The sequence below is a fragment of the Jaculus jaculus genome, chromosome 1 (genome assembly GCF_020740685.1).
Source record: "Jaculus jaculus isolate mJacJac1 chromosome 1, mJacJac1.mat.Y.cur, whole genome shotgun sequence".
NCBI lineage: Eukaryota > Metazoa > Chordata > Mammalia > Rodentia > Dipodidae > Jaculus > Jaculus jaculus.
Genome location: NC_059102.1, coordinates 334,140,644 through 334,211,461, shown reverse-complemented (window position 1 = coordinate 334,211,461; position 70,818 = coordinate 334,140,644). Strand labels below are relative to the sequence as shown.

The 70,818-nt window shown below is 44.1% G+C and overlaps 2 protein-coding genes and 2 pseudogenes across 10 annotated transcripts; 2 read left to right on the top strand and 2 right to left on the bottom strand.

Annotated features, from left to right (window-relative positions):
• The first annotated feature begins 980 nt into the window (after positions 1 to 980).
• LOC101614744 lies at positions 981 to 1,586 on the top strand (annotated as a pseudogene).
• Positions 1,587 to 12,263: 10,677 nt separating this feature from the next.
• Positions 12,264 to 26,294, bottom strand: Tatdn3 (TatD DNase domain containing 3). Of its 9 annotated transcripts, none has more exons than XM_045142244.1 (11): positions 26,174 to 26,294; positions 24,129 to 24,161; positions 23,390 to 23,463; positions 22,187 to 22,271; positions 21,505 to 21,567; positions 20,120 to 20,229; positions 19,904 to 19,959; positions 18,282 to 18,394; positions 15,354 to 15,434; positions 13,596 to 13,735; positions 12,264 to 12,323 (listed from the first exon to the last, which is right to left on the bottom strand). In XM_045142244.1, exons 1-11 carry the CDS (start codon positions 26,228 to 26,230, stop codon positions 12,302 to 12,304), a joined length of 834 nt encoding a protein of 277 aa, XP_044998179.1. In that variant the 5' UTR covers positions 26,231 to 26,294; the 3' UTR covers positions 12,264 to 12,301. The 9 variants fall into 9 exon arrangements, with proteins under 9 accessions (XP_044998179.1, XP_044998180.1, XP_044998181.1 ...); XM_045142245.1 differs by having other exon boundaries at positions 15,354 to 15,431; XM_045142246.1 differs by having other exon boundaries at positions 15,354 to 15,428.
• A 116-nt stretch (positions 26,295 to 26,410) lies between these two features.
• On the top strand, positions 26,411 to 61,606 carry Nsl1 (NSL1 component of MIS12 kinetochore complex). The gene is made up of 6 exons (XM_004671285.2): positions 26,411 to 26,683; positions 31,249 to 31,327; positions 34,497 to 34,627; positions 36,249 to 36,303; positions 58,178 to 58,245; positions 60,350 to 61,606. The coding sequence occupies exons 1-6, from the start codon at positions 26,411 to 26,413 to the stop codon at positions 60,629 to 60,631; spliced, it is 888 nt and encodes a 295-aa protein (XP_004671342.1). The 3' UTR covers positions 60,632 to 61,606.
• On the bottom strand, positions 42,864 to 58,026 carry LOC105944967 (annotated as a pseudogene).
• Positions 61,607 to 70,818: the final 9,212 nt, after the last annotated feature.

Below are 70,818 nucleotides of genomic sequence, written 5' to 3'. Positions count from 1 at the left end.
ATATGGGACACACGAGATCTGTCTCAAAAAAATCAAACAAGTCAGGCTGGAAAAATGGCTTAGTGGTTAAGTGCTTTTCTGTGAAGCCAAAGGACCCGGGTTCAAGGCTCGATTCCCCAGGACCCATGTTAGCCAGATGCACAAGGGGGCGCATGCATCTGGAGTTTGTTTGCAGTGGCTGGAGGCCCTGGCGCTCCCATTCTCTCTCTATCTGCCTATTTCTCTGTTTGTTGCTCTCAAATAAATAAATAAAATAAATAAACAAAAAAATTTTTAAAAATCAAACAAGTTGAGGCTAGGTACTGGTGATTGCCTTAGTGTGCTAGAGTCCTTGAAGAATAATGACTAACTGTACTCACTGGCTGTGGGCTTCGTGACACCATGACACTGTCTGTCACTATGTTAGTGACACGCTTCTCATTAATCCCCCATGGGGATTTGCCAATAGCCACCTTTCCTGGCCTTGAGATTTAAATCTGATTCCTGCTGTGTGTTGGCCACTGTTTTACAGAGGCGATAATTTTACATTGCAGTGGGGGAAATTGCTGCAAAAACTGAGAAGCTGCAGAATTACAGTGAGGCTGTGAAAGGCTCTGGAAAGCTGGTTCGAGGCATTACCACTTAAAGAGGAAGCAGAACTTCTGCCCCATGGTCAGCCTTGACACACTGTGGACGTTGGTTGGTGAATAGACCAGGGTAAATGCTGCCAAAAACCAGACCGGAGTGGCCCCCATCACTGATGCCGAGCAATCAGCTACTGCAAGGTTCTGGGAAAGGAAAGCTCCCAAGCACCCTGTCGTCCTGAAGGCCAAACGGTCCAGCAGAAGAGCTGAGGAGAATGAAGGGGATGTTGGGGGTGTCTGTGTTCTGGTGGCTTGAAGCCACCCAAGGAGGTTCATTAAATGCTAGCAAGTACTTTTCAATAAATAAATAAATAAAAACCGGTCTTTGTTCCCTCGCGCTGCCGGACACCTGGCACCATGAAGATCTGGACGTCCCAGCACGTTTTTGACCATGGGAAACCGTTACTACCGCTGCTATGCAGAAATACCCAAACCCGGTGAACCCAAGCGTGGTTGGCGTTGATGTGCTCCACCGACATACAGGTCCTTCTGGAAAGCTGCACAGCCACAGGCTTCTCAGCAGTGAGTGGGGCTGCCCTCCATTGTGAAGTCTCTCGTTGGTGCAGCAAGAACCAAGACGCGTGTGCAGGAGCGCGCTGTGGTTGACCCTGTGAAGAAGACACCGGAGCTGAGGTCTACCAACATTTCATTCACTAATGTGGTTTCCGTAGATGAGAGACTTAGACGCAAGCCACATCCTCAGGACCCAGAAGAGACTGTTTTGACTCAGGAAGCCATCATCACTGAGAAAGGCGTCAACTTGAGCAGCTCCCTCGAAGGCCTGATGACCAGCACCATATCTTCCAACGCGAGGAAAGGCCCAGAAGCAATGGAGTGGGTGATCCGCAAGTTGAACACCGAGATCGGAGAACGGTCGCTTCGGCAAGAGGACACCTAAGGGCTCCTGCAGCGGTGCTGGAGAGGAATGACCGTGAGGGCGGGCGCAGCAGCTCGCCAAGCTGACAGCATATTTATTTGTTATTTAAAAAAATACAAGTATTCTAGGTAGAATTTTTTTTTTGTTTATTTAAATGAGGTGGGGTAAGGCTGTGACTTGATGAAGATAAAAAGATGTGAGGCTTTGGAATCAAAAGGGTCATGTGAGGCTAGTGTGGCCTGAAGCGACTGATTTTGAGGCCCGTGGTGCTCATGTGAACAATTAACAGCTTTTCTGGAGTACTTGTAAGAAATCGATACTGATCTTGAGTCTCCGTGGGTACTTTCCGGGTGCTGGCACTCCGCCTGGCTGCGGACCAAGCTCATGATGAAGCAGGCCCCCTCGGTCCACACAGTGGCCTTACTGCCATAGCTAGAATGGCATGTGTGAGGAGAACTTGTGTAGTTTCAGATGACAGTAGTTTGTATAAAATAACTTGCTCTGCTAAGAACCATGGTATTTTGATTTGGTACTCAAGTGATATTTTTGGAGTGTAAATTAGCATTAACGTCTATATGACTCCAGCAAAAACATTTTGTCGTATTAAAGAGTACTGTATTGACTTACCAAAGTTTTGTCACTTAGTAAAGTTCTCACCTTTCTTGGACTTGCCCTTGTTCACTGAGCACGCTGCCGGGGTGGGGGCGTGGCACCCAGAAAATGATGTCCTTCCTCGAGTGGGTTCTGCGGCGGAGCTGTGCTCGTTCTTGTTGCGTTCACGTGCTCCGTAGAAACTCGAGCCATGTGTCACAGCCAGGCACGTGTGCTTCGGTTACGGGAATGTGATTACTTTTTTGAGGTAATTGATCACAAAGTATCACATGCGAACTATGTCCTGTGAGATTGCTTGACGCAGTCTTGATTCAAAGCAAGGTCCCCCTGGTGATGGTGTCCCCACGGGGTGTGTCGCTGGGAGGAAACAGCAGTGGGGTAGGGGAACCCCAGCAAGAGCTGCAGTCCAGGTTCTCTGCGCTACAAAGTACAAACCCAGAAAACGTGTCTGTTCCATGTTCAAGAACGAGACCATTCTGAGAGAGATCTCTGAGACTAGAGTTGTATCTTTTTGGCAAAAGGTGATTGGTTCTCACCTTTATTTTACAGTGCTTAATGTGACCAATCTCAGGTGGGTTTTCCTATTAGATCCTAGTTAATATGTATACATAAGGCCAGAAAAACTATTACTAAATTTTTTTTAATTTGTGGTTTTCTTAAAATATTACTTAAAGAATCTAAGAGGGAGGGAATCTTTGGCTAGTTATAAAAGCAGATTAAAACCAATGGAGTTTCTGAGGGTTTTTGTTTTTGGGGTGTGTGTGTGGTTTTTTTTGTAAGTGAAGATGATGTTTAGAAATGAAGTGCCATTGCATCTTAACAACATTGCCAAATATTATTGCACAAAAAGTGACTTGTATAATTTCTTTGTTCTGAAAAAGGTATAATCTAATGAATATTTCTGGAAAAGTCCTATACTTTTTTTTTACATTGATGTAGTGATGAAATTCTGTAAGCTGGTAAAATATAAATACACAAACGAACTCATTGAAGATTTCAAATTACCCCGGAATAAATGTTAGTCAATGCAGCCTTGAGCATCTTTACCCTACTTAAGTGAACTTAGCTGAATTTAAAACCTTTGTGGTTAATAAAAACTTAATTTCTCTACAATAAATAAATAAATAAATAAATAAATAAATAAATAAATAAAAAATCAAACAAGAAAGGGGGAAAAGTATTCATCTTTCTTGTCTTCCAGGTTATTTTGGAAAACTATGAAATATTTTACATACTTTTTTTTTTTTATTTTTCAGATAATGCCATCTTTGGATAAAGTTCATCTCCAGAGACACAAATACATTCTCTGTGATCCCTCCTCAATGCTTGTGAATTACTTCAAATTATAAAAGAAGCTAGCTGGTGTGGTGGCTCATGCCTGTAATCCCAGCACTCAGTAGGTTGAGGCAGGAGGATCCAGGGTTCTGGCTTGCCTGGGCAACATAGCAAGACCCTCTCTCAAGAACGGGTGGGAGGTATGTAATAAAGTCACCAGGCTTCACTTCCCACACAGCAAGTAGCGCATTTCAGGAACACTGGTGGGCTGGCCTCCCGCTTCACAGGCACAGATAGAGATGAGACACAGCGTCAAATGACCAGAGGCTCCCACTGACACCCCTGCTGGCCCAGAGGGAGACTCGTCTCTGTTCAGAGGGCAGTCTGGAGTCAAGACAGCCCTCTGCTCCCCAGAGGCGATCTCCTAACAGTTAAGCAGCCCAATTAAAGATGATTAAAATATAGTATTATTTAAGGAGGGGCTGGATCTCAGATGAAACTCAGGAGATAAGAACCAAAGAAATGAATATCTATGAATAAGAACCAAAGAAATGAAGAACTATGTAGTCTTAGGCTGGCCTTGAACTCACAGCGATCCTCCTACTTCTGCCTCCCAAGCACTGAGACTAAAGGCGTGCATTGCCACGCCCCGTTCCCATTAGACATTTCTACCTTGTTCTGCTTTGTACATCTACAGCAGCCTCACGCTAACACCAGAAACTCAGAAGTCACATGGCAGCACATATCAGTGTATATTTTGTACTCTGACCCTATGTGACATGACAAGAAGTACAGCTACCTTCTACCCCTCCCGGGAGTGCTCCACTCACAGTCCCACTTGGAGACAGACTTGCCTCTTCTGCCCTGGCTTCTCGCAGAGCCTTATGCAGGCAAGAGCCCCAGCCAAACCCATTAATCCACACGCAGGCCTCCCGCAGCCTCTCTGGCACTCCCAGAAGCCTTCGGTGTGTGGTCGGTGTTGCTGTGGCCACGGACACGCTGTGCTTCTTTCCCAAGAGGCTCTGCAGAATCCCTTTGCCCTCTCTGACACTGCAATGTGTCCAAAGAGATGGATTGCACGGCTGGAAGCCAGGCAGCACCAACAGGCCTCGGCCATCCAAACAGGCCTCACAGTAAGACGAGCCTGAGGTAACCCTGACCTAACCTAAGGGCTGTGGCGGGCAGGCTGAGGATGCAGGTGTGAGCACGCAGGTGTGAAGCCCTTACCCAGGTCTGCACTTTGCCATCCTCTGTGCAGGGTGGTGGGAGTGAGAACAGGTCAGTGCGTCGGCACATTTTCCTGGAAGGTTTGCTGCAAGGGCTCTGTACCCGAGGCCCCTCCTCCATGAGACCGGGAGGCTGCTTTGGAGCCTAGTCAGGACCTCAAGGCTTGTCACCCAAGTGTTACGCAGGAGCCTGGGCTCTGGCAGGCCTCACAAGCTGGGCTGGGACACCTCTCTAAATATGCCGGTTAAAGAGTCAAGGCATGGTGGAATGCACAGCAAGGGGATTTCCTCAGTGCGGCCACTTTGGGGAGAGCAATGCACAGAGGTCCAGACTCCCAGGTCCGTTCTCAGGGTTCTAAAATGAGATTTAGGAGAACTGACATGCAAAACTAAGCAGCTTTGTTCCGATGTGATCCCAGTGACCTGTCACGGTCTGGGCTCCAGTCTGTCCTGCAAAGTGGGCTGAGAAGCTGCCTGAACTGTGTGTAATCTCTTCCTGGGAGACTCTGTGGCTGGCTCTAGGCTTCAGCCTTTTCCTCCACCCAGCATGAGATACTGGGGAAATTCCACTCCCTTGGGCCCTGCTGCTTCAGCGTTCTAATGGCTAAAGGAAGAGCACGAGGCTCTAGAATGCCTTCTTCCTGCCAGGACGGTTACAGACTCACTGCGGTTAGTCATCCTTTCCCACTGTCTTGCGCCGAAATGCTGTACCCTACTCCTCTGCTTCCACACCAGGCGACAGGCGAGGATGAGCTAGGACGTCTTTCCTCCTGTCATCTTCCCCAACAGTAAAGCCAGCCATGCATTCTCTTCTCCCACTCTATAGTCACAGAACCCTGCTCACTTCCTCAAAAGTCTTTCCTAACCAGTGTGAACTCAGGTTCCCAGAAAAGCAAGCAAACAAGGCTGAGTGGACTGATAAAACTCCTGTGATCACAGATGGAATGTCGCAGGTCAGAGTCACATTACCTTGGGCTACCTTTTGCCTCTTAGTAGCCATTTATTGCCTGCCCTGGCATCTGACCTGATAGCCTATGCGTCTCTCAATTGACCTGGTGTGACTACTGGGAATGTGCAAGCAGACAGACCCCAGCTTCCACCAACCCAAGGACTAAAATGTCATGAGATAGCATCTGAGGCCTGGGTGGAGATTCCCCCCTACCTGATGGTCAGCCAGTGAATTTGAAAAGTGCCTTGATTTATGACTTTCTTCTGTTCTGTAACTATAAAACCTCCATGAAATTGTTAACACGTTGGAACATGGAATTTGGGGTAACCTAAATCTGTGTTCCTGGGCCATGACCACACATATTTGGTTCCAGAATAAACTATTTCGTATGTCCTTTGAGGTGAGAGCTGTGTCTTTTGTGTTAATGCCAGGTACTGAGGTATGAGGCTATAGACTAAGGATGGAGGATTGCTTGACCCATAAATTTGCGGCCAGTCTTAAAAAGAACAGAGAACTAATTGTTGCAGCCTCAGTGCCCTCACATTTGCTCTTTCTTCTGCCTGGGAGACTCCTTCTCTGTCATCTTGATGCAGGATTTCTGAAGTCCAGGGAGGGATTCGATTCCCTGAAGATGCAGGAGCTCCAAAACCTGTGGACACCGGCTTTGGCTCTTTGCCCAAGTTATAGAAGAATTGAAAGCACAGGCTCAGAATTTATTATGAGATTTATTTTAGGGAGAGTTTGGGATCTGGAGGGAAGAGGAGAACGAAGTCTCAAGCCAACAGAAGTTCTTCCCCTTCTCAGCCTGGCACAGAAAGGGGAGGGGAGGTGGAGGAAAGCCTCCCTCAGGGAGAGAGATCTGGGGAGGAAGCTTCCAGAGAAGGGGCTCACGCACTTGGAAAGAAAAGCAGGAGAGCCCGAGCTAAAGATCCCCTTGCACAGGGACCAGAGGAGACTGAGAGACACTAAGGGGCTCAGAGCTTAAACAGGGAACACATGTGTAGCAAAGCAGAGAACCCCAAACCAAACGAGGCAGGACACACAACACCTGGACAAAAAGAAAGCAGGTGGGAAGGGGAGGGAGGAGGCTGGGGGTACCCTCTCACAGAAGGAAGCAGCCAAGAGCTTACCAAAAGGGCCTGGAGCCAACGACACGCAGGGGCCCAAGAGAGAGATTTACACACGATTAAGCTCATGTATGAGTCAAACACCCAACTAGAATGCACCTTATCCTCAGACTCAGGTGTGTAAGGGAGGGACCTGATTGGTTGGTGGGCTCAACAGGCTACCTCATAGCACACCCATGGCTGTGCTAAGCCAGGGAGACCTTGACGATGAGACAGAGTCAGAGGCGGGTTCTAGACCTGCCTGTGCAGGCAAGGTGGCCTCCATGTTCTTCAGAACGGCTACCCTGTGCCTATTCTCTATCAACCAGGTCTGGCTCCTTCCCACTGTGCAGGTCTCAAACAGGATGTCACGTCCACAGAGGCTGGGCTGAACACCAGATCTAAGGTATGCTGAAGTCTGCCATGCACTCACTGATTAGTAGGTGTGCAAAAGTAAAAGTCATAAGCCGGCCGTGGTGGCACACGCCTTTAATCCCAGCACTTGGGAGGCAGAAATAGGATTGCCATGAGTTGGAGGCCACCCTGAGATGACAGTGAATTCCAGGTCAGGCTGAACTAGAGCGAGACCTTACTTCAATAAAGCAAACAAAGTAAAAGTCATAGAGCATCTTCCATAGCTCATTGAAGTCCTCGCTCTTGCCTGAGGTTCATGAACCAGTAGAATCCACAGCATCCGGGAGCCTCTGGAAGTGCACAGTCCTAGGATTTTGCCCCAGACCCACACCACAGGCGTCTGTCTTTAAGGAGATCATTAGCTGATTTAGGGCACATTACGGGTTAGGAAGGACTACCACTTAAGGCACCCCCAGAAACACCTTCCTGGATGAGCTACTCCTTTTTTCCCCCTTTTTTGTATGTTTTATTTTGTTTTTGAGACAAGGTCTTATGTAGACCAGGATGGTCTGAAACTCTATATAGACAGCAATGACTAAGACCTCTTGGGCTCCTAATCCTCTTCCCCAAACCCTCAAGTGCTGGGATTACAGGTCGGTGCACCATGCCTGACTGAATACTCCATTTTCTAGCACATGATTTCCAACTCTTAATGCCTCTTAGAAACACCCAGATTCCAGGATAGAGCCTTAGCCTCTGGAGATTCTAGTTTATAACCAAGGATGTGAACCCCTGTTCTAGCTAGGACTGAGCCCTCCAATCAAAGCCAGGAGCAGACCCTCCCTCTTAAGGCCTCAGCATGCTTCTGAAAAGCAAAAGCTTAGGCCAGGGGGCAACGTGGTTGTTTGAATGTGTGTCCCCTGTAGACTCAGGTGTTTTATTAAAACTTGAAACTTGGATCTCCAGATGCCTGGCTGGAGGAGGTGTCACTGGGAGTGGATCCTGGGATCCAGCCTAGTAACTGGGGGTGGATCTGATTTCTACAGGTACAGTAGTGCTGGGCCTCTGCTTGGATGTGTGGAAACAGCTTCTTCTGCCACTAATGGAACTTCCCCTGGATCTTTAAGCTTGAAATAAATCCCTTCTGTTGGGTCAGGACAAATGGAGTCACTGAGGACAGCAAGAGGGCAACAGAGACATAAGGAAGTAGATCATCCACATTCCTCCAGCCGGGCGTGTTGGCGCATGCCTTTAATCCCAGCACTTGGGAGGCAGAGGTAGGAGGATCGCCGAGAGTTTGAGGCCACCCTGAGACTACATAGTGAATTCCAGGTCAGCCTGGGCTAGAGTGAGACCCTACTTCAAAAAACCATTAAAAAAAAAAACAAAACCACATTGTTCAAGGAACTACCCAGCCATTATTCCTTCCTTGCCCAACAACGCCCCAGGTCTAGGTTTCCTGCCCCCTTACCTCCCAGGTCATCTGCTCACTGTTCTGGTCTCATACCCTAGCTATTTGAAGTGGCTAATGTAAAGAATAAGGGAGTTCTTTTCCCTTCCTCACCTTCCAACTGAGAGCCCTACAACGCCACTCTCTGGGATCTCAAGTTGGCTGCTCCGCAGCTTGAGCGTTTCCAGAATTAAAATGCAGATGCTATCCTCAACATTAGTCTCTGATTGGGCAAGGAAAGTGAAAAAGCAAATGATGAGATGGAGGGGACGGCTTGCCCTTCCTTATGGCTGGCAGGATCCATGGGAAAGAGAACTCACGTTAGTTTTGTGCTAAGAGCCCTTCGTGAGATGCCAAAGTTTGGAACCCGTGTGGAGAATCAGACAGTGAGTACAAAGAGAAGACAGCCCTCAGATCTGACTTGATTTTTTTTTTTTTTTTCCCGAGGTAGAGTCTCTCCTAGGTCAGGCTGACCTGGAACTCACTCTGTAGTCCTAGGCTGGCCTTGATCTCATGGCAATACTCCTACCTGTGCCTCTGTAGTGCTAGGATGAAAGATGTGTGCCACCATGCCCAGCAGGTCTGACTTTTAACACAAAGGAAGGGGAAAGCTAGGATTCAGCATGCAGACGGGGCCTACTAATGGCCAGTACAAGAAACTGATAATCAGAAACTGCTCTGCACGTGAAACAAGAAATGAGAGCCTCTCACAGCCTGGCTCAGGATGGGATCAGTCCGAGGGCAGGGGAAACTGAGTAACCAGCCATTCCCCTCGACACAAAGCTGTATCGCCTGAGGTAGTACTAGGAAAATGTCTTGGATGGACTGGCTCATAGCAGCCATCAGGAACACTTGGTCATCACAGAGGGCATGGGAGAGGAAGTGTTTGATGCCCAGTTCACCAAGCCATGTAGGATTGTATTCCTAGGAAAGTTAAGAAATAGGTTGTGGGCTGGAGAGATGGCTTAGTGGTTAAGGTGCTTGCCTGTGAAGCCTAAGGACTCATGTTTGACTGTCTAGGTCCCATGTAAGCCAGACACACAGTGACACAAGCACACGAGGTTACACATATGCACAAGGGGGCACACACATCTGGAGTTTGATTGCAGTGGCTGGAGGCCCTGGTGTGCCGATTCCTCTCTCTCCCTCTCTTGCATTAAGAAAAAAGGCAGTCTATTGGGCTTGCCTCAAAAAAAATAAAAAAGGTTGATTGGTTGATTCCATTGGAGCTCAGGGCTGGTATAGTTTTAGTAATTTTAAATTCATATATATATCACACACCAGGGCCTCTTAACATTGCAAAGGAACCAGATATGCCACCTCTTGGCTTTTGCAAGTGCCTGTCTGTAACTGCTGAGCCACCTTTTCAGCCCCCAGCCTTACTGATTTTACTGAGACCCTTTTATGGAGGGATGTTGTAGTTACCCTCTTTATGCTGGGACAAAACATGTGGCCAGAAGCAGGTGATGGGAGAAAAGGATTTGTTTTGGCTTATGGATTCATCATGGGGGACTCATGGCCAGGACAGAGGCAGCATGTCGGGTCACGGGAGCCGGGAGGGATCTTTACAAGGTAGCAGAGGCTCTGGCTGATTGAAATGACTGAAACTGGCATGTAAATCAGGTTTGTAGAGTGCTAAAGCAACCAAGAAGTGATGAGAAGGACAGAACAGCCAAAGGAGGTCTCAAAGACACATGTGGTAAGATTTGTGTCTGCAAAAAGGGGAGTTCCTCAGGAAAATATAACTGAAAGCCAAGTGTTATAACTACTGTTAGATTTTGGTTGTAATAGAGGCACCCAGACAAATCCAGCTTATTGGGTTTGTCAACACAAAACACACAGCTCTTACTTCAAAGAGGATGACAGACGGTTTATTCTGGAGCCAAACCTACGTGACCATGGGCTGGGAACAGGATGCAGTGTGGCCGCCTCTCTGCTGCAAGTCAACATCCTGGGGGTGGAGGTGCCCCTAGGACTTACCTCGCGCACCACTGCTGGCAGTTTCACCTGAGTGGCCAATAGTAAAGCTAGCCAAGCAAGGTGAGCTGAGACATCAAATAGTAAAGCTAGCCAAGCAAGGTGAGGTGAGACATCAAATAGTAAAGCTAGCCAAGCAAGGTGAGGTGAGACATCAAATAGTAAAGCTAGCCAAGCAAGGTGAGGTGAGACATCAGCACTTCAGGAAGCCCGCCCCAGAGAGGGCTGTGGATAGCAAATAGTGTAGACTGCCAGAGGGCTGTGACAAAATGACAGGAACCACCAACACAGGTTTATTGCATCCATTCTTTGTTTTGTTCTTTTTAAAATATTTTATTGGGGGGGGGGGAAGGGGCACACCATGGCCTCCAGCCACCGAAAAAGAACTTCAAATGCATGTGTCACCTTGTGCATCTGGCTTTACTTGGGTCCTGGGGAATCAAACCTGCATCCTTTGGCTTTGCAGGCAAGTGCCATAACTGCTAAGCCATCTCTCCAGCCCAAGACCATTTTTTTCCTCCTTCCCTCCCTCCCTTTTCCTTCCTTCCTTCCTTCCTTCCTTCCTTCCTTCCTTCCTTCCCTCTTTCTTTCTTTCTTTCTTTCTTTCTTTCTTTCTTTCTTTCTTTCTTTCTTTCTTTCTTTCTTTCTTTCTTTCTTTCTTTCTTTCTTTCTTTCTTTCAGAGAACGAGAGATGCATGCGCCCCCCGTATGTGCCTGAGTGACACTGCGTGCTTGCATCACTGTGCGTCTGGCTTATGCGGGACCTGGAGATTTGAACAAGAGTTCTTAGGCTTCACAGGCTAGTGCCTTAACCACTAAGACTTCTCTCCAGGCCAAGACCCTCTTTCTCAAACACATGAATGAACAACAAAACCCTGTTTATGGAATAAATGAAACAAATGGGTGAATAAATAAGTAAAATGGCAAAACAATTTAGAGGGCAGAGATCATGTCTGGCTGGGGTGATCAGGCAAGCCGAAATAATTGAAGTTGGACCTTCAAGGATTCAACGGTAAAGGCTTAATGACAGAGCATGGTAGGAGAGGTTGGGAAATATGGAAGAGAGATACAGAACTGAAAGAGCGCACTGAAACCTTGTTTAATACACTTCTTTCTTTATTACATGGAGGAGGTGTCAAATGTAATGATGCTCATGGAGTTAAATGCCTCTTTGCTACAGTTTCGATCTTAATGTCCCTCTAAGGCCCCATTATAATGTAATTCACCCCATTTCCAACCTGGGCCCAGAAGAACAGTCTTAACCTTTAAGCCATCTTTCCAGCTCCACACCTTAGATTTTTAAATGTTTAATAAAGTATGACTATATACCAAAGAGTCAGATACACTTAAAACATTTATTTTTTTAAATTTATTTATATATTTATTTTTTAATTTTTTTTAATTTTTATTAACATTTTCCATGATTATAAAAAAAATCCCATGGTAATTCCCTCCCTCCCTCCCCACACTTTCCCCTTTGAAATTCCATTCTCCATCATATTACCTCCCCATCACAATCATTGTACTTACACATATACAATATCAACCTATGAAGTACCCTCCTCCCTTCCTTTCTCTTCCCTTTATGTCTCCTTTTTAATTTACTGGCCTCTGCTACTAAGTATTTTCATTCTCACGCAGAAGCCCAATCATCTGTAGCTAGGATCCACATATGAGAGAGAACATGTGGCACTTGGCTTTCTGGGCCTGGGTTACCTCACTTAGTATAATCCTTTCCAGGTCCATCCATTTTTCTGCAAATTTCATAACTTCATTTTTCTTTACCGCTGACTAGAACTCCATTGTATAAATGTGCCACATCTTCATTATCCACTCATCAGTTGAGGGACATCTAGGCTGGTTCCATTTCCCAGCTATTATAAGTTGAGCAGCAATAAACATGGTTGAGCACATACTTCTAATGAAATGAGTCCTTAGGATATATGCCTAGGAGTGCTATAGCTGGGTCATATGGAAGATCAATCTTTAGCTGTTTTAGGAACCTCCACATTGATTTCCACAATGGCTGGACCAGATTGCACTCCCACCAGCAGTGTAGAAGGGTTCCTCTTTTTCCACATCCCCGCCAACATTTATGATCATTTGTAAAACATCATTTTTATTTGCACATGTGTATGTGCCAGGATGCCTTTCCAGTGCAAGCAAATGCCTGTCTAGCTTACAAGGGTTCCAGGGAATTGGAACTGGGCCAGCAGGCTTTGCAAACAAGCACTTTTAATAGTTGAGCCATCCACACATCCCCAGATTCAGTTTTCAATAAAGCCAGGTACATTTTAAATGTTACAAAACTCAGATTGGAACTTAAAATCAGTTAATTAAAATTTAGGCTTGGTATTGAATAGTGGTTGTACAAAAGCACAATTATAAGTCACAGGTGCTATATGTGAAAATCTGAGATTAATGTGAAAGTCTTAGATCCTTTTTAAAATTTTTTATTTTTGTTTATTTATTTGAGAGTGACAGACACAGAGAGAAACAGGGAAAGAGAGAGATAAGAGAGAGAGAGAGAGAGAGAGAGAGAGAGAGAGAGAGAGAGAGAGAATGGGCATGCCAGGGCCTCCAGCCAGTGCAAACGAACTCCAGATGCATGCACCACCTTGTGCATTGGCTTATGTGGGTCCTGGGGTATCAAGCTTCGAACCAGGGTCCTTAGGCTTCACAGGAAAGCGCTTAACTGCTAAGCCATCTCTCCAGCCCATGAAAGTCTTAGGTACTTTTAAAGAAAAATAATACAAAGTACTTAAGTTCAAGCTTACAACAGAACATTCCAATAGTAGGAGAGGCTACCCCTCCCTCACTGGAGAGTCCTGTGAAGTCAAACAAGTGGTGAAGGGCAGGACTCTGGCCTGCTCCCTTCTCACTGTGCCCATGTTGTACTGGGAACCAGGGGTGTGCGTGTCACCCCTGGGGCCTCCTGCCTGGAGACAGGGGTATTGGTTCACTAGGGCTGGAAGCAGCAAGCGGTGCTTTTCCACCAGTAACCTGAAAGCAGCCCAAGGTTAGAAGCAGAGCCCATGGATTCAGCACTTAAGCTATCATCACTTTCCCCATAAAAAGGAGTTTTAGGTTCAGCTGTAAACATTTGTTTTCCCAAGTGCTGCCCCCTGCAGGTGACCTGAAGCTACCTGTGCAGCAGGGTCTGCAGCCTGGGAAACAGTCTCAGGGCGTTCTGAGTGGTCACATCCATGACCTCGGCCACCGGGATCCCTTTCACCTGGGCAACATACTGCGCGGAGATGCAAAGGTTGCAAGGCTCATTCCGTGTCTGCAGCAAACAGAGCAGACCTTGATTCAAACACGGCACTTGACGGATGGATTGTGCAACAAAATCATGGGAAAATGAGCTGGCAAAACAAGGGAGGAAGTCCTTGCTTATTTCTAAACCAATTTACTTTTTTTTTTTCTTCGAGGTGGGGTCTCACTCTAGTTCAGGCTGACCTGGAATTCACTATGTAGTCTCAGTGTGGCCTTAAACTCATGGTGATCCTCCTACCTCTGCCTCCCGAGTGCTGGGATTAAAGACGTGCGCCACCACGCCCGGCTCCAATTTACTTTTTAAACCAGTGTTATTCTAAAGGGTGGTGGGTGGCTGAGTTTGCGCGGTGGACCCAGGCTGCACTGTTGGTTCTACACTGCTCCTTTAAGAACCGGGGTGTCCGCAGCACAAGCCTGGCACTCTCAGCACGCTCATCCACACAGCCAGCACGCCGAGAGCAGGCTGCCTGATGGGTCAGCGTCCTTTGGTTTGTCGCCTAAGTGAGTTCTTGGCAAGTTGTTACACTGCTTGGCCTCTTATGTCAAAGGCTTTAGACCAGTTTGGTTAAGTGAATGCAATAAGGTTTCAGAAAGACTAGCTAGATTAGGTGCTGGTGTCTCACTGACTTTAAGGTAAGGTGCATTCTGACCTCACCTTTTTTTTGTTGTTTTTTTGAGGTGCTTCTGGAAAGGGAGGCTTTGTTCTCTGCATGGCACGTCCCACTTATTCCTCACAATGACTCCAAGAGGTGCTGTTACGAGCAGACCCCTGCTCGGTGGGTAAGATGGGATCCAAAGCATCCCGGCTAAGGTTAAACCCAAGCAGTTGCACTTCAGAATCAATGCTAAAAGTTATAGTACTGTTAAGGTAACCTTTGGGTGGGAGATGGTTTCACTTTTTTGAGTATGATTTTCTGTGTTTTATAATTTTCTAGAACAAACTTATTTGGCTAAATCATTTATTAAATCAAGGTTGTTGAATACCTACGTTGCATAAGGCTCTATGTCACAAACGTAGTTTTTGTCAGATCAAGACAAGTTATAACAGCATTCAACATCTATTGCTGGGCTGGAGAGGTGGCCCAGTGGTTAAGTACACCGGATGTACGATGTGTCAGCCTCTGCTGGGCACCTGCACACGTCTCGCTCACGTAACCCTTACAGAACCCTTAAAGGGCTACCATTTTAACCATCGTCAGAGGTGAAGAAGCGCGGTGGAGCATGCCTGTAGGCCCACCGCTGGGGAGCCAGAAGCAGGAGTATGAGTTTAAGGCCGGGCTCAGCTTCACAGTGAATTAGAGGCTACCCCAGGTTACATGAGATCCCATCTCAAATACTAAACAAACCAACTATTTCAGAAAACTTACATAGCTTGCCCACAGTCAGCTAATTTGTTTTGACTCCTCAAATAGTAATAGAATCTGAGACATTCTGACCTCAGACACTGCTTTGTGCAATCACACAGCACAAATGAAGATATACTCCCCATCAGCTCTATTTAGAAAACGACGTTAACAGAAGCCTCAACTTAGCACTAGGATCCCACTGATGTGCACCAGATTGAGTGATAGTACACTGAAAATATCTCAAGAGAAAGGTACCACCTCGACAATGTGGAGATCATTTACCTGCTTTTCTGGTCCTAGTGCTGGTGAATCTGTTTCTAAGCAGATAGAAGTTAAAGGCAATTGCTTCACAAGTTTCTGCTTCTTACAGAAAAGAGAAAGAGTATAAGTTTAATACATGACAAGGAAGGACGCAGTAAGGAGCATTTACACCCCACCCCCGCCATCCCCGTCCCCTCCTAATGCATTTCACTCAGCAAGAATCTAAAACCAGGCATTAGTTTCAAACACAAGTGCTATCTGGATGGCAAGCTATGCTGTCACTAGTTAACATTAAAACCAACTGCCCCAAACGACTCAAAGCTTTCAGGGAACTCAATAGCGGTAACCTAGCAAAAATAAGATAGACCAGCAAGGGTTGGAGAGATGGCTCAGAGGTCAAGGCACTTGCCTGCAAAGCCTGATGACCTCAGTTCAATTCCTCAGTATCCACGTAAGCTAGAAGCACAAAGTAGCTAATGTATCTAGAGTTCATTTGCAGTGGCTAGAGACCCTGGCACATCCATAATCTCTCTTTCTCTCATTCCGTTTTCAAATAAATATTTAGAAAATATCAGCAAGAAGTCCATACTTCTGCCATTCCATGCCCACTGACACAGCCAAAAGTGAGTTCTTCTGGTAATGCCCCCACCTCTAAGTGCTCCTTTCAGCCACAAGGCCTTTGTCTATAAAGCTAATATTCTTGTGTATTATCTACATTGTAGATTGAGTGACAGGTTCTTTTATTTCTATTTATGATTTTCTGTGCAGTATGTAGGAATGAAATGAACTCACTAAGTTTTTTAAAAATTTTATTTATTTATTTGAGAGAGCAAGAGAGGGAAAGAGAGAGAATGGGTACTCCAGGACCTTCAGCTACTGCAAACGAACTCCAGATGCATGCACCATCTTGTGCATCTGGCTTACATGGGTCTTGGAGAGTTGAACTGAGGTCCTTTGACTTTGCAGACAAACTCTTTAACCACTAAGCCATCTCTCCAGCCCCAAACTCACTAAGTTTTAAACCAAGAACACACTTCTGCTGATACTGAATTTAAAGTTTTAAAGTGTAGGTTGGAGAGATGGCTTAGTGGTTAAAGTGCTTGCTTGCAAAGCCTGTTGGTCTGGGTTCGATTCTCCAGTATCCACATAAAGCCAGGTGCACAAAGTGGTACATGCAACTGGAGTTCATCTGTGTAACAAGAGGCCATGGTGTAGTCATAGTCTTTTCAAATAAAAATATTCTAAAAATAAAAATAATTAAAAGTGGGAAAGGGAAAGATAATGTAAAGTGGGGCTATATTAAAATATAATATATGGGCTGCAAAGATGGCTTAGCTATTAAGGCACTTGCCTAAAAGCCAAAAGACCCAGGTTCTATTCCCCAGGACCCACGTAAACCAGATGCACAAGGGGGTGCATGCATCTGAAGTTCATTTGCAGTGGCTAGAGGTCCTGGTGTGCCCATTCTCTATTTGGCTCTTCCTATCTCTCTCAAATAAAGAAATAAATTTTTTAACATAAGCCAGAGTCAAGCATGGTGGCACATGCCTTTAATCCCAGCATTCAGGAGGCAGAGGTAGGAGGAACCTGAGAGTTCGAGGCCACCCTGAGACTACATAGTGAATTGCAGGGCAGCTTAAGCTAGAGTGAGAGACCCTATCTCAAAAAAAGCCAAAAAAAAGGTGAGGCAAGCACAAGGTCATACATGTGCACTAGGTGGCGCAAGCATCTGGAGTTCAATTGCAGTGCCTGAGGCCCTGGTGTGCCAATTCTCTCTCTAAAATAATAAAATAAAATAAAAACAAAAAATACAACATACAAGATTAAGATTTCGAAAGCACGTAAGCTGGTGCAGCGGTGCATACCTTTACTCCTCCCAACACTGGGAGGATGAGGTGGGAGTTCAGGGACAGCCGCGCTAGAGAGTAAGTTCCAGGTTAGCCTGAGCTTGAGTGAGACCCTGCCTCAACAAAGCAAAACAAAAACCCCCAAATGTTGTCAACTTTAAATTTAGGAGAAAAGCAAGTTTTGGAAAGGAAACAATACCACAGCTAAAGATGACCCCTTAATATGAGGTTTCTCCAAAATGATCACAGTAGTAGAACCCGGACTGCACGCTGGGCGCCAGTTCCCATTCACAGAATACTGCACCAGCACCACGGGCATCTGTCCTCATGCATTTCTTCTCTCTCTCTTTGAGGCAGGGTCTCACTCTAGCCCAGGCTGACCTGGACCTCACGCTGTACTCCCAGGGTGGTCTTGAACTCATAGTGACCCTCCTACCTCTGCCTCCAGAGTGCTGAGGCTAAAGGCGTGTGCCACCACACCTGGCTCATATGCGTGTATTTTCATTCACCACACCACATTCTGGGCCATAAAACAAACCTTAGCTAATTTAAGAGTTAAATTATACTCTACATGTTCTCTGAATACATGAAATTAAATAGAAGTATACAATCTGGGCTGAAGTTGTAGTTTAGTGTTAGAAATAAGCCTTAGATTTGAACTCCAGTACTATATGTAAGCATGATTATAGTTTAATGAAAATTCCATGGACTTGATTGAAAAGTAGACAAAGAATCTAAACAATATTTTACTTTATCTGTTCTTCTTTCATTGTGGAAGTTTTATATTTTGTTGCTGATCAACTAATCCATTTTTTATTTGAGGGCCTGTGTTTTTGGTGTCATAGCTAGAAAACCATTATTGAACCTAAAGTCAGAAAATGTCAGGGCAGCACCACCATGTCCAGTGTGTTTTCCTTTTTCTAAGAGTTCAACATTTTTGATCGTATGTTAGGACTCTGATTCATTTTGGAGTTAAGTTCCACATTGCTGAGGCAGAGACCAATGTGATGTATCTGGAGCAGGACTCCAGGTGAGCTGCCAGAGCTCAGGTTCTAAACTACATTTCATAAAGTGTTTCATAAGTTGCAAAGAAAGACTTTACCTGCCCACTTCTTATGATGGAAGGTGGGATCGAGAAGAAGTAGCCAGCGCTCACTCCCTCCATGGCCACGGCTGGCCGGCCGTCAAAGGCATGCAGCAGGACGTTGTCAGCACCTCCCAAGTTAAAGAGAAACCACAGCTCCATCTCATTCCTCAACAAGGGTTTCCCCATTCACCACACCCACCACACCCACCACCAGAGGCCTTACACTTTAAGTAAATGTCTGTCACTGTGATATAAACATGAAATTCTATGTCCTCTAAAGGATGTGAAAATATAGTGTTCAAAGACAAGAATAAAAATAAATTCTAATCTTCAGAATAAAATTAAGTAACACTGAAATGTAATTTTTACAATTACTTAAGCTTTCTGCACCATCAGGCCTTTTCTATAAGTCAAGTTACTGTTCCTAACAGGAGGGTTTCAGGCAAAACTATTTTCCTAATAGGAGTGCTAGTAAAAGAAAAAAAGAGAACTGCATGACTCAGAAACTAAGCAGAGTCAGGCTCACAAGGTCATTTCCGTGTGTGCGCACGTGCGTGTGTGCACTCACACGTGACGGGTTCCGGGGACTGAGCCCAGGGGCCACATTGTCCACGCAGACAAGCATGCTGCCACTGAGCTGTGACCCCAGCCCTACTAACTCCAGTTCTTAAAAAAAAATTATTTGCATGTTTGTGTGTGTGTGTGAACATGCACCAGGACTCCTGGCACTGCAAACAAATGCCTATCCATCCTTATGTGGGTGGCTGGGGCATTATACCTGGCTTGGCAGGCTTTGCTCAACAAACATCCTTAACTGCTGCGCCATCTCCCCAGTACCCAGCTCTACTGATTTTTTTGTTTGTTTTTTTTTTGTTTTTCGAGGTAGGGTCTCACTCTGGCCCAGGCTGACCTGGAATTCACTATGGAGACTCAGGCTGGCTCTGAACTCACAGTGATCCTCCTCCCAGCTCCACTTCTTAAAAGACAGTTGTTTAACTTGCTTCATTACTCCAGAATGTTCAGCATCCATCAATGATGAGGGCAATGTTTTTTTATTGCAATTCTTAAGGTTATGTCATCATTGGACAAACGGTGCAGCTCTATGTGAATTATAAAATTAACTAGAGTAGGTCACAATCAACTACTGTGTGCTTTTGTGTCTACAAACCCACACATGTGCACACATGTGCTGCTTGCTAAATTTCTTTGTGTTAAGAGTCTTAAGGCACATTATTGTGGATGGCATTTTTACAAGTGTGCAAAAGAAGGCTATAAGTGACATGTTAACTCTAGGAAAAACAAGTGAAGTGACAGTGTGTTTTATGCATGATAGCCACAGGACCCATTTCCTGAAGCAATAGGCAGGTTACAGAAACAGCAGAGTAACCCAGTGTGACTACCCTTCTTTGCTTTACTTTTCTCTCTTGTCAGTTGGGGATTTAGAGATTGGAGCTTCAAGTTTTCATTTGCTCTCTGTGAGCCTGCTGGATTCAGAAGTGCATAAACCTGCCTAAACAATTACCTGACTTGGAAATCATCTCCTGTTGAGTTCCACCATGGCTCCGCCCCATTCCCTTCTCTAGCAAGTCAAAAGAAATATGGCTTCTCCATGATAGACTGAGTGGGGTTGTAAATACCTTGCTCATGTAAGAGGCTGATAGTAGGTCTTCCAGCCGAGCGTGAATGGACATTTCTGTTTAACAACAAAATTCCTTTCAAGACTTTTAAATCACAACTATTATTTTTGTTTTTTTAAAATAAATCAAGATAAGCTATCTAGTCCTGCATTTCAAGAGGACTTTGACCCATACTTAATTTGCTCAGTTTTTAAAAAAGAAAGATAATTCACCTACAAAGGCAAATTTAGTCTTTTGGCTAACTGGACCTGTCTGATCAGGACTTGTCTTTGCTCTTCCTTCTGTTCATCCGTCCCTGCAAATCTGGGGGAGAAGTCCAGTCCCACCTGTAGCAGGTAGATAAAAGAATCACACGCTTATAACAATGTGAGCCGCATCCCATCACTTCACACCACAGCAGCCACAGTAGAAGTGCCACACAGGGAACATTAGTTTTAATAATGTACTTTACATAGTTCAATGTCCAAAATCTGATTTAATGCGGAATCATTATAAAACATTAAGTTACTTTATGTCCCCTGGTGCATGAGTATGGTGCAGGCACATTTCCAATGTCCACTGCAGTGAACAGCACATCTTACAGGCAACTGTTTTCTTTAAAAAAAATAAATTATTTGGGGGCTGGAGAGATGGCTTAGCAGTTAAGGCGCTTGCCTGTGAAGCCCAAGGACCCAGAACCAACATAAGCCAGATGGACATGGTGGCACATCCATCTGGAGTTCATTTGCAGTTGGCTAGAGGCCTTGGTATTCTCATTTTCTCTCTCTGTCATAAATACATAAAAATAAGATAAAATAATTATTTGTGTGCATGCTTGTGTGTGTGTGCTTAAGTACACCAGGTTCTTTTGCCACTGCAAATGAACTCCAGATGCATGTGCCACTTTGTATCTGGCTTTACGTGCTTGCTGGGGAATTGAACGCCAACTGGCAGGCTCTGCAAGCAAGTGCCTTTAGCCGCAGCCATCTTCCTCAGCCCAACTGCTTCCTTTGATACTACTTGGGCATGTATCCTGGGTTTAATTTGTTTTCTTACCTTTTGTCTTTCATGGAAAGCAGAATTTTTTTTTTTTTTTTTGCCTTTTTGGTTTTTTAAGGTAGGTTCTCACTCTTGCTCAGGCTGACCTGGAATTCACTGTGTAGTCTCAGGGTGTGGCCTAGAACTCACAGTGATCCTCCTACCTCTGCCTCTTAAGTGCTGGGGTTAAAGGCATGCGCCACCACACCCAGCAGAAAGTAGCATTTGTTACCATCATAAATAATTTAAATAACATGTGCTTTAATTACCAACTTTAGCCCATCTAAAGCATGCTTAGTAATTACTTGAGAAAGGTTAATAGAGACCATCTGAACTCACCAGAGCAATGACCCACATTTAAACAGAGACTGCTGCTACCACCACAGTCCTCTCTGCTAAGATGTGAGCAGGCTAATATTCTACTGCCTCAGCCCCAAGTGCTGAGGCAGCGTCACACATTAGCAGTAGGCTGAACAGCAGGAACATGACGGGCCTACTCAGCTTAACATCAAACTCAAGACAATTGTCAGGTTTCATATTGAGGTCTGCATTAGATGTTGTTTGATCAGCTAATGGGTCTTTACCTCTCCAATCGCCAACAACCGATCCTTATATTTCTCGATAATAGGCAAGGCCACATCCAAGTCCTAGACAGAAGAAAAAAATCTGTTGCTAGAGAAAGAGCAGGGCATGACATTTCATGAGTATCCATTATATGCCAGGCCTTTTGCTATAATGGTCCTTCACAAACATTTTTTAAAAATATTTATTTATTTATTTGAGAGAGAGAAGGTTTTTTGAGGTAGGGTCTCACTCTAGCCCAGGCTGACCTGGAATTAACTATGTAGTCTCAGGGTGGCCTCAAATTCACGGTGATCTACCTACCTCTGCTTCCCAAGTGCTGGGATTAAAATCGTGCACCACCACACCCAGCTATATATATATTATACATATATATATATATATATGTATATATATAATATATATATGTGATATATATATTATATATATTTTTAAAGAGGGCTGGAGAAATGGCTTAGTGGTTAAGGCATTTGCCTGCAGAGCCAAAGGACCCAGGTTCAATTCCCCAGGACCCACGTAAGCCAGCTGCACAAGGGGGCACATGCATCTGGAGTTCATGTGCAGTGGCTGGAGGACCTGGTGCGCCCATTCTCTCTCTTCTCTGTGTCTCCCTCCCTCTTTTGCTGTCAAACAAATAAATAAATAAAAATAATTTTTATGGTCCTTATTTTATATGACTGTTACCTTTAATGTCACACTTCTTTGGTTTTCTGGTGAAAGTCCTTGAACTGGGTGAATACCCAAACATGGCAGGATAAAGCCAGTATACCTAGAAACGTAGAACAAATTAAGGAAGCAGGAATAGCAGAGTAGAAGACTGCCATGTCCCCCTCGAGAACAAGCAGAAAAGTCTTAGGGCTGTGTTAATATGCTTTCTTCCTCATTCCCTTTAAAATTGGTTCTTTGGTATTGTACATCTGACATCTTAACTGTCAGCAATTCTAAAAATCTTAATTAGAGGAGCTGGGGGATGGCTGAGTTGGTAAAGTGCTTGCTGAGGACCCAAGTTAGATCCCCAATGTCCATGTGAAAGTTGGGCATGGAGTAATCCCAGAGGTGGAGATGCAGAGACAGGAGGATCCCTGGGGTTTGACTAATCTAATCAGTGAGTTTCAGGTTCAGCAAGAGACTCTGTCTCCAAAAAATAAGATGAAATCAATTTTGGCAGACACCCAACATCAAACTCTGGTATCTATATTTATGCACACATATACACACACACATACTCACATATATACAAATACACAGGCACCCATGTTGACCACACACACACACACACACACACACACACACACACACACTCTCATATACACACAAAACAGTTAAAATGTTGTAATGCAGTGGTATGCGTGGTGTAGGCACAGGAAGGTAACCATGTGGCATCCCATGCACTTGCCTACAGTGGCCAGAACAGATCATTAGGTCCCTCCTCCATCACTCTTCTACCCCTTACTTGAGCCAGCCTCTCTTACTGATTCTGGAGTGTGCCATTTTTCATGAGTCCTGGTGTTACAGATGCATGTAGCCACACCCAGCTGTTTACGCGGGTCCTGGAGATGCAACTCTTGAGTACTCCTCAGGCCCTCGTGCTTGCCTAGGATTCGCTCCAAACCACTGAGCAATCTTTCCAGTCTAGACTTTAAAGCTTAATTAGAGCTGGTTAGTGGCTTATAGGGAGGCTGGGGCAGGCAAAAACTGGCACGAGTTCAAGGCCAGACTGATCTGCACAGTTAAGTTCAGAACAGCCTGGGTAACAGAGTGAGACCTTGTCAAAAAAAAAAACAAAAACAAAAACAAAAAAAGCAAAACAAAAAACAAAGGGATTAAGTCCATGAGTTCAAGACTAGTCTCAGCAACATAAAACAAACATCTAATTAGAAGCAGCACCTTTCTGAAAGTTGCATAATCTTTTCAAATTCTCCTGAATGTTCAGCAACTGCCACAAGGGCCATAATGTTAGCCTAAAAAAAAAAAGAAGAAGAAAGAAAATATAACACAGCATCAAACAGTATATAAAGTTAATACAAACTAAATGAAATTTTATAGTTTTCTGGGCATTTTATCATTCTTGTTTAGCCATGTTCCAGTATTATAATCAAAATGGCTGCCAATAAGTACTTGGTCTATTTTGGATCCTATATTCAATGCATAGAGATCAACAATAGAAACTTCTATCACAGCAAGTTATGGATGGAGTCACAGTCATTAGGCCTGGGTGACTCCAAAGCCCATGTGTCCAGGTAAGCTGCCACAATGATAGCTGGCTCTTTATAAACTTGTACTGCCAAACATTCATGGTTCTGCTGTTCTCTGGGAAGGCTAAAAAATGCAAGCTGCAAGTAATTAATTTTATAAATACTTCCAAATTTGATAATTTCTTCTCACAAAGCCAAATGTTTCAGAAGCCTTTTGTCTTCCTCAGAAGACTGTGAAACTTTTAATAAGAGTTCATAAAAGGCTTAGCTCTCTGTCTGGCACATAGAAAACGCTAATAAATGTTACCTATTAAATCTGAAACAACATCACAGTGTATCCAAACAGTACCTAAAAGCAGTATGTCAAGCTAAAGCAGCTTGAAATTTGGAGAAAATAACAACAGAGAAGGGAATTGTGAACGCGGACTTACTTTCTTGGCTTTTTCCAACACATCATCCAGATCCTAAAATAAATGTAAGTAATCACGATTACTTTAGATGAATGACTGACTGTTCTTTGGCTGTGAGTGTCAATGCAGTTGAAGCACCAAGCAGAATGACAATGTTAGCCATGAACAGAGAGACAGAAAGTGAAGAGCCTGAACTCCAGTTTACTCTCAAGAAATCTGGCTTCAGTTCCCACTGCACTAAGACCGAACTCTCTACTGCCAGATAGAAAAGATATCTGTCTGTGGTCCTCTCAAAGTTCCTCTGCAGCTCTGGACTCTTTCCTCCTTGAAATATTTCTACCCTTGGCTTCCACAACACCACTCACACTGGTGGCTACCTGTCAGTCTCCTTGACAGGCTCTCTCTTCTTTTTCTCACTTCAAGATTCTCTGCTCTTCTCTCTGCATTTACCTTACAGGATTTCATCTGTTCTCGTGGTTTTATTTATTATTAATCCAGCAGCCTTACCCATGAAAAGTAAGATCTCTAACACTAAGCTACATATAGCACCAAATCCTTATGGCTGTAAATATTATGTCACACCCCCAACTTTTACCTCAGCATGTAACTGTCTTGAAGCCATGACTCACATTTAAAATGCTTGTACAATTTCCAATTGGATGGGACCAACATCCCAACATGAATCTTTTTCTCCCACCAAGATTCCTTCTTCCCAGGTGCCCACTCCACCCCAGACCTTGCGTCTTTGCTGATCTAAGCAAAGGACATTACTATCTTCACTAGAGAGCACCAACTAAATATCTAAGTCATGCTTGATTCCTCCCGTTGCTTGCCATGTCAGATTCTAGCATGCGTTATTAATTTTATTTCTAAAATAAATGCGGGATTCATGTAATTCTCACAGATTCCTAAATCGTCACCTCTTCTCTATATATTTAAAAAGCAACTTGGGGGCTGGGCTTCAGAAGTTAAAGACACACACACAAAAACTTTAATGCAATGTACTGATCTTACCCTGAAAGGCAGGATGAAAAATTTTAAAGTAAACTTAGTGAAGAAATAGCTGGTTGCTACAGCTAGGGGACAGCCTGAACTGTATATTCAGAAAGGAGTAAATCAAAAATAGGCTAAAAGATAGGCTGCGGGTGGCCCAAGATATGGGTTGGTCGGGTCAACCTAAACTTTATGTCCCGGGAAGAGGAAAAAAAATAGTTTCCCAAGACAGCCTGACCAAGGACTTAAACTCTAGTTATGCACAAATAAGATATGTAGACATAACTGTACAAGCTTGGCAAATACCCTTGTGAGACCCCTCCCCTTTCCCTTCCTTGCTAAAAGCCCCATAAAAAGAAACACCCAATAGGGCTCAGGGTCGACTCCTCTGTCTCCTGCATGAGATACGGGTCCACCCCAGAGCCCTGGTTTCCCAAATAAAGCCTCATGCTTTTGCAGCAAGTTTGGTCTCCCTGTGTCTTTGGGTGCGTGCTATCTCGAGACTTGAGTGAAGGTCTCCCTCTGGGGGTCTTTCAACCCATCCTTGACAAATCTCCAGTCTTGCTTCATTCTCTTTTCTACCTCACCTCCAGCCTCCAGCCTTTTGGTGACTAGAATGGGGCAAATGTTTTCCTGTCCGGGCGCCTTCAACCTCACGCTTTCCTCACCACCACAGTCTGGCTTCCTTACTGGTGTGGCGCCTCACCTCCTAACCTCCTGCTTTCCCCCTACCCGACCGGAGCTCCCCAAGGGCAAGACCGCCCTCCTCCTCCACCAGAACTGGAGGGCTTATGCCAGCTACGGCGGCCCGTAAGCAGCCCGGCCCAGGGGAGGCAGGGGACGGGCTGCAGAAACCGAAAACGTGAGCTTTACGGAGATACGCCTCACTGCTGCCCAAGATCAGGAAGGAAATCACACGGCTTTAGCCAAACAGGAAATCGAGGTCACAAGGGCCACCGTGATTGAGGTCTGAGGACGTGGGGCTCCGGTCCAACCGAGGAGAGAAAAAAGACCCTCGGGGGAAAGACGGGGCCCACCCCCAACCCCGCAAGTCCCGGGCCGCCCTCACGTACGCTGTCAAAGTCTGGGTCCGAGAGATGGCAGTGGCAGTCCACGAACCCTAAACCCATGGTCCTGACCGCCGCGCCCGCCGCCGCGGGAGCCGGAGCCGGAGCCGGAGCCGGAGCCGGAGCCGGAGCCGGAACGCGGCGGCGGCGGCCGCAGTTTCCAGCCGGACGCGGGCCCGCTCGGTCCCCCGGCGAGGCTCTTCCTTCCGCCCCGAGTCCCCGCCCACAGTTCAAACTGGGGCAATGGCGGGGCCCGCCGAGCCGCTGCCTGTGGCCGCTCCACAGGCCCCAGAGCCCGTGGCCGCCGTGGACGACGGCCAGCGGCATCGAGAGGCAGGGGCCGGAGCCGACAGCCAGGCCTCGGAGTCCGCCGGCCCGTCGGAGGACTTCCGAGTGCGCTGCTCGTCGAAGAAGGCCGTGACGGAGGCGGTGGTGCTGTGCGGCCGCCTCGTGCGGAGGCTCGGCGACGCGCTGCCGGCCGACGTCCGCGAGCTCGCGCTGCGGGACGTGCAGTGGGTACGAGCGGGGAGCCGCGGGCGCCGGGCCGGCGGCCGAGCAGCCGGGACCGCGAGGGGAAAGGGAGTAGACGCGGCTGTCGCTGCTTGCCCCGGGCCGGCGGTGGGAGGCGGCGGCTAGCCACGAAAACGAGGCAGCGGGAGTTAATGTTTCCTTTAGCCCCGTATATGCGTACGTACTGTCGTACGCGCTGTGATAACGTGCGTACGTATGAGGGTTTTGCCTTTTGCACCAGTCATTCAAATCTGGCGCCTACTGTTTACAAAACATCTTGACTGCGGGTGTAACTGTGAAGTGGCGCCCCTGGTGGACAGGGCGAGTTTACACATAAACTCCAGGAGGAATTCTTCAGGGGATGGCAATCGTGGAAGTCAAGTCACCTAAACAGCTTTTTTTTTTTGTTGTTCTTTCCTTTTGCCTCTTTAAAAATATCTTGTAAATAGAGCGAATACATTTTCTTTATAAATCTAAAATACATAAAGAAGATATCTTGGTTATAAACCACCAAGATCACACACTGGCCCTTTTAACACACTTCCTCTTTCTCGGAGACTTTGCAAAGCCTTGAAGATGCTGATCTGTGGGGAAAGACACAAGAAACTCAGGGAGTAATGCCTGCTGTGAGGAAACTGTAGTGCAATTTATTTGTGATTGAATGAAGAGTTAAGTGGAGAATAATGAAACTCTCCTTGGATTGTAATTCTCTATTCCAGTTTTGTATACAGTGGCTCTTACGTTATTCCCTCCTTGCAAGTAAGGCAATGATATAGATATACCTGAGGATATTTTTAGTAGTTTTTTTTGAAGGGAAAAGGGAGAAGACTAAAGACAGAGTTTGTATTTGAAGAGAAACATTAATAATGTTGCTGTACTTCTAGTTAAAACTGCATAGTATGGGCTGGGATAATGGCTCAGTGCTTAAAGGTGCATGCTTGCAACATCTGTTGGCCTGGGTTCGATCCCCCACTACCCGTGTAAAGCCCACTGCACAAAGTGGCCATGCATCTGGAGTTTTCAAAGGCCCTGGCTTTTTCTCTTTCCCTCCCCTCTCAGGTAAATAAATGAAAATATTTAAAATAAAATCTACATGTCCCAGCCTTCCTTTCAGCTACTGGCCTGGTCAGTATGATGTAAACAGAAGTTATTATATTGGGGTCAGAGAAAAGTGGCTATTTAGAAGAGAGAGAATACAGTTCACAAAGAAAAAAAATAAAAACTGTGCCCAGTGTGGTGGTGCACGCCTTTAATTCCAGCACTTGGGAAGAAGAGTTAGAATTGCTGAGACTAAATAGTGAACTACAGGTCAGCCTGAGCTAGCATGAGAGCCTACCTCAGAAAACAAACAAACAAACAAAACTGTGCATTACTAAGGTGAATTTAGTACTAAGGTTCAATGGGCTTTTGGAGAGCTCCAGGATCAGTAAGAGATTCTGCAATCAGAAAATGAGGTAGAACAGTTATAGAGGAGATACCCATCATCTTCCTCTGACCTCTGCATGTATGCATGCAGGATGCATACACACCAATAAAAAAGAGAAAACTGCATAATATAGTAGCATGTATTCTAAAAAGTGGTATCAGGCTGTGCGTGGCGGCACATGCCTTTCATCCCAGCAGTCAGAGGTAGGATCATCATGAGTTCGAGGCCACCCTGAGACTACATAGTGAATTCCAGGTCAGCCTGTGCTACAGTGAGACCGTACCTCAAAAAACCCCAAAATAATAATAAAAATAAAAAGTGGTTATCGGTAGGATTGTGCCAATGTATATTTCTATGACACTGTGTTCTCAAGCAGTCCTTGGAAGTACATAAAGTGTCTTTGTAAAATCTTTTTTTGTTGATGGCCAGGGATGGAATGCAAGGCCCTACTCATGCTAGGAAAGTACCATAGCACCAAGCTACACCCCAGCCCTTTCTACAAATCTTAGTGTAGAAAATGCACTGAAATTCACCAGTCATTTGATTTATGCTGATTTTTGATTATGCAAATGGCACAAAATACAAACATTAAAAATAATTCTAACAAAGACTTCTGTGAATTTCCCTTCTCTGTCCCTCTAGGCTTTGTGTAGATGAATACCTTTGTGGAAAGTGTGAGAGGAGCAAGCTTTCCACACCTTTTTTTTGACTCACTCTCCCTCTCTCTCTGCTGTGTATAGTATTGTGCAAGCCATTGTTGATATGCATCTGGGGAGCTCTCACACATTCTTTTAAGTACTTTGTGCTTTGGATATTTAGCCATTCTTCTAATTTTGACCTTGGATTTATTTTTCCTTCAGTTTTTCACTATTTCAGATATTGCAGAAATGAGCATTCTGTCCCTTAAAGGGTCATCTTCAAGGTGTGATGACACTTGTCTGTAGTCCTAGCCCTTGGGAAGTAGAGGCCTGCAAGTTCTGGGTAAGCCTGGCTTGCATAATGAAGCCTGGGGATGTAAATCAGTGAACATTTGTGGTTATTAATTGGGAATGTACTTTAAAAAATTTAATGATACTACTAAATTTCTTTAATTCCTTATTTTTAAGTATTGTGAACATGTTCAACTTCACAAAATATAGATTAGTGCAATGAATACCCATATTTATTACCAAATACAATCAATTTATTTTAAATTTTAAAAAATTCATCAATTTATTTATACGTGTGTGTGTGTGTGTGTGCGCGCGCGCGCGCGTGTGCGCACATTTGTCTACATGCATGTACAGCAGGGTCTCTTGCCACTGCAAAGGAATGCTTGTCCAGCTTTTTGTGGGAGGCTGGGGAATTGAACCTCAGCAGACCCTCAGCAAGCAAGCACCTTTAATCATTGAGCCCTAACCCATCCACCCTCCCTTTTATGAGACAAGGTTTTGCTCTTAGCCCTGGCTGGCCTGAAACTTAATATATAAGTCAGGTTGCCATTGAACTTGGAGAGATCCTCCTGCTTCTGCCTTACAAATGCTACATTGGAATTATAGGCATGAGTCACCATGTCTGGCTTTACGTTTGCAATTTTTTTTTTTTTTTTTGAGGTAGGGTGTCATTCTAGCTCAGGCTCACCTGGAACTCACTGTGTAGTCCCAGGTTGACCTCAAACCCACAGCAATACACCTACCTCAGCCTCCCGAGTGCTGGGATTAAAGGTGTGTGCCATTATGCCCAGCTAGGTTTTTTTTTCTTTTTGAGACAGAGAGCGAATGGGCATGTCAGGGCCTCTAGCCAATGCAAATAAACTCCAGACACATGTGCCACCTTGTGCATCTAGCTTATGTGGGATCTGGAGAATTGAGGGGTCGTTAGGCTTCTTAGGCAAGTGCCTTAACCGCTAAGCCCTCTCTCCAGCCCCTTAGTTTTTTTTTTTTTAATTTTTATTTATTTATTTATTTGAGAGCGTCAGACACAGAGAGAAAGACGGATAGAGGGAGAGAGAGAATGGGTGCGCCAGGGCTTCCAGCCTCTGCAAACGAACTCCAGATGTGTGCGCCCCCTTGTGCATCTGGCTAACGTGGGACCTGGGGAACCGAGCCTCGAACCGGGGTCCTTAGGCTTCACAGGCAAGCGCTTAACCGCTAAGCCATCTCTCCAGCCCCCCCCCTTTTTTTTTTATTGGCACATGTGTTCGTTGTACATAATGATGGGTTTCAGACAAGTATATCATGTACTTTGACCATATTCAATTATCTTGCCCTTTCTCCTTCCCTCTCCAATTATTTCCATTCATTCTCCATGCTTCACTTCTACTTTCATGTCCTATATATACAGAAGAGCTTATGTATTTAGGCAAAATCTAGGATCTGGAAATGATGCAGTACTGTTTTTGTCCCAAACCTGCAATTATTTGGGCAGTTAGTTTTGACCATCTACTTGAGTGGACTGAGAGATGACTAGAAGATCAGTAGTGCCCACCTTGGGTGTTTCTGAAGTAAGACTGTTTCCAGAGACAGATCACAATGGCTCTCACCTAAGTAGTGGATTGAAAATTTGGGAGGTGGTCAGCCTGTGGATGATGGGGCCTGATTGGACAAGGTGGGTCATTGGAAGTGTGAGTTTGAAGGGTATCTCTCTTTTTAAAAATTTTTATTTATTTTATTTATTTGAGAAAAAGAGGCAGATAAGTGAATGGGCATGCCAAGGCCTCCAGCCACTGCAAATGAACTCCAGACACATGTGCCACCTTGTGCATCTGGCTTATGTGGATCCTGGAGAATTGAACCTGGGTCCTTTGGCTTTGCAGGCAAGTGCCTTAACCATTAAGCCATCTCTCCAGCACTGAAGAGTAGCTCTTGATCCTGACTTCCTCGTGTTACTTCTATTTGCTTCCTGGCTGCAGTGAGATGAACAGCTTTCATCTGTCATGTGCTTCCTCCATGCTGTTTCTGCCTTGTCACTGTCTAGGAGCAATGGAAACAGCTGGACACAGACTGAAACCTCTGTACCTGGGATCCGAAATAAAGCCTCACTCCCTTGTCTTCTGAAGTCTTTTGTCACAGTGATGAAAGTTTAATAACACATTATTACTTGATTGACATGTTTGAGTTCTGTATTTAAAGTTTTCAGTGACTTGGCTCGTGTAAATTTATTGCAGACTTTTGAATCAGCCGTGCAGGAGAATGTCAGCATCAATGGGCAAGCCTGGCAGGAAGCCTCAGAGAACTGTTTCTTGGGTATGTGACTTAACTTCCCCTTCTGTCTTTTGTTTTCTGTAGCTAATTTAATTTTGAATGCGATTTTTTTTTTTTTTTTTTTTTGGTTTTTCAAGGTAGGGTCTCACTCTGGTCCAGGCTGGCCTGGAATTAACTCTGTAGTCTCAGGGTGGCCTTGAACTTACGGCGATTCTCCTACCTCTGCCTCCTGAGTGCTGGGATTAAAGGCATGCGCCACCACGCCCGGCTTGAATGCGATTTTTTTAATAGCTGTTTTCAGTGTTACTTGTTTTACAAAAAAATGTTCGGGGAGTAAAAAGAAGAAACTAATGTAGATTACTGAAGTCATAACCTGAAAGAACTATAGTAGGTACCTTGATCCATATTTACTATCTAGTATTCTAAACAGGGCTTTCATCTGATTAATCTTCACAGTTATTTTTGTGATAACTTTGTCAATAGTTTATTGGAAGTTGTTGCAGAATTATCCCAGATGAAGGAACAGGCCCAGAAAATTCCTAGTCTGGGAAGGGGAAAAAAAATAAGAAAGGAATGATCAGTTTGAGAAGAGAGACAGTGTTCAGAGAAGGTCCACTGACTCATTGTCTCCTGGTGATGTTACTTAGGACTGACTAGCACGGCTGATGTCACTGGTTTATGGCAGGAACATCCACACCCTTGAGCTGGTCCCATGCCTACCTGCTAGCCCTCTGGGGCTGTCAATTTTCTTTTGTTTTTATCCATGTTTATTCATTAACCCAGAGACTCATATGCCAGGCAAACACTGCCTTTGAGCTACAGTGAGATTTTTAAGTAGAATTATGTGAGTAGTAGCTTTATGCCTTAGAAAGCTTATGTTACATTGGCCATGTGAGGGGTGCTTTAGTAGTCTTTGTTTATAGTCAAATACACAGACACAGTAACTGAGCTTCACAGGAGCAGAAGTTTCTTATTTTAAAATATTTTATTTATTTGACAGAGAAAGAGGGAGGAAGGGGGCTAGGGAGAGAGAGAGAGAGAGAGAAGGGGCACTCCAGGGCCTCCAGCCACTGCAAATGAGTTCCAGATGGGTGTGCCCCTTGTGCATCTGGCTAATGTGGGTCCTGGGGAATTGAACCTGGGTCCTTTGGCTTTGCAGGCAAATGCCTTAACTGCTAAGCCATCCTTCCAGCCCAGATATTTCTTTTTTAAATTTATTATTTTGAAAACTTGTATTGACAATTTTCATACATGCACTTAATGTATTTTGATCATAAAACTCTATTTATTTTCTTTTGTCTTCCTTCCCCTACCTCCTTTCCACTGAACCCCTTCTTTCCAACTAGTCCCTTTTCTACTTTGATAGCATTTATTTTCCCTCCTCCATCACCCATGACAACACGGTGATGGCCCAGTGTTATGCAAATAACAACTGCCACTGTGAGGTCATGAGTGCAGCTTTGTTTTGGGAAGACAGTGTTCCAGAGCACTCCTCCCCACCCTCTGGTCCTTATATTCTCTGTCCTCTCTTCCAAATGCTCCCTGAGCCTTGGAAGATGTGGTAGAGGTGTCTCAGTGTTGAGCACTCAGCTGTTACTTCTCAGCACTTTGATGAGTTTTAATTTCCCCAGGAGTCACAGGCATCTGCAAAAAAAAAGCTGCTCTGACCAGAAGTGAGGGCAGCACTGATCAATGCGCCTAAACAGGAACATTGAGGGCCACGTGATGGGCAGAACATATCCACTTAGCCGAACAACAGGAGTAGCTTCTCCCCTGGATCTGTGACCTTCCCAGCCATAGGCTTTTGACTAGGTCTTCAGTACCAGGCATGGATTTCCTCCTGTGAGGTTGGTCCTCAAATCCAGTCAGAGAGTAGTTAGTTCCCCCTGTAACAGATAGGACACTGTTGCAGCAGTGGTGCCATCTTGTCTGGCTGACCAGTTGAGTAGCTTGAATAGTAGGTTCCCTGCTGGGTAAGCCTGTTGATGAATTTTCTTGCCTAGCAGCCTACATAGCACTTTTCAGCACTAGGAAAGGCAGATTTTTTAATCTGAGAGTTGCAAGTTCCTGACACATCATTGTGTTACTTGATGAAAAAAATGGAAGGGAGAATAAAAGGGAAATATAAATGAAACAACCTTTCTTTTCTTTCTTTTTTTTTTTTTTGGTGGGGTGGGGGTTTCAAGGTAGGTTCTCACTCTAGCCCAGGCTGTCCTGGAATTCACTGTGTAGTCTCAGGGTGAAAAAAAACCTGGTTGTAAAATGGTGTATTCTTTTCATGCCAGTGATTTCACTTCTTAAATGAACTTGTTAAAATCCAGAACTGCTTATTTAAGTAAATATTCTAAGTAAAAGTCTGTCTCCCTCATAATACTCTCCAGAGACATGATTGAGTTAGATTTAGTGGCTGTTAGACAGAGGAGATCACACTGGATTGAAGTATGTGTGTGTGCTCACTTACATGAGCAGTTTTCAAAATGTTTCTTCCACATAGAGCTTCTGTTCTGTGAGACAAAAAGACCCATTTCTAGCCTTGGCTCTGACACAGCAGAACTCACAGGATGTGAACCAGCTAAGGACCTAAGGCTTTGGTGCTTTTACTTGAATGATTTTCATTTGCTTTTGTTGGTTTTGCTTTTTGAGACAGTCCTACTCCAGTCTAGGCTGACCTGAAACTCACTCTTCTAAGCACGGGTGCTAACCCTGAGTACAGCCTAGTTCTCATACTGTTTCATCTTTATTTCCTGTCATTTTATCCTGAAGCCACTTAGAGCCCCTCCCCCGCCCCACTCTAGTCTTGTAAATCCTGTTTCCTCTTCCAGAGGTGCTTTTCCCCCCGTTATTCCCTACCCCTTTTTTTTTTAAATCTAGGGCATTTATATTTAGATTTGAATCTGAAATGGCTCCTTTCTAATGTCTTTAAGTTCCCTACCCTTTGTGCTGTGTCCTGCTCATGTTGTAGTTATCAGGTGGTAGTGGCCTGCTGCATTCATCTTTGAATTTCTCTGCTTAGCATGACATCGTGCAGTGCTCAGTAACTGGTTGTTCAGTGAGGGATGCATGAGCCCCCAAGTAGGGCATCTGTGGCTTGCTGCACTAGTTTTCTAATTCCATGTTTTCTAAATTTAGTTTGTACATATGATTTTCATGCTAATATAAAAAATGCTAATGTCATGTTGATATAAGGAATGAAATTTTTTTTCTGAAATAGATTCTGACATCAAAATGCTTGAAGATGAATTTGATGAGATCATAGTAGATATAGCAACCAAGCGTAAGTGGTATCCCCGAAAGATCCTTGAATGTGTCATCAGAACCCTCAAGGCACAGCTTGAAACTCTGGTAAGATGATTTACATGGAAATTTTGCACATGTGTGTGTGGTATGTGAGGACACGTGCACGCATGTCATGGCTTGCATGTGAAGGAAGGTCAGAAGACATCGCAGGTGCTGCTCCTCTCCTTCCACCTTGTTTGAGGCAGGGTCTCATGTCCGCTGCTGTGTTTGCCAGGCTGGCTGGCTAGTGAGCTTCTGGACATTGTCCTGTCTCTGCCTCCATCTCACTGTAGGATACACCAGGAATACATATGCTCACTCACCCTGCTGTGTCTGGCTTTATGTGGGTTCTGGGAACCCAAACTCACGCTTCAGGCTTTAATAACAAGTACTTTTACCCACCGAGCCATCTCCCTAGCCCTTAACTTTTATAAAGTGTTTTACCACAATAAAAATTTAAAGTGTAAGAAGCAAATGGAGGTAGACGGCATTTTGTCTCTTGTCTTTCCTCTCAGTTCGCTGGACATCATACTCAGTGTAGAATACAGCCACATGAAAATTAGAGATAAACAACTTGACAATGACATTATGACTCCAAGACCAAGAAGGGACATCAGCTTATTTTTTAACCCTTTCTGTTTTTCATTTGTGTTTGGCGTATTATTTGTATATGTTTATTTTGGCAGGAAGATTAAGATGATACACAAACTGATTTGAGTAATTGTTCATAATTCTGAATTTTGAACTGTGAATTATTATACTTTTATTGCTTTAAAATATGGGTTGTAGGGGCTGGAGAGACTCTCTAGTACACATGGAAAGCCACAAGTACAAAGTAGTGCATGCATCATCCATACTCTCCTTTTCTCTCTCTTACAAATAAATAAAATAAAAATATTTTTTAGAAATATGGGTTATAGGTTGGAGAGATGTCTTAGTGGTTAAGGTACATGCTAGCAAATCTGACAGCCTATGTTTGAATCCCCAGCACTGATGTGAAGCCAGATGCACAAAGGGCACATGCATCTGGATTTTGTTTGCAGTGGAGCACCCAGCACCCATTCTCTCTCTCTTCCTGCTTGCAAATAATAATAAATACATTAAAAAAAAAATCTGGGTTACAACAAGGAAGTCATCTCAGTGAAGCAAGACTTTTATTTATTTTTTTGTGTTTGTGTAGTATGTATGCATGTTCATATGTTTTCAGGCACACCTGCATGTAGGTGTGAGTGTATGTATGTGTGGAGGCTAGAGACCAATGTTGGGTGTCTTCCTTAGTCACAGTCCACTTTTTCTTCTTTCTTTGTTTTATGACAGGGTCTCTTGCTGAGCCGAGACCTCATTGGACTGACTAGACAGCAAGCCCTAGGCATACTCCTGTCTTTCCTCCCAGCACTGGGATTATAAGCAGATGCCATTGTGCCTAGCTTTTGTGTATGTGCTCAAGATTTGAGCCATGTTCTCTGATTATAATTTTTGTGGCGCTCTTTTTAACTGTATGCAGTAGGTGGCAGTGCTACAAAAGGTATTACTCAGATTTAACTGAACTTGGTCGCTTGCCTACAGATTTCAGGATTAAAAAAAAATCCTCCCCCCAAAATAGCACTACTGACTATGTAGTGTATTTGCTTACACTGGGTGAAGGAATTAAGTAGTTAAATCTGTTTTACTTTTATATTATGTTTAGAAGCAGTATCACCCTGTTGTACATCCACTGGACCTGAAAAGTGACCCCGATCCAGGTGAGTCAGTGCGCATCTGTGTTAAACAGGAAGCATCAGCTTGAGAGGCTTTATGCTCTGAGTGTCCTTAAGAAGGGAGGGCCCGGGGCATCTACCCTTCTGTGCCTCAGCTCCAAACTATGAAGAAAGCTATAGATAAGGTAGTGGAGCCGTTTCTTATATAGTAACTCTATTACAAGTTGATTTTGGGCTGGGCAGATAGATGGCTCAGTGGGTAAAAGCACTTAGTATACAAGTACAAGGGCCTGAGTTTGATCTCCAGCACACATATGAAAAACCAGGGATGGCCACACATACCTGTAACCCCAGTGCTAAGGGAGCTGGATACAGGAATATTGCTGGAGCTCGCTGGTCAGCCAGTCTAAACAAAACAAGGAGAGTTCCAGGTTCAATTAGAGACTCTGTCTCAGGGAAGTAAAGCAGAAGATTGACAGAAGAGGTACGGGATACCATCCTCTGATCCCACATGTGTGTGCATTGTCTACACACACCAAAAATACTGCATTCCATTTGTAGTGTTATACCTTGTAATACACCTAATTAGTAACATTAGATGAAACTAATTAAAATGGCTTAGGAAGAAAGTGGAGAGCAAAAAATTTCTATAGGACCTGAAAATCTGAGCAAGTTACATGAGAAAACGTTTGTGGGGACCATAACATTTTCACTTTTTCTTACTCGCATATTACTTAATTGATACCAGATTTCTTGGAAGGCAAACCTTTTTTTTTTTTTTTTTTTTTTGGTTTATCAAGGTAGGGTCTCACTCTGGTCCAGGCTGACCTGGAATTAACTGTGTAGTCTCAGGGTGGCCTCAAACTCACGACTCATGGCATTCCTCTTGCCTCTGCCTCCCGAGTGCTGGGATTAAAGGCGTGTGCCACCATGTCTGACTGAAAGTGAACCTTTTTAAAAAATATATATATTTTTAATTTTTTAAAATGTGTTTATTTGAGAGTGACAGACACAGAGAGAAAGACAGATAGAGGGAGAGAGAGGGAATGGGCGCGCCAGGGTCGCCAGCCTCTGCAAACGAACTCCAGATGCGTGCGCCCCCTTGTGCATCTGGCTAACGTGGGACCTGGGGAACCGAGCCTCCAACCGAGGTCCTTAGGCTTCACAGGCAAGCGCTTAACTGCTAAGCCATCTCTCCAGCCCTGAAAGTGAACCTTTTAAAAAAATACTTTATTAAGCTGGAGAGATGGCTTAGTGGTCAAGGTGCTTGCTTGCAAAACCTAAGGACCCAGGTTTGATTCCCTAGTACCCATGTAAGCCAGATGCACAAGGTGGCACATGCATCTGAAATTCGTTTGCAATGGCTACAGGCCCTAGTGGACCTATTCTAAAAAAAGTAAAAATAAATATTAATTAATTAATTAATTAATTTATGTATTTGAGAGAGAGAGGGGAAGAAGCAGATAGAAAGAATGGGTGTGCCAGGACCTCCAGCCAGTGCAAGTTAACTCCAGCTATATGCACTACCTTGAACATCTGGTTTATGTGGGTACTAGGGAAATGAACCTGGGTCCTTAGGCCTCACATGCAAGTGCCTTAACTACTAAGCCATCTCTCCAGCCCATAGCCAACCATTTATTATTTATTTATTTATTTATTTATGTTTAAGGCTCCAGAACAGTATTTTCAGTGTTTGAGGAAGAACATGGTCAGCAAGCTGTGAGTGTTGGCAGCTTCTGGGAAGGATATGGATAACAGGAAGAGAGAAGGTCACACCTTGTGAGTTAGGGTTGAGAAAGCAAGCAGGTTCAGGAGTGGAGGTTGGCAAGCAGCCACAAGGAAGGAGTGGGCTTCTGAAAAACACTGAGGAATCTCAGAAGGTACTTTGAAGAGATAGAAAGCAGAAGGATTCTCCTGATAAAGAAACTGAGCTGGGCGTGGTGGCACTCCTTTAATCCCAGCACTCAGAAGGCAAGAGGTAGGAAGGTTGCCATGAGTTCAAGGCCACCCTGAGGCTACATAGTGAATTCCAGATCAGCCTGAGCTAGAGTGAGATCCTATCTTGAAAAACCAAAAAAAAGAGAGAGAAAAGGAAAGCTGGGTCTGAGCAGAGAGAGGAACTAAGATGGATTTCAAGCATGATTCTCCCACTCCCCAGCTGCTTCCTTTCCTGGTTTTCTCCACGTGAGTGAGTGGCACCTTCCTGTACATAGTGCTGTAGCCAGGTAATTTTCTTTCCTACGCCCACCTGATCAGATCCAGTTCATCACAACTCCTGTAAGTTATTTGAAATATGACCTCACGCTCATCCACCTGGGGACATCTTAGGTCATCATCCTGCTAGCCAGGGTTACCACAGATGCCATCCAGAATACCTTCCTGCTTGACTCACTCACTCCCTTCCATATGCTTCTCCCGCATCAGGCAGAGCCTTGGAAATATTGTCAGCATTTAGAAAGTGTGGGCTTGGGCTGGAGAGATGGCTTAGCGGTTAAGCGCTTGCCTGTGAAGCCTAAGGACCCCGGTTCGAGGCTCGGTTCCTCAGGTCCCACGTTAGCCAGATGCACAAGGGGGCGCACGCGTCTGGAGTTCGTTTGCAGAGGCTGGAAGCCCTGGCACGCCCATTCTCTCTCTCTCCCTCTATCTGTCTTTCTCTCTGTGTCTGTCGCTCTCAAATCAATAAATAAAAAATTAAAAAAAAAAAAAAAGAAAGTGTGGGCTTAATGAATGTCTGTGTATCGACTGCCCATATTTAGGCACTGAATTGTGTTTTTGTCACATTTGCTGCAGATTTTCTTAGGAACTAAAATGTGGAAATGCAGTTGAAATGTGCCCTGTACCTTCTTCCATCCCATTCCATCCTCTGCCTCGGAAGCATCATGATCCTTATGCATGTGACCCTTTTCTGTCTGTTTGATTATGCTTTTCTTTATAGATCTCTGTCCACAAACAATGCATGGCATTTGTTTTTAGAATCTTATACTTGGTCATATCATTTTGCAACCTTTTCTCTCTGATAGTGTGTTCTGTTCAGGTGTGGAAGCGTTCCAGTGTATGGTCTGCTTCTACTGAGTGGCATTCAGATTTTTTCTGATTTTTTAAAAATTATATTTTACTTATTTGTAAATACATGGGTACTGGGGAATCAAACCTGGGTCCTTAGGCTTCACAGGCAAGTGCCTTAACCACTAAGCCATCTCTCCAGCCCCTTCTGAGTTTTTAAAAATGTTATTTATTTATTTATTTATTTATTTATTTATTGGAAAGAGAGAGACAGATATATAGAGCGAATGGGCACACCAGGACCTCTAGCCACTGCAAATGAACTCTAGATGCATGTTCCACCTTGTGCAGCTGGCTTACGTGGGTCCTGGGGAATCAAGCCTGAGTCCTTAGGCTTCATAGGCAAGCTTCTTTAACCACTAAGTCATCTCTTCAGCCCAGATTTCTTCTTCTTGATACCTTGTTGTAGGTTTCTCATTCTCTGCTTTTTTGGTTTCATGATTTCTAGTTGACTCTTTACTATGGTCCTCCTATTTTGTGGGTTTTCTGTTATATTTAGCTTCTTGAGTTGAACACTTTATTTTAGTCATAGCTTTAATAAATGCATTCAAGGCCACAAGCTTATCCGTGAGGTCTGCATCCGACACATACTAAAAGTAAGGTCATGTGGAGCTTTCAAAGTTAAACTCGTTTGTATTTTTTAGTTTCTAAATACAGTTTTTTCTTACCAGTTTTATCCCTTACTGTTTTCCATTGTACTGACAATGCTTTCTTTATTCTCCTATTTCTCTATTTCTCAGTTTGGAAGCTTTATACTGTGATTCTGTTGCTTTAGTGTTTGCTATAAAATTTTATTGCTCTACTAAAATTACCTAAAACTCTAGAGTTACCGGTATTTTTCAGACCCTCCTGAACAAGAAGTGGACCTCTGTATACTTTACCCACTGAATAAACATCTCCTTCCCCCAGTCTTCCCTTTTATCTAGAATTATATTTTTTTATTTAATAAAAGATACAATTAATTGTGTACTAATTTCTTTATCCCTTGCAGTGCTGGGAATAAAAACCATGACCTTGAGCCAGGCGTGGTGACTCATGCCTATAATCCTAGCACTTGGGAGGCTATGGTAGGAGGATCACCATGAATTTGAGGCTAGTGTCCATATAGTGAGTTCCAGGTCAACTTGGACTATACTAAACGCTGCCTCAGAACAAGACAAAACAAAACAAAAACAGGCAGGCATGGTGGTGCAGGCCTTTAATCCCAGCACTCGGGGAGCAGAGGTAGGAGGATTGCTGTGAGTTTGGGACCAGCCTAGGAGGATTGCTGTGAGTTTGGGACCAGCCTGAGACTACATAGTGATTTCCAGATCAGCCTGGCCTAAAGTGAGACACTACCTCGGAAAAACAAAAATAGACAAACAAACAAAACCACCAGGCCTTGGTGGCACACTCCTTTGATCTCAGCATTTGGGAGACAGAAGAGTGCTGTGAGTTTGAGGCTAGCTTGAGACTACATAGTGAATCCCAGGTCAGCCTGGGCTAGATCAAGACCCTATCTCAAAAACCAAAAAAAAAAAAAAAAAAAAGGCAAAATAGAAAATACAGTCTTGCCTGGGCAAGGCTAGCCTTGAACTCCTCTTTCTCCTCCCTTTCACCTCCCAAGTACTAAGATGAGGGGTCTTAAGCACCACTGTGCTGGGCTCTGGAGGAGGCTCTTTTTTTTTAAGTTTATTTTTATTAGTTGTGGACATTCTCAGTATGTAAACAACACATGTTGGTACCATTCTTACCCTCATCCCTGCCCTTTTCTGAAGGGCCCCCCTTGCTGGGGATGCAGGTTATCCCATGGGGATTGTGTGGGTCATGCATTATGGGGTAGCAATCAGTTATGGGGCTCTGTGTATAATGTCCCAACTTGTAGCTCTAACAATCTTCCCAACCCCTCTTCTGCAAAATTCTCTGAGCCATATTGGGCGCATTTTAAGTTTACTTCAGTGATGGGCTCTTAGGAGCCTCTGGATCTCTGGTTTAGTAGGTGTTGAGTGTCCTCAGTGTCTCTCTCCTTCACCCTAGTGCTGATATCAGGTTCACTAAGAAAGAAGCACTCTTGCTCATCTTTCCGATTCCTCTGTTGCTACATCTTTTACATTCAGAGATTAGCGGAATTTATAATTCAGATTTTCTAAATTTTGAAATGACTGATTTTTAGTTTCATGCCTTTCTTCAGGATTTATTTCTCTCTTTGTTTGGACATTCAGACTTTATTGAACAAAGTAGCTAGGAATGGAATTAGACATTTATAAGATATATTTATTATCTTTGTTTCTGACCAAAGTACAATGATTAAACAAATAACTATGAAAAAAGTATTTCAGAAAATAAAATACAAATGGGAAAATTAACCATTAGATTACTTTTTATAATTTATTCTAATTATATGCTTAGTCTAGAAAACAGAACAAAAGTCCCTTGAAATATGATTAAAATGAGAACTGAGCCACATTAACACAAATCTAGCACACGCATCTCAAGGTTTCTTACGAGGGATTTTGTTAACATCAGTTAACAATGAAGAGCACTGTGTACAGAGCTCAGGAAACAACATAAATGTGCTCCTGGCCCCAGATTCTGTCAGAGGAATGCAGATAATTCTGCCAGGTTCTGAACCGCCCCCCCCCCCCAGCTCCAGCTCAAACCTTGGAAACAGACTTGCATACAACTTTCAGATAACTTTTCACAAGCTGTAATATATCAAAATCTGTGTTTTCCTCTTCCTACAGGAAATGGTCAGTTATTTGATAAATACTAATTCATTCCTAGGAATCTACTTTATAAGTGTGTTTACTAAACACCTTGTGTAGGAATTGACTACACAAAAAGCTCTTTTAAATTTGGTCCACAAATTCACTCAATAGGTTGGAAATTTAAAATCTGTAGCAAAAAGAAAAAGTGGAAATCTTTTTTTTTTCTTTTTCTTTTTTTTTTTTGAGGTAGGGTCTCACTCTAGCCCAGGCTGACCTGGAATTCATTATGTAGTCTCAGGGTGGCCTTGAACTCACAGCGATCCTCCTACCTCTGCCTCAGTGCTGGGATTAAAGACATGCACCACCATACCTGCCCCAAGTGGAAATCTTTAATCCTAACATGTTATAATTACTAAAAAGAATATACATGCATTCTAAAAATTTTCACTCACAGAAGGCACAAACTATAAAAGGGAGGATCTTGGAAATGAAAATGAAGAACTAGCTGATACCTTCTTAGTCTTGTGTAACTAAATGAAATGAAACCTGAACTCACCATCTATGCTCATGGCCAAAAAAAAAAAAAAAAAAAATTAATGTAATTTGTCTGACTGTGTATTTTCTAGTCATTAATTGAGATATAATTTTGAAAGATTAAAACTGCCTTAAAAGGGGGTTGTGCCAGGTGTGGTGGCACATGCCTTTAATCCTAGCACTCAGGAGGCAGAGGTAGGAGGATTGCTGTGAGTTCAAGGCCACCCTGAGGCTACACAGTCAATTCCAGACTGAAGAGGAGTGAGACCCTACCTCAGAAAAGCAGCAAAAAGGGGGGAGGGTTGTGATAGCAGCATGGGGTTATCCTTCTTTGTCAGAAATCTTCACAACTTCATCAACAGACTTAGAAGCATCTATTTTCTTGACTTTCCCCATCTCTTCATATAAGTCAATAGTAGGTTGTGTTGGCTGAAGGTAAGTTTGAATTCTCCTTTCCAAGCTCTTTCTCTTGTCATCGCTTCTCCCACTACTCTTTCCCTGCTCAAGAACTCATTCAATACAGATCTCATTATTGCAGTCAAAAAACAAAATGAAAGATACATCTGCCTTCCCATCCATAGTCTTGTTCCAACCTTGAAGACTGTCTTGATTTCTTGGAAACCCATCAGCCAAGAATTTACTTTTCTGAGCATTGGCTGCCATTGATCCATTTTCCTTTTTAATAAGCTGATGGTTATCTCAACTGGCACAATCTTTCCTTCTTTATTGTACTTCTCAGTCAGCTCACCATACTGTGAATCTGGGTTTTTCCTCTCATCACAAGGAAGCTCTCCTGCAGAGGTGTGTGTAGCCATATTTCTCCACCATGCTTATGCACTGGGTCCCTTTGCCCGCCTGCACCACGGAGGAAGAATGTGGCCAGCGGCTTCATGAGCACACCCGAGAAGCCTGGGCCAGGACTCGCAGCAGCGGCTCGGCGTACACCTGCTTTCCAGCAGTGGCAGCAAGGCGCGGCGTGGGGTGGGGCGGTGGGAGCTTGCTTCTCTTCTTGCTCAAGGATTTCTTCAGTATTTTAAGTTGTGAGTGGTCAGCTCACAACTGTTTCAACCCATTTCATCTTTGCATTTAGAGTTTATTTACTTTCATCATATTGAATATATTGTGCCCATTGTCTTTGTTCTTTTTATAAATAGATGATGCCATACAGCTCACCCTTCTGCTGGGGTTACACATATAATTTCAGGCCAGTCTGAACTACATAGTGAGACCCTGTTTCCAAAAAGCTAAAAATAAAAAGTGTACAATTCTTTAGCTTTTCTTTTATTCACAATTATGCAACCTTTACCACAATCAATTTTAAAACATTTTCTTTACCTTTCCAAAAAACCTTCATATTCTACATAGTATCTCACCTCATCTCTCTCTCCCCTTGCCTCATTAACCCACTTTCTGCCTGTCTCTATAAAGTTAACTGTTCAGGCATTTCATGCAGCATGTGGCCCTTCATGGTGGTGTCCTTTCAGTTAGTATGTTTCTAGTTCATGTCGTAGCCTGTGCAAGCCCTTCATTTCTTCCCACTGCTAAGTACTTCATTGATTTTTATTCATTTGTATATGGACTTTTTGTAGTTTATGTACTTTTGCTGTTATGCATGAAGCTGCTATGAAACATCCAGGTATAAGTTATCATGTGAACATGTTTTCAATTCTTTTGTAAATAGATTATGTTTGCATGTACGTATGTATATATGAATGTCTGGCTGTCTATCTACAAATGGGATTGCTAGGTCATATGGTAACTCTATTAACTATATTTAGCTTCTTGAGGAAATACCAGACTTTTCCAAAGAGGCTGTATCACTTTACATTCTTACCAGCTGTGACGGCTTCACTTCTCCACTTGCTCATTAACTCATATTAGTGTCTGTCTTTTTTACTGTAGGAATCCTAGTAGGTATAACATGGTCTTACTCTGATTATAAGTTGTGTTTCTCTGATGACTAATGGTGTTGAGAATCCTTTTATGTGTTTCTTGGGGTTTTTTTATGTGGTATGTGTGTGTGTGTGTGTGTGTGTGTGTGGCTGGGAACCCATCAGCCCAGAGCCTGTAAATGCTAGACAAGCTCTCTCCCCCTGAGCTACACCCCCAACTGCTGGTTGCCATTTGTGTACCTTCTCCAGAGACATATTTATTTTAGTTCTTGAGCCTTTTTTTTATTTGTCTTTTTCTTACTTGATTTATTTTGTTTTTTTCTGAGGTAGGGTTTCAACCCTAGCCCAAGCTGACCTGGAACTCACTCTGTAGTACCAGGCTGGCCTCGAACTCACAGTGATCTTCCTAACTCACAGCAATCCTCTGCTGAGATTAACGGCATATGCCACCATGCCTGGCTTGTTTGGGTTTTTTATTGTTGAGTTGTAATGGTTCATTGTAAGTCTGGAAACTAGACCCTTGACGGGTATGATTTATATTTTGTCCCATCCTAATATTGATAATCTTTGAATCACAAAGTTTACAATTTTGACAAAGTCCAGTTAATATATTTCCCTCTTTGATTTTTGTGTTGTGGCTTAGAAATCACCATCTAATATAAGGGCATTTACATTTCTCTTAGAAGTTTAAAGCTTAGGTCTTTGATCCATCTGGACTTAGTTTTTTGTATATGGTAGGAAATGAGAGTTCAGTTTTCTTCTTCTGTATATGTGTATCTGGTTATTTTAGCACCATTTGTTGAAAGACTTCCTTTCTGATTGAGTATTGAATGGTGCTGGAATCTTTGTTAAAAATCATTTGGAGGGGGAGGGGGGCAAGGAGGGAGGAGAGGAGGGAGACAAAACCAAAAGCTGAATTAACTGTCACATGAAGGTTTATTTCTAGTTCAGTGATCATACATGTTTCCTTAGGCCAACGGCAGGCTGTTGTATAACATAGATCAGTGTCATGCTGTCATATAACAGGCCAGTGGCAGGCTATCATACAACACTGGTAAGTTTTGTATAAGTCTTCCATTGGTGGCCTTCTCTTTCAGGATTGTGTTAGATCTAATAAGTCTGTTAATTTTTCTTGTAAATTTTAGTGTCAGCTTGCCATTTACTTTATTTTGAAATTGTGTGTGTGTGTATGTATAAACAAGGGTGCACATGTCATGGCACGTAGTGGAAATCAGAGGACAACCTCAAGTGTTAGTCCTTACCGCCCACTTTATTTATTTATTTATTTATTTATTTATTTATTTATTTATTTATTTATTTAGTGGGGTAGGGTTTCACTCTAGTCCAGGCTGACCTGGAATTCACTATGTAATCTCAGAATGGCCTAAAACTCACAGTGATCCTCCTACCTCTGCCTCCCAAATGCTGAGATTAAAGGTGTGCGCCACCATGCTTGGTTCCTTCCACATTATTTTGAAGCAGGGTCTCTTGTTCACAGCTGTGTTTGCCAGGCTAGCTAGCTCTCAGATGTCATGGAGATTTTCCTGTGTCTACCTCCCTTCTCCCCATAGGTAAACTGTGTGATTACAGACACTCACACTATGTATCTGGCTTTACATGGGTTCTGAGGATCTGAACTTGGGTCATCAGGCTCATGTAGAAAGTTCTTTACCCACTGAGCCATCTCCCCAGTCTCTGTGTTCTGTGTGTATTAGTGGAGGAGCAAGTACATGTGTGTACAAGTGTGTGGAGGCCAGGTTGTTCCTTAGGAATGCCATCCACATTTTTTTGAGGCAGAGCCTCTAATTGGTCTGGAACTTGCCAATTAGGCTAGAGTGACTGGCCATTGAGCCCCAGGGATCTTCTCATCTCTGCCTTGGGATTACAGGTGTGTACCACCACATGCCTGACATTTTTGTGTGGGTTGTGGGGGTTGAATACAGGTCCTGTTTCCAAGGCAAGCACTCCACCAATGAGCATCTCCCCAGCACAGTGTATCAGTTAATTTGTGCAAAGATGTTCCCTGGGGTTTTGTTAGGAATTCTGATGAAATTATGCATCAATTAGGGAGTGCTGCTTTCTTTTTTACTTTTAAAAATATTTTATTTAATTTTTATTTACTTATTTGAGAGAGAGAGAGAGAGAGAGAGAGAGAGAGAGAGAGAATGGGCATGCTAGAGCCTCTAGTCACTGCAGATGAACTCAGGCGCATGTGCCACCCTGTGCATCTGGCTAACATGGGTCCTGGGGAATCGAACCAAAGTCCTTTAGCTTTGCAGACAAATGTCTTAACTGCTAAGCCATCTCTCCAGCCCTGCTTTCTATTTTAAACATATTTATTTGCAAGCAGGGAAAGAGAGAAAGAGAGAGGGAAAAGAGAGGCTGAGATAAAAATGGGTCTACTAGGGCCTTCAGCCACTATAAATAAACTCCAGATGCATGTGTCCCTTTGTGCATCTGGTTTTTCGTGACTACTGGGGCATTGAACCTGGGTTGTTAGGTTTTGCAGGTAAGTGTCTTAACCATTGAGCAATTTCTCCAGCCCCAGTGTTCTTAATATTACTTCTGATCTATAAGCAATAAATTTCTTAACATATATTTAGGTTTTAATTTTTTTTTTGATAGAGAGGGAGAAAGAGAGAGAATTGGTGTGCCAGGGCCTCAGCCACTGAAATCGAACTCCAGACGAGTGTGCCACCTCGTGTGTGTGACCTTGCACTTTGCCTCCCCTTTGTACATCTGGCTAATGTAGGATCTAGAGAGTAGAACATGGGTCCTTAGGCTTCACAGGCAAGTGCCTTTACCACCAAGCCTTCTCTCTAACCCTTTTTTTAGTTTTTTTTTAACTTATGTTTTCTAGTTTTTAGTATCTGTTTTGTTAAATGTATCCCTGAATGGTTTTGTTCTTTTTCTTAAAATTTAAAAAAATATTTATTAATTTATTTGAGAGAGAGAGATTGGGCACGCCAGGGCCTCCAGCTGCTGCGAACAAACTGCAGTTTTACCACACTATGGATAGCTGATTGGCTGTTGATTCAGCTAGTTGATGCTTGAGATACACTTTCTGATTTTTCATGCTATAAATGACTTTGAGTAATGATATAACTTACCACATATATATTTCAGCAATATTAAGAAGCAAAAGAAACAATTTAAAGCACAGCTCCTCCCCGCCCCCATAGCCAGTTTTTCATGCTGTGGCCAGTGATCAGTGTGACCCATGGCTGATACCTGTCCTCTGTCTACCAGCGACTCCGCAGACTTTGTCTTGAAAACAGTCCAGGCTGCTTCCTGCCCAGCCCACCTCTGCTGCTCTTACCCACCCACCCCTCCATTACAGGGGAGTGAACCTGGGGCCTCATGCATGCTGAGCAGGGGCTGTGCTTCTGAGCTGTGTGCCCAGCTCCCGCCCAGTTCTCGGGGAGACTTACTGAAGGTCTGCTGGCCGTCTGACCTGTCTCAGAGTTGGAGGTTGTTATGGTACAGCACAAAGTTGTTGCTCTGTGGAGTTTGCATTTTAGTGGGAGAAGAAATAACAAAATAATTGAGTACCATCAGGCCTGTGACACTGTGTTTGGGTGATAGGCATACCTTTTCTCTGGTACTAATAGGAAGGAACTTAGAAGAACTGAGGGAGAGCGGAAGGTGGGCCACAGCAGGTGGGGGCAGGGCGAGGCAGGTGGGTGGAGCTGAGCAGAAAAAGAAAAAGGTGCTGCCAAGGGTGTATTTCTTCTTCACCAGGACTGTTGCCCGGTTTTGGCTCTAATTCGTGGCCTCAGTTATACCTGTTCAGAAACCAGGGCAGCCGGACATGAGAGCTGTGCGTGCCTCCTTGTTTGTGCTCGTGGAGTGAGTGCACGGAGGCAGGAAGGGAAAGCTCACTGATGCCTTGTGCTGAATTTCCTCTGAGTTTGCGCAAGCTGTGAAAGTTGGTGCTTCCTGGTTTAGTCGCTGCAGTGACCTGAAAGCGAACTAGGCTGATTACCCAACCTCTCATTTCCACTTTTTCATTTCCCTGTGTTTTAGAAAGCAAGTGACTCGGGAAGACTGTATGCTCAGCAGTGCCTAACCTCCACATTTTTAAGAGCAAACTATTTTCTTAATGTCTTTGTGACTTTCTACTGCTTAGCTTTCTACCAATTAAGATGTAGTTTTCACTTGTCAATAACAAACTTTTATTGTGCTGAGTAAATTACTTTCCTATTATCTTCTTTTTTTTAAATTTTAATTTCTATTATCTTCTTTTTAAAAAGTACTGGGGGGCTGGAGAGATGGCTTAGTGGTTAAGCGCTTGCCTGTGAAGCCTAAGGACCCCAGTTCGAGGCTTGATTCCCCAGGACCCACGTTAGCCAGATGCACGGGGGGGGCACATGCATCTGGAATTCGTTTGCAGTGGCTGGAGGCCCTGGCACGCCCATTTTCTCTTTCTCTACCTGCCTCTTCCTCTCGCTGTCACTCTCAAATAAATAAATAAAAATGAACAACAAAAAAATAAAAAGTACTTGGAGTTAATTGATGAGATTCAGCTGTTTTGAGTTTTCTGCAGTAGATTTAATTGGTACTGTGAGTTCTATGCTGACCCCATAAAAGAGATTTACAGGCATTTCCTCTTTTCTAATAATGCTATCTTATTTAAGCTGCAAGGTTACCAAATAGCTACTCACTTACAGATAGTCATGTTTCAAGGTTCATGTGTAAGTTTGAGCTTTGAAATTTGGAATAAAATTTCTTCTTAAGAAAGTGTAAATGGTATTATAAGTGAGCAAGTTTTAGGATACTCTGTAACACCTGTTTTAGCTTGGAATATAACTGAGATAATAAATATAGTGAAAAAATTTGAAAAAAGCCATATCAGGTACACATTAATTCTGTATGATGTTTGAATGGGGTTTTATGGAAAATAGCCTGTGTCCTTAAGGATTGTTATGGAGACACGGGTCAGTAGTAGTCCCATGCAGCCACTCCTGTCCAGGCTGCTTGGTAGGGAGCCTGTCCCATCTCCACAAGGCCTGGGCCAGCCACGAGACGTTCTTCAGCCAGATACTCAAGTATCAGGAGTATGTACATGCACTTTCCATCAGAAAACATGGCAAACTAAAGAGTGTAGAGTGAGAGAAGGAAAAGTTGGTTGATTGGTAGACAGACAGACAGATAGATAGATAGCAGGTTTTAATGTTGGAAAATGATTTTGATGTATGAATAAACAACATCAAACATTTAGTGGGGGTGTTGCTTGCATATTCTTTACTTTTTTAACTTCAGGCGTCTCCCATTAACTTTATTTGTTTAATTAATTAATTAATTAATTTTGAAAGAGAGAAAGAAGCAGACAGAGAGTGCGAGTATGGGTGCACCAGGGCCTCCTACCAGTTCATTCAGACTCCAGATACATACAGCACATGGCATCTGGGGAATTGAACCCATGTCATCCAGCTTTGCAGGCAAGCACCTTTAACCACTGAACCATCTCTCCAACACCTGTTAACTTTTTATTGACAACCTCTGTACATACACATAATATACCTAATCATAACCTCCAATCTCCTTCCCCCATCCTCCTCTGTCCTCACTCCTCTACCCCTTCCACTGAACCCTTCTTTCCAACTAGTATCTTGTCTATTTCTTTTTTTTTTTTTTCAAGGTAGAGTTTCACTCCAGCCCAGGCTGACTTAGAACTCGCTGTATAGTCCCAGGCTATCCTTGAACACTAATTTATTTACCTTACTCTTTTGTGCCCTCTTACTATGCAGGCTTTGTGTAGATAGTGTCAGTCACCATGAGGTCCTGAATGCCATGGCCACTTTCTTTTTTTTTTTTTTAATTTTTATTAGCATTTTCCATGATTATAAGAAAAATCCCATGGTAATTCCCTCCCTCCCCCCCCATTTTCCCTTTGAAATTCCATTCTCCCTCATGTTACCTCCCCATCACAATCATAGTACTTACATATATACAATATCAACCTTTTAAGTACCCTCCTCCCTTCCTTTCTCTTCCCTTTATGTCTCCTTTTTAACTTACTTACTGGCCTCTGCTACTAAGTATTTTCATTCTCACGCAGAAGCCCAATCATCTGTAGCTAGTATCCACATATGAGAGAGAGCATGTGGCGCTTGGCTTTCTGGGCCTGGGTTACCTCACTTAGTATAATCCTTTCCAGGTCCATCCATTTTTCTGCAAATTTCATAACTTCATTTTTCTTTACCGCTGAGTAGAACTCCATTGTATAAATGTGCCACATCTTCATTATCCACTCATCAGTTGAGGGACATCTAGGCTGGTTCCATTTCCCAGCTATTATAAATTGAGCAGCAATAAACATGGTTGAGCACGTACTTCTAAGGAAATGAGATGAGTCCTTAGGATATATGCCTAGGAGTGCTTATAAGCTGGGTCATAGGTAGATCAATCTTTAGCTGTTTTAGGAACCTCCACACTGTTTTCCACAATGGCTGGACCAGATTGCATTCCCACCAGCAGTGCAGAAGGGTTCCTCTTTTCCCACATCCCCGCCAACATTTATGATCATTTGTTTTCATGATGGTGGCCAACCTGACAGGATTGAGATGGAATCTCAATGTAGTTCTTTTTAATCTGCATTTCCCTGATGGCTAGTGACGTAGAACATTTTTTAGATGCTTATATGCCATTCATATTTCTTCCTTTGAGAATGCTCTATTTAGTTCCATAGCCCATTTTTTTGATTGCATGGCCACTTTCTTTATGTCTGGAAGACAGTGTTGCAGAGTACTCTCTTACATTCTTTCCGTCACCTCTTTTTTTTTAATTTTTATTTCCGTCACCTCTTTTGCAGTGGCCTGGGGGGTGTGATTTAGTGAGTTTCGTTTGTGCTTTATTTTTGAGACAGGGTCTCGTTGCGCAGCCCAGGCTGGCCTGGAGCTTGTGACCCTCTTGCTTTTGCCACCTGAGAGCTGAGCGTACAGGCATGACGCCTCACCTAGCTTTTAGTTATTTTGTGTTTTTCCCATTTTTAAATAGTACTTCTTTGGTAATAGTCCTGAAATTGTTTCAATGCAGAGGACTCAATTTTAAATGAGAAGGGGGAATTGTAGATTGTTAAAATACAGCTCTAGAATTGTTCTATTTTCTTTCTTTCTTTTTTTTTTTTTTTTGTTTTTCGAGGTAGGGTCTCACCCTAGCCCAGGCTGACCTGGAACTCACTATGGAGTCTCAGAGTGGCCTCGAACTCACTGCAATCCTCCTACCTCTGCCTCCCGAGTCCTGGGATTAAAGGCGTGCGCCACTACACCTGGCTGAATTGTTCTATTTTCAATTCTTTAATGGCTATAAGTTTTATTTCTAGAGACTTACTATGATGGAGCTAATATCTGGCCATTTGTTACCGTATATTCTTAGGAGGGTCATATAATTCCTGGCAAAGTGGTATTTTAGAAAGCTAGATATGAGTTTAGCATAGCTCACACTTTGGATTCTAGACGATGTGACTTCTGACTGTTGAGAGATGGGTTCCTTTCTTGGGCTGTCTATAAAGGATGCCAATGAAAGATGCTTGTTTAGAGTTACTAATGGTGCGTAAGATTGGTTGGGTATGAATGTAATATGGAAACAAGTAGAGAAGAGTCGTGTACTTTCCCCTCTGCTCACGCACCTCCCAAAGACTCACTGCACTCACCCACTTCTCTCTTGATCTCTCAGTCTTGCAGAAGCCTCTAGTATTTGGGACTTACCTTGTTATGACTGCATATGTGGTGCTTCAGTCTGAGTCAGGCAGTCATTACCATGAAGACATCCTTTCTTGACAGCTCTCTGCCCCTTCAGGAATGACAATTGCTTTATTTTCCTATTTGTTTTCTGTTGTGGCTGTCACTGATTCTTTTCCAGAACTTTAAAATTCCTCAAAAATGCTATCAAATGCATTTTCAACTCCTTTCTGGGAGCCTTCTGCCTTCCTGTCCAGGTCTTGACTGGCATGGCCTCTGCTTTCTTCCTGTCTGCGCCTTTCATCAGTATCCTGGAGATTTCCTTCACCTTCCCCCTTGAGTGGGTCATATCTCCTGGTTCCAGTTTTTCCTGCTTCTCGATTAATCCCCTCCATTTGTTGTAGCATATCTTCTGCCACCCACCTCCTATCCTACACTTCCCCGCCCATCTGTCACCAAACCCACCTTAAGGAACCAACTTCTCTTGTGGATCCACTTCACCCTTGAAAGAGGCACCAGCTACCATAGCCTTGCTGAGCCTCAGCTGTTGAGCACATGCTGTGTCAGGCTCTGTGCTCACCAAGAGATCCCAAGAAAAGAAAATGAGTTCTGGTTCCCAGGGAAGTTCTGAAAGAGAAATGCGTCCACTGGACTCCATACTGCCCTCTAGTGGCCCTTCTGAAAAAGTTAGAGGCTGTTTGCAGGGAAGTGAAGCAGTAGCAGCAGATACTTTCTAGTCAACCAGGAATGCTGAACGTGTTAAATAACCATCCCAACTTTAAATATCAGATCACACATTCCAGTGTGGAAGGCTGTCTGTGATGATGAAGCCTAGAACCTAACTACAGCTTACACGTGCGTGCAACAAATGAAAAAGAGCCCAACCATGAGTTTCAAGGTGAAGGAAGGAGCTAGGGGCCACCACTGTCCAAGGGCAAAGCCCCAGAGATCAGAGGACTCCCAATAGGCCCTTCTTTTTAAAGGCTCTACTTCCTCCCTGATGGCCTAGCATTAAACACATTAGTCTTTGGAGAACATTCTAGATCCTGACCACACCTAGATTAGGTTTAGGTATGTTAATTTGAAAACATTGTTCACTTGTCGATACCTATTTCTACCTAACAAATTATCTCCAAACTTAGTATCTTAGAGCCAGGCATGGTAGAGCATGCCTTTAATCCCAGCAGAGGTAGGAGGATTGCTGTGCGTTCAAAACCAGCCTGAGATGACCTAGTGAATTCCAGGTCAACCTGGGCTAGAGCAAAACCCACCCACACCCCAAGTCACAGATTTAGCAGCTGAAAATAATAGGTATTTGTTATCTTTTGTGACTTCTGAGGTTGCCAGCCGGGTATCAAAGTTATAGCTCCTCACCAAGTGCCTGTAAATTTCTTGTTGCCTGCCAACTTACTCCTCCCAGAGCATGTGAGGGGGAGTGAGAACTCCCAGGACAGAAGTGGTAGTCTGTTTATTAACCCAGTCTTGCAAGTGAAAGCTGTTACTTGGCTGAATTACTAGTCACGAAGAGCACCCCAATGCAGAGGGGAAAGGGCTGCAGCAGGAGGCCGGCTGGTGCACACGTGGACTGATGTGTGTGCTGGTAAAGCATGCATCACATTTGTCACATTGCCCACGTTAAAGGGGACTGTCCCCTGATACAGTGCCTCCAGAATGTTCGCTGTCCAGCTAGTGCCTGGACAGGGTTGTCATCCAGAAAGGATGCTCCATACCCTTCCCAGGCCCTGGCGACCACCATCTGTCTGCTTTCTGATGTGCGTGGGATTCGGGAGTGTGCGCCCTTTGTGCCTGGCTTCCTTCATTCAGCATAGAGTGCTCGAGCTTCAGGCACCTGGGAAGAACTGAGCGTTCACCGGTGCTGTGCTGCCGGCCCGTGCTCTGTGCGCCTGTCAGGCACAGCTGTTTTGTGAGGTCATCAAGCCCTCCGTTTCTTTCCTGATGTGCTGTCTAGCTGATCTATTCTGTATGGCAAGTGGGGTGTTGAAGTCCTCAAGTGTTACTGAAACACCAGTTTTGTCAACTTTATACTGCGTGTTTTGGTTTGGTGTAAATGTTTATAATTGTTGGATCTTCTGGGTGGGTTGGCCCTCTAGTATCTTGTAACATTTTTTTTAAGACCCTAGGATTCAAATTTAGGGTCTCACACTTGTCAGGCAAAGTTTAACTCATTTATATTTAAAATAACTGATGAGGAAGAACTTTCTTCCCTTGCAGAATCTGCTGTGTGATCCCTTTTTTGTTCCTCATTCCCTTCATTTCTGCTTTTTTGTTATTGTTTGTTTAATCAGTCTTTTTGTATTTTACCACTTCTTTGTTTTCTGAATAAGTTTTAGTTAGTAGTTTCCCTGTAGATTATAATTAAATATCTTAAATTTATAACAGTAGTTTACAGCCAGTTTGGTGTTTCAAATGATTGTGTGTGTGTGGCACTCATGTCAAAGTCAGAGGACAACCTGAGGTGTTGGTCCTCTCCTTCCACCTTGTTTGAGATGAGGTCTGTCTCCTCTTGGCCACTAAGAAGGAAGGCTGCCAGGGGAGAGGAGAGACAGAATGGCCGTCACAGAGGCACACGCCCACACGGGGTCAAATCAAAGACCAGAGAGGATGAGGAGATCGTGAAGGACTCAGAGACCAAAGACAAACCATATGTGTACTCAAAATGAGCTGCAGCTCTAGCCCCTGACTCCCCTTTGTGTATTTAATTAATTTGTTTTTCAGTACTGGGGATTGGACACAGGGCCTCATATATGCTAAGCATGCTTTCTACTGCTGAGCCACATCTCCGGCCTGATAATAACGTTCTAAATCAAATAAATATAACTATTTGAAATTTGTCATAGAATAGAAAATTCTATTTTTAACTAAAACATGATAATGAGAAAATGTGTAATCTATTTAATTTTCAAATGATTATAATTAAAATTTACATTTAAAAACATTCTTTTTTTTCTTTTGATTTTTCAAGGTAGGGTGTTGCTGTAGCCCAGGCTGACCTGCAATTCACTATGCAGCCTCAGGCTGGCCTTGAATTCATAGCAATCTTCCTACCTCAGCCTCCCAAGTACTGGGATTAGAAATGTGCACCACCATGCCTAGCTAAGAAACATTCTTAAATTAAATTCTAGAATAAACAAAACTAATGTGTAGGGCTGGAGAAATGGCTTTAGAGTTTAAGGCATTTGCCTTTGAAACCTAAGGACCCAGGTTTGATTGCCCAGTACCCATGTAAGCCAGATGCAATAGTGGCTCATAGCATTTGGAGTTTGCTTGTAGTGGCTAGAGGCCCTGGCATGCCCATTCTCTCATTCCCTCTCTCTCTCTCTCTGTCTCTCTGTTTCTCAAATAAGTATATAAACATGAAAAAATCTAATATGTAGTGATAGAAATCAGATGAGAGGTTACTTCTTACAGAGAATATTGACTGGGAAAGTAAGATGAGAGAACTATCTCAGGTGATGGTAATGGCCTGTGTCTTGGTTTGCATTTATCAAAGGTGGTTCAACTTAAGACCTGTGTATTTCACTGCTCAAAGCTTTTTGCATCAGTTAAAAAGTACACACATTGCTGGATGTGGTGGCGCACACCTTTAATCTCAGCACTTGGGAGGCCGAGGTAGGAGGATCACAGTGAGTTTAAGGTCAGTCTGAGACTACATAGTGAATTCTAGGTCAGCCTGGGCTAGCACAAGACCCTACCTCAAAAAATAAAATAAGCACATAAAGAATATTCTGAGAAGGGTTCATAGGTGTCACTACTTGCCACTAAAGTCTGATAATACCCCAAGGTTGAGAGCCCTTTTCTGAGAGCATTCAGTAATTTGCTGTTACATTTCTCCTTTGAAAACTTGTATCTATTGCTTTTGCTATTTCTTTAAAGAAAAAAAAATTTGGCTGGGCGTGGTGGCGCATGCCTTTAATCCCAGCACTCGAGAGGCAGAGGTAGGAGGACCGCCATGAGTTCGTGGCCACCCTGAGACTACACAGTTAATTCCAGGTCAGCCTGGACCAGAGTGAGACCCTAGCTCAAAAACCAAAAAATTAAAAAAATATATATATATACATATACATACATACATACATGTATGTATATGTATATATATATATATATATATATATAGTGTGTGTGTGTGTGTGTGTGTGTGTCACTCATGTCAAGGTCAGAGGACAACCTGAGGTGTTGGTTCTCTCATAATGTCTGTTTCCTCTTTGGCCACTAAGAAGGAAGAAAAAATATATATATATTTAATTTGTTAATTTTCAAAGAGAGAAAAAGAATGAATAGGCACACCAGGTCCTCTAGCCACTGCAAACAAATTCCAGACACATATGCCACCTTGTGGCTCCAGTTTTATGTGGGTACTGGGGAACCGAGACCAGGCAGTAGATTGTGAAGGCATGTGCCTCAACCACTGAGCCAGAGAGGGAGAATTGGCCTGCCATGACCTCTAGTCACTGCATTCAAACTCCAGACCTTGTGCACATGTGTGACCTTGTGCCTCTGGCTTATGTGGGTTCTGAGGAGTTGAACCAGGGTCCTTAGGCTTTGCAGGCAAGTGCCTTAACTGCTAAGCCATCTCTATAGCCCTTTTTTTTGTTTGTTTTTGTTTTTCAAGGTAGGATCTTGCTCTAGCCCAGACTAACCTGGAATTTACTATGTAGTCTCAGGGTGGCCTTGAACTCATGGCGATCCTCCTTCTTTTGCCTCCTAAGTGCTGGGATTAAAGGCGTGTGCCACCACACTTAATCTGTTCTCACTTTTTTGTTTTTCAATTTTTGGAGGTAGGATTTCACCGTAGTACAGGCTGACCTGGAATCCACTATGTAGTCTCAGGCTGGCCTTGAACTCACAGTGATCCTCCTACCTCTGCCTCCCAAGTGCTAGGATTAAGTAGTGTGTGCCACCACACCTGGCCTGTTCACTTTTTTCACCCCCCCCCCAGGTAGGGTCTCACTCTAGCTCAGGCTGACCTGGAGTTCACTATGTAGTCTTAGGATGGCCTTGAACTCATGGTGATCCTCCTACCTCTGCCTCCCGAGTGCTGATATTAAAGGTGTGCACCACCATGCCCAGCTATGTTCTCACTTTTTAAAAGTGGATCTAAGGAAGGAAAAATGACTATGAAATTCTTTTATTTATTTATGAGAAGAGAGATTTAGTGCGCCAGGGCCTCTAGCCCCTGCAGTCCCACTCCAGACATGTGTGCCGCCTGAGTGCATGTGTGACCTTGTGTTCATGTGTCACCTTGCGCATTTGATTTGGCTTATGTGGGCTCTGGAGAGCCAAACCTGGGTTCTTTGGCTCGTAGGCAAGTGCCTTAGCCACTAAGTCTTGTCTCCAGCCCTATGAAATTCTTTCCCTGGCATGTTTGCCAAACTCTTCAAAGGTGAGAAAGCCGTGGTGTTCCCCCTGTAATTACTTCTTGTTTCAGCTTTAGGAAAGCTCTTGAGAATTACTGCTTTTACTTTTTGTCATGTGTGGTGGGGTGTGTGTGTTGTCTACATGTGTGTGCGTGCAGTTACAAACACGCTGTGTGTGTAGGTTGAGGTCAGAGGAGAACGTTGGGTGTCCTGTATTGCGCTTCTGCTTGTCTCCTTGAGATGGAGTCTCACTGAACACAGGGGACCCGTGGTTGGAAAGCGGCTCACCAGTGAGCCCCAGCAGTTCTGCCTTGGCTCATCCCAGGCCGGCACCATGCCCAACTTTTTACGTGTGTGCTGGAGGTTCAGTTCAGGCCACCTCAGGTCTTTTCAACCTTGTACTAGCTTGGCAAGTGCTTGTCCTGGCTGAGCCATCAGCCCCTCCCCGGGAACGGACATGGCTCCTCTTCCAGGGAGTCACAGTCCTGGGACTGCGTGGATTCTTACCTCTTAGCTGATGCTGAGACATCGCCATGCTCTCCTCTCCTCACTGATGCAGGTGAATGTAGGCACTCGAAGAAGGATCAAGCTAAGGGGAGAGGGTAGTGTCTGAATGAATGCCTTTCACAGTGGCTTAGATTAAAAAAATAAGACATCTAAAATACTGTTTCATGGCTTCTTTGCAGCTTCTCGTGTGGAAAATTTGAAATGCCGAGGAGAAGCCATAGCTAAGGAAATCAGTGACGCCATGAAGGTAATAGCTACAGCTCAAAAAATATTTTTAATATATCTATTTATCTATTGTATTACCTCATTTAATCCTCATACTCTCCTATAAGGGAGATATAGTTAATTTCACATTTTATAGATAAAGAAGCTGAGGCACCAAGAGGCTAAGTAATAACTAAAGCAGGATTTTAACTCTGGATATATGGCTTTAGAACCTGCTTTTTTCCCTTCTTTTTCTTTTTTTCATGTTGGGTCTCATTGTAGTCCAGGCTGATCTGGAATTCACTATGTAATCTCAGGCTGGCCTCAAACTCTCATTGATCCTCCTACCTTGACCTCTTGCTGGGATTAAAGCCGTGTACCAGGGCTGAACCTGCTCTTTGTTTTTGTGTTTGTGCCTGGGATTGAACTCATGGCCTCACATGTGAAGCACATACTGTAACCCCGAGCTACACCCGTCCCAGAATTACTCTTAGTCACTACATTATACAGCGACAATTGGAAAGTCTAAAGTCATGATACACTTACTTATATTATGCACTTTCTTTTATTAAACTTAAGAAAACAGACTCTTGGTATATGTAAATTATTTTAAACCCTTTCAGAATCTCCCCTGTTAAGTTCTGTGATGTTCTTTTGTGGCTATCGACTGTAGTGTGCTGGTGACCCTCCACTGCTCTTACCGTGTTCTTAATGCAGAGTGGGCAGCCTAGGGTGGCTAGAAAACATCCAACCCACCTCCTTTAAAAATAATTTTTATTTATTAGAGAAAGAAAAAGATGGAGATAGAAAAAGAGAGTGGGTGTGCGCCTCCAGCCACTGCAAACGAACTCCAGATGTTTACACCACCTTCTTCTCAGGCAAGCACCTTAACTGCCAAGCCATCTCTCCAGGCCCCTTTTTTAAGTTAAGAATATACTTTGAGTTTGGTGTGGTGGCGCACACCTTTAATCCCAGCACGTGTGTGAGGCAGAGGTAGGAGGACTGCTGTGAGTTCAAGGTCACTCTGAGGCTAAATAGTGAATTCCAGGGCTGGAGAGATGGTTTAGTGGTTAAGCACTTGCCTATGAAGCCTAAGGACCCTGGTTTGAGGCTCAATTCCCCAGGACCCACGTTAGCCAGATGCACAAGGGGGTGCACGCGTCTGGAGTTCGTTTGCAGTGGCTGGAGGCCCTGGCACACCCATCATCTCTCTATCTCCTCTTTCTCTCTCTGTCTGTTGCTCTCAAATAAATAAATAAAAATAAATGAAAAAATTTTAAAAAAATAGTGAATTCCAGGTTAGTCTGGGCTAGAGGGAGACCCTACCTCAAAAACAAAACAAAACAAAACAAAAAATACATACACACACACATGCATGCATGCATGCACATACACACACACACACACACACACACACACACACACACACATACACATTTTGTATGGACATATGTGTTGGTACCATCATTTCCTTCCTCTCTGCCCCCAATCTGCTGAGGGCCCACCTCTGTGGGATTTCTGGTATTTCTCATTGGGTTGTGTACCTCCTGTGTTTGTAGTAAAACTTTATTGAAACATAGTCATATCCATTCATTTACTCGTTTTTTTCATGTTACAACATGAACAACATGGAGTTGAGTCCGTTTGTCTTTTTTTTTTTTTTTTTTGGAGGGGAGAATTTCACTGCGCTGCTTTAGGCTGGCCTCAAACATGGCTTTCTCTTGCCTTGGCCTCCTGGACTTATAGACATGTGCCATTATGCATGGCTGAGGTTGAGTTCTTATAGAGGTGCAAGACCCTTGGAGTCTAAAAGACTTCCTTTCTAGTCCTTTACAGTGAGAACGTGTGATCCCTGCTCCTGAAGACCGGTTTCTGATGTCCTCCTTATCCTGAAATACGGAATGAAACCTATAGCTGTAAAATGCCTATTCCTGTTCTGTCAATGTAATTACCAGTTGTAGAAATGGCATGTATCTTTTTAGTCTTGGCTTTTAGTTAATATTCTTCAATTTAAACTGGTATTTGAAAGGTTGTTAAATATCCGTGACCCTAGGAAGCTAGGTGTCAGCAAGAGCCACTGTGTTGTGTCCCATCTGTGATTTCATTTCAGTTGGAGAGTAAACATTAAGTAGTATTTTGTTTTCCAGGCTTTGCCTGCATTAATTGAACAGGGAGATGGATTTTCCCAAGTCCTAAAGATGCAGCCTGTCATCCAACTCCAAAGGATCCACCAAGAAGTCTTTTCTGGCTGCGGTGGGAAACCCACTGTCAAGCCTGAGAGCTTTGTAACCACAGTGGAAACCACACCACCAGCAGAGACTGCTTCCAAGAAAAGCTCCAATGTGGTTCTGAAAAGAAAGCAAGCTCCGGACTGTGCCCAGAGAAGGTGCTATCCACTGCGTCCAAAGAGGATTAATCTCAACACATAAGCTCTTTTTGTTTACTTAGGTGTTGAAAATAGATGCTGTCAACATGTAGATTCCAGCCTGATGCCTCGAGGGACTTCATTTAAAGCAACAAATAACGCTGTCTGCAAATGCAGCCACTGTTGCTGATTATTTTGGGATTTGCAGTAACGCAGTGTGTCTGTCCCGCCTGTCCACACAAAGCCTGTCAGCTGGTAGCAGGGTGAGCATCTCCTGTCAGGCCCTGGCTGCCTTGGAGTGTCTGTGGAGGTTCAGGAAGAGCATTATGCAGGGTTTCCTTTAAGGAGCAGGCTGTGCTGCATGCATGGTTCTGCAGGAGACCTGAAGTGGGTCTGCATGCAGCACGTGCTCAGACAGCGTGAGCTGTAGGCGTGGCTCTGTAGATCTGTGGGTCTGTAACAGAGGAGATGCTCTCTTCATGCAAGAGTTTCTCTCCAAAACGCAGGCTGGCCTGCACCAGCGCTTCTTGCCCACTCTTGTTTCCAGGAGCCTTGTAGCATAATTTGACTTGGAACTAATAGTTTATTTTAGATTCCTCATTCCTTTCTATATTTAATTAATCCTTTTAGTTCAAAGTATATAGTAAGATTACACATTGATAGATTGTCATTTTACAACAAATGCAGGCATACTGGACTAATTCAATTTAAGGATGTGTATATATCAGAGATAAAATCAATAGAGTTTCAGAAAGTTCTGTTGTACTTCTGGCATTTTCACTATGACGTGTTTTCTGCTGTTTCCCTTTTTGGTGACCATTTTGTCCACTTTCAGAGGAATTACTGATCATGTCTTGGACAGTCTTTGCTCCTTGTGTCTTAATGATCCTAACCTAGATCTGTCAGATCTGGCTCAGTCTAGGGAGTGCTATTATGAGGCCACTTTATTACACTCATGGATTTTGTTTTAATGTTATAGCTTAAGATCTCTATATTTGCACAGAACAGTGCTTTTAATTAAAATAGTGTATAAAACCAAGATCTTGATACTGTTCATTTTTTATTTTTATTCATTTGAGAAAGAGAATGGGCACTCTAGGTCCACTAGCCACTGCAAACAAACCCCAAACGCATGTGCTAACTTGTGCATATGGCTTACATGGGTCCTATGGAATTGAACCTGGGTCCTTCAACTTTGCAGGAAGTAAGTGCCTTAACTGCTAAGCCGTCTCTCCATCCCCTACTGTTCATTTTTAATAGCTGTTTAGACACTCTCGATGTTAGCTGATGTTAGATGTTGGACAGCAGGTGCCCCGCATCTCAGCATCCCAACTTACCTTCCGTGTCTGCGACTCTAGCATGGAGCTGTCTTTGCTTTGCTTTTTCCTAGTGTCAGTGCCATGTGGCTACTTCACTGCAAAAGTCCCCAAGGTGTAAGTGCTGTTAGATTATGTAAGGTAATTCCGTTGTTACTACCTAAGAAAATGCAGCTCCAGCAATGTTACACTAGAGTTAGATGATGTGGTGTTTGGATTTACTTAGTTGTGGTGGTTTTTTTTTTTTTATGAGTGAGAGAGAATTGGTGCACCAGGGCCTCCAGCTGTAGTCAAACTCCAAACTTGTGGGCCACCTGTGCGCATGTTTGACCTTACGCACTTACGTCACCTTGTGCGTGTGGCTGACGTGGGAGCTGCAGAGTGGAACGTGAGTCCTCAGGCTTCCCAGGCAAGTGCCTTAACTGCTAAGCCATCTCTCCAGCCCTGCTTAGATATTTTTAGACAAAAGAATGGTCTAAGCAAATGTGGCAGACACCTTGGCAACATTGACTCTCCGACATCCATTCACTCTGCTTGGAAATTAAGAGAATATGAGAGTGATGATACATGAATGTGGGCATCTGTGTGCCACCGTTCGTGTATGGAGGCCAGAGGAACACTTCAGGTATTGGTCCTCACCTTCCACCTGGTTGGAGACAGGCTTCTTTTTCCTTCGAGGCCTCTCCTGTGCCTCCCTTCTAACCTATGGAGCACTGGGGTAACAACTGGTGTTACTGCAGCATTGGCTTTACATGGGTTTTGGAGATCCAGAGTCAGTTATCCACTGAGCTGTCTCCCAAGGCCTGCTTAGAAATTTATATAATTTTTAAAAGTTTGTCTTATTATAAAACTGCTAGACAACTGAAATATTGAGGACCCAGACTTTCACCCCACAATTACATCAGTTTAATAATAGGGACGAAGTATACACTGTAACAGGAGAAATTGTGTTTCTTCATAGGCCAAGAATTAACAAAATACAAAGGTTAAAACAAAAAATGGGGCTGGAGAGATGGCTTAGCAGTTAAGGCGCTTGCCTGTGAAACCTAGACCCATGTTCAACTCTCCAGATCCCATGTAACCCAGATGCACAAGGTAATGCATACACAAGGTTGTGCATATGCACACATATCTGGAGTTTGATTGCAGTGGTTGGAGACCTTGGCACTCAATTCTTTGCCTCCCACCCATAAAAAATAGCTTTAGAGAATGTTGAAGATGAAACCAGAAAAGTGAAAATAAAATTTTGATCTCTTAGAAAAGACTAGATTAGATAAGGTCTTTTTTATTTAATATTTTATTTATGAGAGAGAGAGAGTTGATGTGCCAGTGCCCCTAGCCACTGCAAAAAAACAAACAAACAAACAAACAAAAAACCTTCAAACACTTGTGCCACCATGTCTGCCTTACGTGGATTTTGAGGAATCGAACCTGGGTCCTTAGGCTTCTCACGCAGGTGCCTTACCACTAAGCCATCTCTCTGGCTCTAGGTAGGATCTTAAAGTTCTCTTTTAGCAAGAACATACAGTCATATCTACTCCCAAGGATGAGGGAACACTCAAGGGAGATGGGAACACTCAAGGAAGGCAACAGAAATATCTAAAATCAATAGTCATGGGCTGGAGAGAGGGCTCAGTGTTAAGGCATTTGCCTGCAAAGCCAGAAGACAGAGGTTCTATCCCCCAGGGCCCATGTAACCTAGATGCACAAGGTGGTGCATGCATCTGGAGTTTGTTTGCAGTGGCTGAAGGCCCTGGCATGCCCATTCTTTCTCTATTGGTCTCTCTCTCTCTCTCTCTCTCTCAAATCAAATTTTTAAACAATGAATGGTAACATCAAAACAGTCACAATTGCTGCTTCATGACTACATGAAAGCTATGGAGCAGGACACTTTACAAAAGGTGAATTGGGTAGTGAAGCGTGTCTCAAGAAGGTAAAGAAATAGAAAGAAGTAAATAGAATGAGGGCTGGAGAGTTGGCTTAGCAGTTAAAGGAAGTTGCTTGCATACCCTGCCAGCCATGGTTCTATTCCCTAGTACCCACATAAAGCTAGATGCACAAAGTGGTGCATGTTTCTGGAGTTCATTTGCAGTGGCAGGGGTCCCTGGCATGCATTCATATTCATTCATTCTTTCCCCACACAAATAAATGCAAGTCTTTTTAAATTATTATAATTCATGAAAATTTGCATGGATTAAAATTCATAATATTATAATGATTTTAATTAAAAAGAAATAGAATGACACAAGTGTGTGCTTCATGGTGTGCTTTCAGGGTGTCGTCCCACCAGAACTCATGTCCTCAAGCTATCAGTGTAGAGATCGTGGGGCCCTTAAGGGACGGTCAGCTCATGGGGTCCACCCTTAGGAAGGGCAACTTCTTGTGAGAGTGGACTGAGTGACTTCCTGCTTTCTGTCCACCTTGGCGCCTCTGCACATGCCCACAAGGGGGCGCACATGTCTGGAGTTCAAGTTCAGTGGCTGGAGGCCCTGGTGTGCCAATTCTCTCTCCCTGCCTCTCCCTCATTATAAAGGGCCCTGGGTGGGGGCAGTCTGTTGGACTTGCCTCAAAAAAAAAAAAAAAAAATGAAGGGGGAAAACCTATTTTTCTGAGAACCATAGTGTTCTTGGGTTTGCATATTCAACAGTTTTGGAGATGTAACACTCATTTTAAGCTTCAGGGCTAAGACTTAGTTCTGCAGGCCTCTGCTCTCTGTTGCTGGGATCCCATGGAACCTCCTGAGTACTCTCTGAATGAATGAATGATCCAAGTACTAGCTGAATGAATGAATGATTTCATATGGCTGCTTTCTAAGCTCTAAGTCCCCCAGATCATAGTCTTGGGCATTCATGACTCTGGCATGCATATTCATGAATTGAGCTTAAGAGAGTGTCTCAATCCTGCAAGGAATGGTGAGCGGAGGTTTAAAGGACTGAGGGCAAGTCAGGGGAGTCCCCATATAAGGACTTCTTTGGCTCCTAGAACTAGTCTAGCCCCCATGTTCAGGCCACACATCAGGGCCGAGGTGGCATTCATACCCCTCTGGTCAGCCATGGCACATGCAGGTGAACTGGCCTCTGTTCCTATTTTTTTGTTGTTTGTTTGTTTGAGGCAGGGTCTCACTCTAGCCCAGGCTGACCTGGAATTCACTATGTAGTCTCAGGGTGGCCTTGAACTCACGGCGATCCTCCTACCTCTGCCTCAAACTCATAGCAGTCCTCCTACCTCTGCCTCCCAAGTGCTGGGATTAAAGGCCTGCACCACCATGTCCAGCTACTATCCACCTTTTTGGTAGTTTGATTCAGGTGTCCCCCATAAACTTAGGTGTTCTGGATGTTAGGTTCCCCAGCTGATGGCAATTGGAAATTAAAGCCTCCTGGAGGGAGTATTGTTGGGGGCGGTCTTATGGGTATATAGCCAGTTTCCCCTTGCTAGTGTTTGGCACACTCCTGTTGCTATGGTCCACCTTATGGTGACCAGGGGTTGATGTCCACCCTCTGGTCATGCTATTGTTTTCCCTTGCCATTGTAGAGATTCCCCTTCAAGCCTGTAAGCCAAAATAAACTTCTTTTCCCAGAAGCTGCTCTTGTGTGATTTCTACCAGCAATGTGAACCTGACTCCAACAACCTTTAAAAAAAAATTACTTGAGAGTGAATGGCCACGCCAGGGCCTCCTGCCTCTGCAAACAAACTGCAGACACATGTGCTACTTTGTGCATCTAGCTTTACATGGGTGCTAGGGAATTGAACCTGAGCACAAGACTTTGCAAGCAAGTGCCTTTAACCTCTGAGCCATCTCTCCAGCACCACCTTTTTTTCTTGTTTTACAAAGGCAGATTCTAGGATCGTGTTTGTTTCTCATATGTAATTACTTAATGTGTATGTGCACACAAGTGTCTTTTGCCACTGCAAACAAACACCAGACGAGCTGCTTTTTGCATCTAGTTTTACATGGGTTCTGGGGAATTGAACCCAGATTGACAGGCTTTGCAAGAAGAACTCGTAACCACTGAGCCATCTTCCCAGCCCCATCATCTGTCTTTTTTTGAGACCGGGTCTCTTGTCACATGGGCTAGATTAGCTGTCCATGGAGGCCCAGCACGAGCATTACAAGCACACACCATGCTTGGCATTGTCACATGGGTTCAGCGGATCAAATTCAGGCTCCCAGGCTTGCCAGCAAGCACTTTACTGGCTGAACCATCTCCCAAGCACCCAAGTAGCAGATTTGAAGCCCGTCCCTGTTGTCCCCTCATGTGGCCCACACCTGCCCCACCCCCTCTGCCACGGAGCTCTTTGTATTCCTGTTGCTGATGTGTCTCAATGGGGTATCCTGCAAACACCTCCTCACCACACCCTCTGTGGGTATCCAGTTCCCTCCCATGTCCCCTCCTAGCTCTTCTGGGGTTTGGTTTCTCTATAAGGATCCTGTGGCTGCCTCCCTCCCCCCCCACCCGGTGCCTAGCAGCTAGGATCACCAAGCCCTGAGAAATCAGTGCCACCTCTGCCCCGCTCAGAACCAGCTGCTTGTGGGCTTGTCGTCCAGCTGTGGCTCCGTGTTCTTTTGTTCTGCTCTAGAGACTCGCGTGTCACTGCAGAGCATCTCCGCCAGGACGGTGGGTGGGACGAAGGAGAAGAGGGAGGACTGACCTTGTATCCTCTGCTTTCCTGTCTTGACAAAATTGGAGTGGGGTGGGGGTAGTGACAGTGAGTTCTACCTGGTTATGCCTTGCCTGCAGTCTGGTCCCTCAAGGGTGCAGGACACAGGGGGAAAGACAAGCAGAGTCAGAACATTGTAGGACTCTTGCAGTCAGGACCTCGTGGTCTGCCCAGCCACATCCCGATGAGCTTACAAGTCATTTTTCTTTTCTTTTTTTTTTTTTTAAATATTATTTATTTGAGACACACACTGAGATAGAATGAGTGCTAAGCCATCCCTCCAGCCCGCAAGTCATTTTTTCTATAAGGACTGGAGATTAGATACTTTAAAAGAATTGCTGGAGAAATGACTTAGTGGTTAAGATGCTTGCTTGCAAAGCCAAATAACCCAGGTTCAATTCCCCAGGACCCACATAAGCCAGATGCACAAGGTGGTGCATGTGTCTGTTAGTAATGGCCAAAGGCCCTGGCAAGTCCATTCTCTGCACCCTCCCCATCAAATAAATTAATTTAATTTGATTTACAAAAAAAGAATTACCAGGCATGGTGGCACACGCCTTTAATGCCAGCACTCAGGAGGCAGAGGAAGGAGGATTGCTGTGAGTTCAAGGCCATCTTGAGACTACATAGTGAATTCCAGGCCAGCTTGGGCTAGAATGAGACCCTACCTAAAAAAACAAAGCAAAACAAAAATTGCTAGATTCTTTTCATTAGTCAATGGACTGTGGCTCTATCGATGCAGTTTTAGTGTATGTACGCATTTTGGTGTGATAGATTAGAATGTCTGCAAACTAATTTTACACAATTCAGCAGAAAAGGAGGACTCAATAAGAAGCCAAGTTTAGTGGCACATCCCTGTAACTGCAGCCCAGAAGCCAAGGCAGGAGGATTGCAAGTTTGAGGCCAGTCTAGGATACATAGCAAGACCCTGTCTCAAAGAAAAGAAAAAGAAAGAATAGGCCTGGAGAGATGGCTTAGTGGTTAAAGCGTTTGCCTGCAAAACCAAAGGATCCAGATTTGACGCTCCAGGACCCATGTAAGCCAGATGCACAAGGGGGCACATACGTCTGAAGTTTGTTTATAGTGACTGGAGGCCCTGGCGCATTTATTTTCTCCCTCTCTCTCTCTCTCTCTCTCTCTCTCTCTCTCTCTCTCTCCCTCTCTCTCTCTCTCTCTCTCAAATAAATAAAGGTAGAGAAGCCGGTGGTGGCGCACGCCTTTAATCCTAGCACTCAGGAGGCAGAGGTAGGAGAATCACCATGAGTTCGAGGCCACCCTGAGACTGCATAGTGGATTCCAGGTCAGCCTGGGCTAGAGTGAGACCCTACCTCAAAAAAACAAAACAAACAAACAACAACAAAGTAGAGGGGGTGGGTGGGTGGTGGTGGCGCACGCCTTTACTCCCAGCACTCAGGAGGCCGAGGTAGGAGGATCGCCATGAGCTCGAGGCCAGCCTGAGGCTCCACAGTGAATTCCAGGTCAGCCTGGACCAGAGCAAGCCCTACCTTGAAAAACCGAAAAAGAAAAATGAAAAGTCGTTTTTCATAATCATGCCTTCTTCCACAAACGCCCATCAGTGCTCACTGGTGTGCTACCAGGTGTGCATGGAGGGATCTGCAAGTGTGAGTTGGGGGACCCTCTGGAGAGGGAGGAGGAAGAGCTCAGGCAGGCTAGAGGGCAGTCCAGCCCCTGCACTTGTGCTCCCAAAGGGAACATGAGAATGAAACTCAGGCTTTAGCCAGTTCTGTGGAATTGACTGCTTGGGGGAATTAAAAAAAAAAAAGGACTTTGTCTGTTTTGGGAAACCATAATGGAGCACTAAGAAGTTCCTGTAATTTGCTGTCAAGTTTCAGTATTTACTGCAATTTCTTTTATATTAACCCAATCCAGCAGTCCCCCCCCCCTCTCTCTTTGAGAGTTGACAAATAATCACTTCTTTAGAAATCCCCCTCACTCAGATGTCTCCTCATTTCTCCCACATGCAGCGAACTAGAGTCCAAACTCACACAGAGGGTGCTGGCTGGTGGGTGATGGGCTCTGTTTGCCCAGCCCAGCCCCAGCAGCCAGCCTCACCCTCCTGCTGCCTAACCTGCTGGCAGCTCTGCAAGCCCAGAACTGCGACCACTCACAGTGGAACAGGAGGGTCACACTGAGATGTGGCCACGGGGAGCCTGGGCTCTCCCCGGTGTCGGCCGGGGCAGGCTTGCAGGGGCCTCGGGCACAGAGCCTGTGACGGGCTTCAGGCACGGCTCCCTTCCCTGCCTGGGAAGCAGACCAGAGCCTCTGAACTCTCAGAAAACATCTTGTAAAATGAAATTCCCCCTTTCTGTCATATTTCCATGGAAATTTAAATTGAAAAAAAAAAAGTTTAAAGAAACCTAAGGGCCTGAGGAGATGGCTCAGCAGCTAAAAACACTAGTCTTCAGAGCCCGTCTGCCTGGGTTCAATTCCCTGGTACCCACATAAAGCTGGATGCAGCAAGTGGGACATGCATCGGGAGTTCATTCGTACGCCCCTTCCCCCCCCCTCAAATAAGTAATATTTTTAAAAGAAAAACCTATGAAACCGAATTTGCTCTTCCCTACGTCATCTCACAGTTCAGTCTTTTCTTGGTACTTCTGACATGGGAGTTAGAATGTCCTTGAGAATGACAGGGCTTCACGCTGCTCCTGGATGAATAACTCAGGAGTTGGGGTGCTGGCACTTACAGTCACCCACTCTGTCCACCGAGCCAGTGGTCCCCAAGTTCTTGTCTTGTGAATTCAGCACCATAGAGGGTGAAATTTAGGAAGATTTGATTACAGAATTTACAGAACTTAAGAAAAGTAAGGTAGGCAGAGCTCCTGCTGTAAACAGCAGGAGGGGGTTCCCAGAAAATAGGACAGCCCACCTGGAGACCCTGATTGGGGTCTTTTATGGGAGTTTGCTGGATGGGGGCTGGGTAGGTCAGAACAGCCCCACCTTAGGTATGCAAGTGCCTCCTGGTTTCCAGAAAGGAAATAAACCTTTTATGTTCCTAGGAAAGGAAAGAATCTTTCTTGGAAAGAGTGATTATCTCTTCTAGGAAGGGGGGAACTTCTGTAGAAGAGATAAGGAAAGATCAGACCCTTCTGACCTCCAGCAAACTGGAGGCAGCAAGGACTCCTTTAAGGAGAAAGAGATAAAAACAACAACAATAAAACCCTTACAGGCTCAGGGGCTTCTCTCATCTTTCCCCACATCTAGTTTACTTTGGGGGCCCCTGCTCCCCCTAAACTGCCTCAGTTCCAGATAGAAGAACGCTGAAAGACATGAGTGTGCAGCTGAAAGTGAAGCTCAGTGAGGGGAGAAGTCATCAGTAAGCTGTGTGAACTGGGCTGGGAAAGGGCGCAGTGGTGGCAATTACTGGAACACGCATGACCCTGGCTTCTGTCCCCAGTGCCAAGAGAAAGAAAACACGTGTGTGAATGACAGGATTATTTAAAGGGGCATGTGTATTATATATATATCATGAAGATGTTTTATTAGATGGGATTTCGCTATGTTGTCCAGCCTGGTCTCTCTCTCTCTCTCTTTCTTTTCCTTCCTTCCTTTCTTTTCTTTTTCTGGTAGACAGGTTGTCACTACGTAACCCAGGCTGGCCTGGAACTGGCCATCTTCCTGCCTCAGCATCTTAAGTGCTGGGATTACTGGCATACACCACCACTCCTGACTCAGGGTCGTCTAAAATCAAGGGTTCAAATGATCCTCCTGCCTTAACATCCCAAGTAGATGGGACTACAAACATCCCACAATGCCCAGCTAAAGCAGTATTATTTTATTTTTTTAATATTGATTTATTTAAGAGAGAATGAGAGAGAGAGATAGTGTAGGTGCACCATGGCCTCCTGCTACTGCAAACAAACTCCAGACTTATTTACCACTTTGTGCATCTAGTTTTATGTGGGTATTGGGGAATTGAACCCAAGCTGCCAGGCTTTGCAAACAAGTGCCTATAACTACTGAGCCATCTGTCTAGTCCCTAAGCAGCATATTTTACAAATAGCACATTACAGGATCCTTTATGTCCCTAGAAGTGTATAAGTGTATAAAAGTACCTTTTTTTTTTTTTTTTTTTTTTTTTTTGGTGTTTAAGGTGGAGTCTTGCTCTAGCCGAGACTGACCTGAAATTCACTATGTAGTCTCAAACTTATTAGTCATCCTCCTACCTCTGACTCTCAAGTGCTGGAATTAAAGATATATGCTACCATGCGCAACTGAAAGTACTTTTTTACTGACAACTTCCTTAATTATTAGA

What these genes read in the sequence shown, in the direction of transcription:
- Tatdn3 (XM_045142244.1), bottom strand. Translation starts at nt 26,230, where the DNA reads ATGGGTTTAGGGTTCGTGGACTGCCACTGCCATCTCTCGGACCCAGAC. An exon ending in AAAGAAGTGTGACATTAAAG is followed by an intron (nt 21,568 to 22,186) that starts GTAACAGTCATA and finishes TCTTCTGTCTAG; the next exon opens with GACTTGGATGTGGCCTTGCC. An exon ending in GGTTGTTGGCGATTGGAGAG is followed by an intron (nt 20,230 to 21,504) that starts GTAAAGACCCAT and finishes TACCTGCTACAG; the next exon opens with GTGGGACTGGACTTCTCCCC.
- Nsl1 (XM_004671285.2), top strand. Translation starts at nt 26,411, where the DNA reads ATGGCGGGGCCCGCCGAGCCGCTGCCTGTGGCCGCTCCACAGGCCCCA. An exon ending in CGCTGCGGGACGTGCAGTGG is followed by an intron (nt 26,684 to 31,248) that starts GTACGAGCGGGG and finishes AATTTATTGCAG; the next exon opens with ACTTTTGAATCAGCCGTGCA. An exon ending in GAAAAGTGACCCCGATCCAG is followed by an intron (nt 36,304 to 58,177) that starts GTGAGTCAGTGC and finishes GCTTCTTTGCAG; the next exon opens with CTTCTCGTGTGGAAAATTTG.